At 36.3% G+C, this 64569-nt stretch overlaps 2 protein-coding genes across 3 annotated transcripts; one reads left to right on the forward strand and one right to left on the reverse strand.

The window, feature by feature from the left end:
• The first annotated feature begins 38861 nt into the window (after positions 1-38861).
• On the forward strand, positions 38862-45390 carry LOC145629050 (basic leucine zipper 2-like). 2 transcript variants are annotated; one of them, XM_081681528.1, is made up of 5 exons: positions 38862-39049; positions 39822-40414; positions 40595-40670; positions 42324-42450; positions 42876-43160. In XM_081681528.1, the coding sequence occupies exons 2-5, from the start codon at positions 39876-39878 to the stop codon at positions 42884-42886; spliced, it is 753 nt and encodes a 250-aa protein (XP_081537654.1). In that variant the 5' UTR covers positions 38862-39049; positions 39822-39875; the 3' UTR covers positions 42887-43160. The 2 variants fall into 2 exon arrangements, with proteins under 2 accessions (XP_081537654.1, XP_081537653.1); XM_081681527.1 differs by lacking the exon at positions 42876-43160 and adding an exon at positions 44953-45390 and having other exon boundaries at positions 38864-39049.
• A 1919-nt stretch (positions 45391-47309) lies between these two features.
• Positions 47310-53952, reverse strand: LOC145629051 (vacuolar protein sorting-associated protein 60.2-like). The gene is made up of 7 exons (XM_081681529.1): positions 53586-53952; positions 51617-51768; positions 49359-49452; positions 48470-48541; positions 48273-48384; positions 48035-48180; positions 47310-47693 (listed from the first exon to the last, which is right to left on the reverse strand). Exons 1-7 carry the CDS (start codon positions 53652-53654, stop codon positions 47640-47642), a joined length of 699 nt encoding a protein of 232 aa, XP_081537655.1. The 5' UTR covers positions 53655-53952; the 3' UTR covers positions 47310-47639.
• Positions 53953-64569: the final 10617 nt, after the last annotated feature.

A 64569-nucleotide genomic window follows, 5' to 3' on the forward strand; every position in this document is an offset into this window, starting at 1 on the left:
CCTCCATAATCTTAGCGAATGTCGTCGAAGACCTCCCATCTCGTGCCATCTTCTCAAATCTTGGTGACAACCTCCACAATCTTAGCGAATGCCGCCGAAGACCACCCATCTCGTGCCATCTTCTCAAATCTTGGTGACAACCTCCACAATCTTAGCGAATGCTTTCGAAGACCGCCCATCTCGTGCTATCTTCTTAAATCTTGGTGACAACCTCCCCAATCTTAGCGAATGCTGTCGAAGACCGCCCATCTCGTGCTATCTTCTCAAATCTTGGTGACAACCTCCACAATCTTAACGAACGTTGTCGAAAATAACTTTACTTGAAGTCATCCTCAGTTGTTGCGATAATATTCCAAACAAAACTACCGAAGACCAACGCTTGTCGATCTTTAAAGCTCGCTTGAACTTTGCTTTAGCCGGTGCGTCGGCGCTTCTGCTGTTTGTAACCCAGTATGTCGGTGCTTGAATTGTGTACATGTATGTCGGTGCTGTGAACCGTTACGTCGGTGCTTCTGAACCAGTATGTCGGTGCCTTTGTGATGAGCCAATGTTTAGGCGCTTTAAGCTAAGTGAGACGATCTTTCGTCAGGTCGATCACTTATTTGTGGTTGTAATCAAATCGACTACTCAATCATGTCAAATCGCTTGCAGGGGCTAACTGGCATACTAAGTCTAGGGAATATTTCAAGTGTTAATCCCCTATCTTGAACCCCACTATGATCATACACTTAAGTACGGTGGCGTCCAAAAGGGAAGAAGATAGAGCAAAAGAGTCGCCAACAAGTTTTAGGAACTTGTAAACCGTTCACAGGGTGAAGGTTACACCCGTTAACGATCCAAAAGATCGTCAACTCCATAAGGTCTAGAACCAAATAGGGTTCGGGGATGAAGGTACAAATCCAACCTAAAAGAGATTGAACCTGCCCTAATAATAGGCCTCTACTTTATTATGATCGTATTCATGTACGCTTTTCAATTAACATGCAATCAATAGGTTTAACCCTAAACCTGTTTATCTATGTTGGTTGAATATTAATGCACAAATAAATCTATTATTGGCGATCACTTGAATTATAATTATAATTAACCCTAAAAAGATTATTAATTATCTTATTAAGCGTGATTACAAGTACCAATTCTCTTTAAACATGCATAAAAAGTGTGATCAAGCAATAAAAATAAATATCAAGCAACATAATGAATAATCATAATCAATAATTATCATCATCATAATAATAATAATAATAATCATAATCATCATAAATTATAACAATTATAATCATAATCATGTTCATGTTAATATTAAAGCATAATAATAATAGCAAGATCCTAGGCATGATACTAACAAGATTAATAACAAACCTTAGCATGTCACTAAGCGATAAAAATCAAATCTTTAACCCTAACATGATGCTAACAATCATAAATATTAGGAAGAGAATAGGAAGCATCGCAGGAATCATAATAAGCATATTTAGTATTAAAATTACCCTAGACATGAAAAAATTACCCTAGACATGATACTAGGGATATCATAATAACAATTTAAACATGATTTCTACATCATAACATCAATAAAAACCATTAAAGCACTTACTTTGATGCCTCGTACCTCTTTCTAATAACAAAATACACACGTTAGTAACTTCAAGGGAAATAATAAATCAATTAAATTAAATAATTGAAATAGAGATTTGGGACCAAACCCTCACAAATTAAACCTTTCACGTCTAGGGCGAAGGCAACTTCGAATATGGCTAGGTGTATCTAGATCTTGCGAATGCGGAATTTTGTATATAAAAGACTAGTTTAGAAAAAGAGAAGAGAGAAAGGGAGATGAATGAATGATTAAAGAAGAGAATGAGAATTAGCAAATGATTAAAGAGAATGAAAGAGAATTGAAAACTGGTTGTAGGTGAATCTAGATGAATGTTGATGAGAATTCGTGAATGAAAACGGAGTTTTTACGATGTTATTTATAGAGAAAATCAGCCAAAAAGATGAAATATCAAAACAGAGCATCTGACGCACCTAAAACAGAGCTGGCGCCAACATTAGGCTATTGGCGCCAGGCGCCAATGCCTGGCGTTTGGCGCTAACACTGTTTTTGACACGCTTTTCCAAATTAGATAAATTTTGCCGTACAAGAGGATAAAATCGTATATTTTCCTCAAAAATGCTCTTTGATTTTAATTAAAACTCTGAAAAGTCAACAAAAGTCAATTTATCAATGCTAATTGAATTAGGAATGAAAAGAACCTTCTAGAAGAATCTAGAAGACTAAAACCATTCCTAATTGCATTAGGAAGGATAAATCATATTAGGCCATCCTCTAGATCATTGGGCCGCATATAACACTCAAACCGGGCCCAGTTTAGTAAATTGGCCATAACTTCCTCAATATTCATCGGAATTGGGCTTATAATATATCGTTGGAAAGCTCTTGTCAAGCCCCATCCAACTACACTACTATTGGACCCATATCATGGACCAACCAAACTGGATTGGCTGTTTTCTTAAAATAAGTTTTCAAAAACAGAGAGAAGAGAAAAGAAATTAAAACTATCCGCAACACTAAACTTTCCACACTTTCAATTCATTCGATTATGATTCGACGTGAAAGGTACTCATCACTGGGTTTGGTTTTGGGGAGACACAAATGGGTGTCTACACTAAGGAACCCAAAATTGTTGTATGAGGCTTTGATCTCTGTCGCCACGGAAATTCTACTGGCGCCAAGAATTGGCTCTGTCGCCAGAGGCTGGGATCTAGCGCCAGGCGCTGTAATCTGCTGCCAGACACTGTATGTCGTTGTCTGGCGCTAGAGGTGGGTCTTCCCTATTCGGCTCATGCTGCCGTTGTTGCTCGGTTTCGCTCCGAACTATGATCTTGGTCGTTTCCTTTCAACCAAATCCGCTCAAGTCTTTTGTAAATTAAAGCTCTTCATCTCTAATTTACCGATCAATAAAACTCCTCTTATCTTGGAGGAATCTCCTGTGGTCATATTCGCGGTTTTTTCGAAAAAAATACGGGAATGTCCTCGCTTGCTGGGATGCACCAGCATTTATATCTTTGACCATATGACTTTGCTTATCTTTCTTTAGGGTTGACATAAGACTTAGTGTTGACTCAACTCATTGACTTGACATGACTCAAGGTATAAACTTGACTCACTGTGATTGACTCGAGGTTGACTCGGCTCAAAGTGTTTGACACATGTGTTAGACTCAAATCAAGGTGATATGACACGACATGACTCAATGTGTACATGACTCGTGTGTGCATTGTAATGTGATCGTGCGACTCGAAAATGCAAAAAAGAAAAAAATTTCTGTCATTTTTGTGGAGGGTACCGACTTTCTCCCGAAAAAGAAAGATGCGAAAAAAGAATCGAAGTTTTCGAATGCATGTTGAATGAGCTTAGTCAAATGTTGTTTAATACTATATCTCAAGGTGCAAGGATTAATCCATCCTAGGCAATCTCAATGGTTGACTCAATGATGAAAGTATTTGGGTAACTTAGGCACAGAAGCTAAGCACTTCATACTTCGTGATGCAATGACAATTATGATTAATGAGTGATGTTGATATGACAAGGCATGCTTCAACGTTGTGTTAAGATTCCATGACAAAGGGTTCCTAATGGAAGGTATATTTGGTCATGTATCTGTGATGTGTGTGAAAGTGATTCTAAAGTTAGGCGGCAAGGGCTAATTGTGTGAAAAAAGATATTATTTCAAGAAGAGTCAAATGATGGTGACTCTTAGGCTAGGTAAGCTAATGATGTAGGGATCAAACCCCAAGTCTAGATCTAAGTAGATAGGGATGAGCATAGGGGATCCCTTGATATGATCATGGTGTGAGTGTGTGAATGTGAATATAAATGCATTTTTATTACGGCCGCACCTCGATGTGAGGTTGACTATGTATCCATTAGGAATCAGGCCGAATGTAGCTCTAGCCGAACCTCACACAAGTGTGTGTATACCTCAAAAAGGTCTTTTTAAGGGTTGTAACGTGGTTAGGCTAAAGGTTGAAGAAGAAGGGGATAAAAGGCTCAAGACCCTAGATAAGCCCCCAAGGTGTACAACCTTGCTTTTGAATCTTTATGTTATTATGTTTGAGGCTTTCTACTCCTTTTTAGCTCTTTTGTTTTTTTTTTTTTTTTTTTGCTCTGTTTTTTTTTTTTTTGGCTTTTGCAATTTTTTTTACTTTTATAAGTGTGGGCAATTCCGATCATGCGGTTTATCACTCACTTGGCATTCATGTTTCTCAGGCACGGTACCGAGCACTCGATAAGAGACGCAATCTGAGACGTGTTCTTATCAAAGACATTTTCATATCAAAGACATTGGAACACTTGCGCTTTTGTACACTTTTATTTATTTATTTTTCTATTTTTGATATTTTAATCTTTTGAAGTCACTCAAGCTTTTTATGAAATTGAAAATTGCATAAGTTGCACACCATCCCATCCCAAGATTAGGTAGATATGGGTTAAAAAATGAAAGGTCTATCGTTAGACAAGGCTCAAAGTGGTTTATCAAAAAAGGATTGCATCAAGGGTGAAAGGTAATATGATGTGGCTACAAGGGGTGCCTCAAATCATTGGTATACCTTGTGCTTAGTTTGACATGTTTATTTATTTATTTATTTATTTATATTTTTTTTAATGCAATGTAATGAAATGATCATATGCAAGGAAATAAATACTCATTTTAGTAAAAGGGAAAAAGAAAGATTCTACAAAATTCATCTAAGGGAAAAGAAAGGTGCCTATGCTAGACTTATTGGGGGAAAGGGTAAATAAAAAAAGAAATAGAAAAAAGGAGGTCATGAAATCTCGTCATTGAAGCTCGCCTCTGTCTTGTGTCGTTCGCTTCATCATCAACCAGTCTTCTCGTTAGCTAGAGGCAATGGGATCTTATTTGCTTCTATGAGATCTTGAATGAGATTTTGAAACCTGTAGCATTCATCAGTAGTATGACCGCGTCCTCAATGGTACTTGCAATAAGAGTTGGGATTCCTTCTCGAAGATCGATTTTCTGGCGTTGGATCCTCGGTAGGGCCAATAGTTTGATTAACCCTCGATCATAGAGACGATCGAAAGCAGCATCGTAGGTCATTCCAATGGGTGTGAACTCTCTCCTGGGTTTCCTTTTAGATCCTTGATTGTCCATGGCTAAGACACCATTATGGTCAAAGGTACTAACATTATTACTAGAGTGGGCGTTTTCGAAAGAAGAAGGATTGTTGTTCTTCTTTCCTTTTCAGCCACTGTGGTTACTATTGTTAGTAGCTTTTTTTTTTGCGAGGTCTTCTTCAATTTCAATTCCGATGTCATAAATGGCTTTGAAAGTATTCATGTTATGTTGATACTTTAAATGCTTCGAATACTTCTCCTCTTGGAGATTCTTGATAAACATCCTCCAGATTCTTTTTCAGTGGGCACCTCAATCATCTTAGCGGAGGTTTCCCTTCACTTATTGAAGAAAGAAGTAAAGCCTTCATTCTCTTTTTGTCTTAGCATTTCAAGTTGTCTATAATCGGTTTCGACTTGAATATTACACTAGTATCTATCAATGAAAGCGTTTACTATCGATTCCCAAGTAGAGATTTTCTCTTTGTCAAGGGAGAAGAACCATTGTTGACAAACAGTTTCAAGAGATAGAGAAAATATAGAGGGAAACACTTTCTTATTTATACCCTTAATACTTATTATTGTTTCAAAAGCTCTTAGATGAAAATAAGGGTTGTCAGTTGCCTTGAATTTCGAGATGTCGTTGGCATTGAACTTCTGCGGAAGAAGCTCCTTGTCCACCGAGACCCCTTGTGAACTAATGCCTTGAAATTTGTAGTCACTAGATAGCTTGCTCAAGCTCTCTTGCATGAGGTCCATCTGTTGTTGCTTCACAGGGTCATTGATTTTGAGGGTTAAAGCCTTCAATGCTTCATTCACGGTAGTCAATTGATTCCTAAGTTCATTGACTTCTTCTTGACTTGCCATTATCTTTTTAGCTTTCCTTTTTTGATGAATCGGTTTATCAAAAAGTAAGACTTGAACAAAGGTGTTGTCCTTGATTAATCGTCCTTCTCTCCTTGACCAAGTACTGTGGAAAGGGAAATTAGAGATATTCATTATTAATTATTTGACTTAAACTCTATTCAACATGTAAAGATGGAATAAGGTAGTAAGAATGAAGGTTGTGATGTGAAGAAAGCATGTAGAGAGTGGAAATATGATGTAGATGGAGATATATGAAGAATTAGGAATGGAATGTACCCCCAACTCAAATGACGGAAAAAACCGACCCATGCATGAACCTAAAACATGGTCATGGTGTATATACATATTAGTGGGTGCTTTATTGTGAGTTCAAGTGACATGTTAAGACTCTTTTCATGACCATGTGGCTAGACTATGTGACTAGACTCAAGCAAAGACTAAGTTAAGACTTCATGTATATGCGTTAAACTAGACAGGATGTGGTATTTTATTCATAACTGTTGATATGTGACTCTGATTGGGATTAAACCAACGCCAAATTAAAGATAAAACTCGGGGCTACAGATCCATATGTTGTAGGACTCGTAGTTCTTCCTAGAACTCCGTCTATGACCAAAACAAGTTGACGTTTGTGCAGTATACGGGAATAAAAATCCGGGTTGACTTAAAGGAACTATGACTCGATTTTAGGCATATTTATTAGCTCAAATTAATTAATTAATTAATTAAGAAAATTCCTTTAGTCATTAATTAGTTTATTTAGGCTTAATCACATTCAATCAAACGGTTAAGGAAAACACATAGAATATGCACAAGCAAAGAACGCACAAGTAGTCAGGTAGTCACAATATGATGCAATGAGTTTGCAACCTAACCATGGCTCTAGTTCTCTAAAGTTCAGGATATGGGTTAGTCAATAGAGGGTCCATGGTTAATTGTCCGGATGCACCGCGCGGAAGCCTAACCGTGAAGGGTTGGCGCGAGTGGATGGGACACCGCGAGTTTAGAAAAACTCAAAACTCGCTTCCATGGTTCGCTGAATTCAGTATTATCGAATGTACCCATTGTTGCTCAGAGCGTTCAATCAGGTAGATGAAGCATGAATTCCCAGAGGGTTATGTCCATATGTAGAACACATATGGGTTTCAGAAAAGTGAGAAAAACTCAATCAGGAAGTAGGATCGAGCAAACGGTGCTAAAAACAGGTCAAAATTAGAACGCATATTTCTGGCTCGGTATTGGAAGAACTTGGCGCCAGCAAACATAGGTCGGCGCCAGCTTTTGGCTTTAGCGCCTGGCGACAGAAGTTGTCTCCTAACGCTAACGTCAAAAGGTTGACGCTAGCCTTTGTTCGCTGACGCTAGTTCCTACATGCCTCAGCAGCTTTCCGTGCTCGATAAAATTTTCCAGTTTTGCGCAGCATTATTTCGGTCCTAGTTGTGAAAGATATTCCTTAAATTTCCTACGTGTAAAAGTCCTATGTTTTTAACTCATTACGGATGGTCTTTCCAATGAGATCTTTTTTATGCATATGACATTAATGTTAATCAAAATTACGCACATGAAATACTTATAACTTTTCGAGTCTCATCCACTCATTCTAAATCATTGCCGAAATAAATTTCAAGAATTAAAATAGAAATCCTCCCCAGTGGAGACGCCAAAAAACTGTAGGGAATATTTCAAGCGTTAATCCCTAGCTTGAACCCCGCTGTGATCATACACTAAAGTACGGTGACGTCCAAAGGGAAAGAAGATAGAGCAAAAGAGTCACCAACAAGTTTTAGGAACTTGTAAACCGTTCACGAAGTGAAGGTTACACCCCTTAACGATCCAAGAGATCGTCAACTCCAATAGGTCTGGAACCATGAGTGGTAGTTCGGGGATGAAGGTACAAATCCAACCTAAAAGAGATTGAACCTGCCCTAATAATAGGCCTTTACTTTATTCTGCTCGTATTCATGTGCGCTTTCTGACTAACATGCAATCAATAGGATTAACCCTAAACCTGTTTATCTATGTTGGTTGAATATTAATGCACAAATAAAACAATTATTGGCGATCACTTGAATTATAATGAACACTACTAGAAAACAGGCAAATAGCGACGGAATAGTTCCGACGGACCCAAAATTCCGTCGTAAAAGTCAAAATTTCCAACGGATTTTTATTCCGTCGGATATTTCCGACGAATTCAAACATTTCGTCGGAAATCCGTCGTAAATTTCCGACGGAATATAAATCCGTCGGAAATTTTTACTTTTCCGACGGATTTTTCCATCGTACAATACCATTTCCGACGGAATTTAAATCCGTCGGAAATTACCGACGGAAATTCCGTCGGAATGTATATTTTTTTTTAAAAAAAAAACCCCCTCTTTGAAGAAACCCTAAAACCTTTATTTCCTCCTCTCTCTCCTTCAGCCGTTTCCATTCTCTTTTCTCCTCTCCTTTTCTCCTCCTTCTCTCTCCTCCCTCTTCTCCTGTTGCATGCTCCTCTTCTCTTCTTCTCTTCTTCTCTCTCCTCTTCTATTCTTCTCTATCCTCTTCTTCTCTCTCCTTCCTCTTCTCCCTGCTGGCTGTTCGTTGCGCCTCATCTTCTTTCTTTCTTTCCTCTTCTCTTTCTCTCTTTAGTTCTTCGTGGTGGTGTTCAAGACAATGGGCAGTGTGTATAGTGGTGTTCAAGTTGATTTCTCGCCGATTTATAGAAATTAGTGGTTTTTCATGTCAAATTCGACCATGAAAACTCTAGATCTAGAGTTTTCATGGTCGAATTTGACCTTTAAAACCCAAATTCGAGCCTATTTTGGGGATTTGTTGGTAAAATTCAAGGTATGTTAATTTTTTCTTACGTATTTTTGGTTTTTGAGATTTGTTTTAAAAATTTTATGGAGATTTGGTTCGGGATAATTTTTGTGGTTCGGGATAATTTTTGTGGTTAATTATCGTTTTTTTTTTTAATTTTCTTTATGAAATTCTTGCTAAATTTGTAGATCTATTGGTTTTGATTTATTTGTGTGGTGTTTTTCGATTTTATTGTCTCAATTTTCGTATTTTTGGGTTGATTTTCGATTATGGGTTATTTTCGGTTTTTTTTTGCTAAATTTTGTGTTTTTTGGGGTTTATTTTTGGAGTGGTGGTGTTTGAAGGTGGGAAGGGGCTAGGGTGGGTGTCGGTGGCGGTGTTTGAAGGTGGATTGGTGGCTGGTTTGGGTGTCGGTGGTGGTGTTTGAAGGTGGGAAAACGGTTGCTATGGGTGTTGGTGGTGATGTTTGAAGGTGGGAAAAGGGTGTGCAGTAGGGTCTGGCCGTCTGGTGGTGCAGGGTGGTTGCTGGTGATGTGGGCTGATGGTGGGGTGGTGCGAGGCGTTTTTTTTTTGTTTTTTTAAAATAATTTTCCGACAGAATTTCCGTCACAACATACCGACAGAACTCAGTCCGTCGGAAACTTGCGACGGACTTTCTCGGGCCTGAAAATATTTTCCGGCGGACTGAATTCCGTCGGAATAGTGTTTCCGACGAAAATTCCGTCGGAAAAAGCCCATTTTCCTACGAATAGTTTTCCGACAACTAGTTACGACGGAATTCCGTCGGAAACGAGTTTTCCGACGGAAAACAGGGTGTTTCCGACGGAAAATTTCCGTCGTTATTTAGCTGTTTTCTAGTAGTGGAAATTAACCCTAACAAGATTATTAATTATCTTATTAAGCGTGATTACAAGTACCAATTCCCTTTAAACATGCATAAAAGGCGTGATCAAGCAATAACAATAATATAATCAAGCAACATAATAAATCATCATAATAATAATCATCATAATAATAATAATTATAATAATAATTATAATCACTAGGTGAAAAAAGGCATTTGGCAGCGGTTCAAACCCGGTCTAAGGCACCGGTTTGAACCGCTGCCTATGTGAGGGGTGCCAAAAAGGGGGCCAAAAAGGCACCGGTTCAAACCGGTGCCAAAAATCGAAATTGGCACCGGTTAACCGGTGCCAAAAAGGCCCACAAAAAAATATTTCAAAGTTTTTGGCACCGGTTAACCGGTGCCAAAAACCCCCCAATAATCAATTTTTTTTTTTTAAATTAAATAAACTAGAATTAAATGAGAATACCAAATATGAATCGAACATCACAATCAATATAATTCAATCTATTTAATATATATATATGATCAAAAAAATTACAGTATAGATCAATAAAAAAATTACAGTATATAAATCAATAAAAAAAAATTACAACATATAAATAAATAAATAAAATTACAATATAAATCACAAAAAAAAAATTACAACTTCACAATATACTTGTATCTTGATTCTTCAATTTAAGATCTAAATCCATATACCTGCACCAATTAAAACAACCAAAATGAATCGATTAACATGATTTAGCTGCGAAAAAAATAAAATATAAAAACCCCAGAAAATCGGAAAAAAAAAAAGAAAAGAAAATCAGTTTAAAACCTAGAAAAAAAACCCAGAACATCAAAATCAAAAAATAAAAATATATAAAAAAAACTCAGAAAAAAAAAACCGATTAAAATAAAAATTAAAATCGAAAATCAGAAGAAAAAAAACCCAGAGAATAAAAAAATTTCGAGAGAAAAAACCCAGAAATTAAAAAAAAAAAATCGAATTAAAATAAGTTTAAAAATCGATTAACCAAACCAGAAAATTGAAAATCACTTAAAAAAACAAATTAAAATCGATAAAAATAACAAATAAATCGATTAAAATAAAACAAAATTCGAAAATCAATTAAAAACCCAGAAAATAAAAAATAAATCGAATTAAAATCAAGAAATAATACCCTAACCTTGCTCATGCATGTGTTCGTGGTGGATTAAACCAAAATAAATTCGATGAAACCCATAAAAAATTTCGAAGACACTCATAAAATCAATTAAACCCAAAATTAACTTCGAACAAACCCAAATCAACTTGTATTAACCCAAAATAATCAATTTCGAACAAATCCATAAAAAAAAACACCCAAAAACGCATGCATTAACCCAAAATCGATTATTGTAGCCGAAAATTAACCCAGAAATCAAAAACAAAATCAAAAACGAAAAAAAAAACAATCAAAATCGAAAAAAAAAAACCCAGAAATAGAAAAAAAAAATCAAGATCGAAATCAAAAAAATTAACTCAGAATAACCCACAAATCGAAAACACCCAGAAATCAAAATAGTTGAAATCGAAAGAAAAATCAAAAGCCCAGAAAAAAATTGAAATCTTAAACAAAAAAAAAAAAAAAACCGAGAAATCGATAAAAAAAAATGCAATCAAATTTGATGGAAAGAAGGGTTTGAAAGAGAACGAGAAAGGGATTGAAAGAAGGGATTGAAAGAGAACGAGAAAGAGATTGAAAGAGGAGATGAGAGGAGATGAAAGAGAAAGGGATGAGAGAGAAAGGATGAGCGGCGAACATAGAGAGTGTTTTGTGAGTGAATTAGCTTTAGGGTTTGAGACTTACCTTATATATAAATGGAATAAAAAAAAAGCCGGTTTTTTTTAAAAAAAAAGGAATTGCACCGGTTCAAACCGGTACCTTTTTTATTTTTGGCACCGGTTCAGGCTGAACCGGTGCCTTTTCTCTTTTGGTAAAAACCCACCCAATTCTAGACCGGTTTTTGGCACCGGTTTAGGCTGAACCGGTGCCATATGGGGGGTGCCTAATGCTTTTTTTCTACTAGTAAATAATAATAATAAAATAATCATGATTAAAATAATCATGTTAAAGCATAATATTAATAGCAAGATCCTCGGCATGATACTAACAAGATTAATAACAAAATCTAGCATGTCACTAAACAATAAAGATCAAATATATATCCCTAACATAATACAATCATGAATATTAGGAAGAAAATAGGAAGCATCACAGAAATCATAATTATTATATTTGATATTAGAAATTATAGTTGTTACCCTAAACATGATACTAAGAAGATCAAAACGCCCTAACATGACACTAGGAATCATAATAACAACCTAAACATGATTTCTATATCATGATATCAATAAATAAATTAAAAGCACTTACTTGGATGCCTCGTATCTCTTTCTAATAACAAAATACACGCGTTAGTAACTTCAAGGAAAATAATAAAACCAAAATAATTAAATTAAATAATTGAAAGAGAGATTTGGGACCAAACCCTCAGAAATATCAAACCTTTCACGTATAGGGCGAAGGCAACTTCGAACAATGCAAGGTGTGTCTAGTGCTAATGTATGAGGAATTGTGTTTGTAAAAGGCTAGGCTAGAAAGAGAGAGAGAATCAAGAAATTCTTGATGAGAGTTGATGATTGTAGATGAATGGAGTTTTTAGGAGGCTATTTATAGAAAAAATCAGCCAAAAAGATAGAAAAACAAATCAGAGTTCTAACGTGAATAAAATTTGATTAGCGCCGACGCTGGCAATTAGCGCCAGGCGCTAATGCCTGGCGTTAGGCGCTAATCCCGTTTTTGACGCGTTTTCTAAAATCAGATAAAATTTAACAGTACAGGAGGATAAAATCATATTTTCCTCAAAAACATTCTTTTATTCTGATTAAAACTCTAACAAGTCAACAAAAGTCAATTTATCAATGCTAATTAAATTAGGAATGAAAAGAACCTTTTAAAAGAATCTAGAAGAATAAAACCATTCCTAATTGCATTAGGAATGATAAATCCATATTAGGCCCTCCTCTAGATCATTGGGCCGCATATAAAGCTCAAACCGGCCCAGTTTAGTAATTTGGCCATAACTTCCTCAATATTCATCAGAATTGGGCTTATAATATATCGTTGGAAAGCTCTTTTTAAGCCCCATCCAACTACACCATTATTAGACTCATATCATGGACCAACCAAACTGGATTAGCTGTTTTCTTAAAATAGGTTTTCAAAAACAGAGAGAAGAGAAAAGAAATTAAAACTATCCGCAACACTAGACTTTCTACACTTTCACTTCATTCGATTATGATTCGACGTGAAAGGTACTCATCACCGGGTTTGGTTTTGGGGAGACACAAATGGGTGTCTACAGGTATCTTTCTGTTTCTCTTTTCTTTTGTTTTTGGTGTGTTTTCTTAGATTAGATTTATTGTTTTCTAGGTTAGTTTTATTGCTTTTTTATATGAAAAATACAAAAAAAAAAAAAAAAAAAAAAAAAAAAAAATTGAAAAAAAAAAAACCAAAAATATGTTCCAATGAATTGTAAATCATGCTTCCCTGTGCCCCATGCTTGGAAAATATTGTTTTGATTCTTGGTATATGATGATAAGCATTGTGGATTTGTTTATCGTGATTTGAATTTTGATTGCTTAGATGTCCTAACATGCGTCAATTTTTTCCAACTGCTTGTGAATATAGTGCTTGACTAGTTGATTTGGTTAGGAATTGTGTGATAGTTCCTGGTATGTCAATGAATTTGAGTATTGGTTTGCAACTATAAGTAATGTTTATATGACTCATTATTATGCACATTGTGGAGGACGAAGGCATTTGTTCTTTTAGGTAGCCTTCAAATGATTTTAGAAACATCTGTTCCCTTATTGCACCCATGTTGTTGCCTTGGCTTTTTGTTGTTTATTAGCCACATTACAAGTCATATTTTCCCCATTGGTTACTATTCCCAAGCTTGGCTTGGGGGAGCTATTAATGAGTGAGACGAGGGAGTTTGTAGTTATAGGCGTCGCTCGAAGTGCGCCTACGTTAAAGCATGTGTGAATATGCTTGGCACTCATAGGAAGTGGGAATTGACATAATACGATTAGGGATAAGGAAAGTAAGGAGCCGCCAACAAGTTTTTAAGGAACTTGTAAACCGTTCACGGATCACAAAAGGCAACCACGATTAAGGGACAACGATAGGCAACAACGATTGACCCGTGAAGGTTACACCCCATTCATAATCCATGAGATTACTAACTCCATATGGTTCGAAACCACGAAAGGAGGATCGGGGATGATGGTACGAAGTGAGTCATGGAGTCACATTTGCCCGTATTGGCCTCTACTCGATTCTTATAGTGAAAAGCAGACCTGCGATCTCAAAGGCATACAAATAGAGATTCAATTTGCTCCAAACTATTATTAAGCTAAATTGGTTGAATATTATTGCAACACATAATTTTAAAACATCGTGACCACATGATTTAATAACAAGATTAAAAAGGAACCTAAACCGGTTGTCCAAATTATCTTATTAGGCGTGATTTACAATTACATATTCCCTTTAAACATGCAATATAGTGATCAATAATAACAATAGAATAAACATTAATATTGGAAGCAATTTAACAATAATAGTGTTAGTCAAATCAAATATAAAATTACCCTAATCATGATACTAGCAATAAGAAAATAAAATAAGAGTAATTAAATTAATTAATTACTCACATTCCGCGCGTTCCTTTAAATTGCTACATCATGAATAAATTGTTAGTAACTTCGATAAAAATTTAAATCAAATAAAAATTAAATTAAATAAATATAGATTTGATTTGGTCCAAACCCTCGGTTAATTATACCTTTCACGTCTTGGTTTAAGTATAAAACTTTGGGTATTGTATAGACTCCTTGGAGTGCTTAAGGGAAGAATAATGGAAGAATAGGGAGGCTAGTGTTTAGGCTAAAGAGGAAGAAAGAATGATTTGATGATAAATATTCTTGATGATTGGAAATGGGGAGATATGACCTCTATTTATAGGGAAAAAAGAGGGGCAAAGAATCAAGAAAGGATAAGAATTCGAATCGGATAAAACTCTTGCGATAGACAACAGTTTTTGCGGTTTTTGTTTTTATCGTATCTTTTGATCCAGAAATCGGAATAAGATGAATAAGATATTGTTAGAAAGATATTGAAGTCTACTTTCTAACCCAATTAGAATCAGATTAAAATATTTTGTATAACAAAAGATATAGCCGAAATAGTGAAACGGTGTCAGTTTTGGATAGAGTTTGACATTTTATTCATATCTTTTCCGTTATAGCTCGGAATTGATATTATAATATATCATTGGAATATAATTTCAAGGTCTATCCAACCATATAAAATTTGGATAAAAAGTATGAGTCACGAAAATATTATCTGTCTTTCTTTGAACGTCTTTCAATTCGGATAAAATAGGACTTTAAAAAAGAGGAGTTTAATTCAATTTCGAACTCTTTAATCTTATCTTTTCAAAAAGGATAATTAAGATAGTTAAGAAACTTATAGAAGCTTCCAATTAATCCTAATTGGTTTAGGAATGGGATTAAATAATTTGGACCCTCCTCATGATCATTGGGTCGTAGGTAAGGTGGGCTTAGGTTCGGTTTGGGCTCGGTTTAATATTTTGGCCATAACTTATTCGTTATAACTCGGATTTGGGCTTATAATATATCATTAGAAAGCTCTTTTAAAGCCCCATCCAAATACTTAATCAATGGACCCAGATTATGGACCAAAATAAACTGGAATAAACGTTTTTATATAAAGGACACGAAATGAATGATTTTAAAGGACACGAAATGAATTATTTTGGTTTTAAAGGCACGAAAAGAGGAAAATAAGTTATGGTTTGGGGAAATGGGCTAGAATTTGGGTTGGTTTATAAAATGGAAATATGGATTTAAGCACTCCAATATTAATTACTCAACCCGACCAATAATGGCAGTGAAAGGTTGTTCATCATCGGGTTTGGATTTGGGGAGACATTTTTAGGTGTCTATAGAAGCCCCCACTTTGACTGAGTTTGTAGAAACATCAGTTTTGAAAACGATATTCAAAGTAGTCGATAGGGACGGAGAATGATTTAAGACATTCTGCGATCCTAAATCACTATGTATACGCCGATACCTGCAGAAAAATGTTAGTTCTACAGATAAAAGAGTAAAGGGATAGAACGCTTATCTGACACCAGTGTATCGGTGACAAATGAGTTTGGTATTTTCCTATGCTTGAAGGAATCCACCAGATGACGTTTGTTTAAATGCTTTCCATGCTTGAGGAAAGCCGACAGATGAGTTTGGTAGCTTTCTAAGCCTGAAGAAACCTACCGGATGACACTTTCCATGCTTGAGGAAAGTCGACATATGATCATGGCGCTTTTCTATGCTTGAAAAATCCATTAATAATGCTTTACATGCTTGAGGAAAGCCGACAAAGGAATTTGGCGGTTTTCTATGCTTGAAGAAATCCACCGGATAATACTTTCCATGCTTGAAGAAAGTCGACAGATGATGAGATTGCAAGTCTCTGTGTATCGAGAACCTTGCGTCATGAAATGATGGTTGTTCGATTGTCCCCGAACGTGGGCTGTAGATGATCCGCTTGTCCTCGGACGTGGGCTGTAGTTGGTCCGCTTGTCCCCGAACGTGGGTTGTAAATGGTTCGCTTGTCCCCGGACGTGGGCTGTAGATGGTCCGCTTGTCCCCGGACGTGGGCTGTAGATGGTCCGCTTGTCCCCGGACGTGGGTTGTAGTTGGTTCGCTTGTCCCCGAATGAGGGCTGTTGATGGTCCGCTTGTCCCCGGACGTGGGCTGTAGATGGTCCGCTTGCCCCGGACGTGGGCTGTAGATGGTCCGCTTGTCCCCGGACGTGGGTTGTAGATGGTCCGCTTGTCCCCGGACGTGGGATGTAGATGGTCCGCTTGTCCCCGGACGTGGGCTGTAGATGGTCCGCTTGTCCCCGGACGTGGGCTGTAGATGGTCCGCTTGTCCCCGGACGTGGGCTGTAGATGGTCCGCTTGTCCCCAAACGTGGGCTGTAAATGGTCCGCTTGTCCTCGAACGTGGGCTGTAGATGAGGCCTGCAAAAATAAATTTGCCAATGGATTTGTATATATTGTGATTGACTTGACCACTGACTTGACCAAGTTTGACTTGATGTGACATGACATGTGTATGACTTGTGACTGTGTGTGTGTATATGTGTGTGTGCAGACACAAGCAAACGAAGATGCAAAAGCAAAAAATTTCCGTCAATTTTTGTTATGAGACGAGTGGAAGGTACTGACTTTCTCCCGAAAAAGAAAGACGTGAAAAATGAAGTTTTGTTTTCGAACTTCCCTCGATAAAAATTTTGAAAAAGTTTTTGAACTTTCCCAAAAGAAAATAATGAAAAAGGGAAGAAGTTTTGAACTTCCTCCTTAAGAAAGACGAAATGAATCGTATGGATTGAATTGCTTGTCTTGAAAATAATGTATGCATGATGAATGTTCTTAGGCCAGGAGGCTAATGACAATTACATCATGTGACACGATAGATGAATTAACTTAGGTCATGGAGCTAAGCATCATATATGGTGTAAAGAAACGATCTTGAACGTCACTTAGGTCTGGAAGCTAAGCACGTATTTAGATGAAGTGATTATTGAGTATTACATAATGAATGTTGCTTAGGTCAAGAAGCTAAGCACGATATGCTTTGTATGATTAAAAATCATTGATATATAAATGTTTCTCAGTACATTATGCGATGCATGAAACAATGAATATTGCTCGGGTTAGGAAGCTAAGCAAATATACAATGTTTCTTCTAATGAATGTTGTCTTTAAATATGATGAAACATGCACAGTGTTGAAACAAGATTTCATGAAAAAGGGTTCTTAAAGGGAAAGATGATTGATATGGATATGGATGTGTGAGTGAAGTGTGTGAATGTTATACTAAGGCTGGCTGCAAGGGTTATGGCGATGGAAAGAGATGTGAGAAGAGTCAAAGATGATGACTCTTTAGGCTAGGTAGGCTAAATTATGTGGGTTCAAACCCCCAAGTCTATCTCTAAATGGGTAGGGGTAAGCATAGGATATTCTTTGACTCGATCATGCATGGATATGAATATGAATGTGGCCGCACCTCGATGTGAGGTTGCCTACGTATCCGTTAAGAATCAGGCCGAACGTAGCTCTAACCGAACTTTGCACAAGTGTGTGTACACCTCAAAGAGGTCTTTCAAGGGTTGTAATGTGGATAAGCTGAAGGTTTAAAGAAGAAAGGGGTAAAAGGCTCAAGACCCGAGAGAAGCCCCCAAGATATGCAATTATGTATTAGACTTTGCAAGTTTTATTTTTCATATTTTTTTTTTTGTTTTGAATTTCTTTTTTTTTTTTCTTTTTTCCATTCTTGTAAATCAATTTAAGCAATCTCAGATTATGTGGTCCATCACTCACTTAGCATTCATGTTTCTCAGGCACGGTACTAAGCACTCGATGAGAGACGCAATTTGAGACATGTTCATATCGGAGACATTGGAACACTTGCCTTTAGACATTGTTTTTTTTATTTATTTACTTATTCTTTTCCCTTTTTTTTTTTAATTTGAACTTGCTTTCTGATTAGTACACAAATTGCACACCTTCCCATCCCAGGGTTAAGTGAATGTGGGTTGAATAAATAAGGCCAATCGTTAGACTAGGCTCAAAGTGGTTGACGAAGAAATAGATATGTGATTAAATGGTTAATAGGGAATGACAGGGTTCCAAAGGTGCCTCAAGTCATTGGTGTACCTTGTATTTAGTTCGACAATTTTTTTTATTTTTGCTAATTACATGATCGAATGTAAGAAAGAGATGCTCATTTAGGAAGAAGGTAAGAAATGTGACACATAGACACATGGATAAGGAGAACCTATGATAGACTTTTAAGGGGAAGGGTTTGAAACAAAAGAAGAAGAAAACATGAAATCTTGGTAAGAATCTTGCATTGTGCTTTATCTTCATGGATGTTTATGAGTAACTTCTTGCCGCCTGGTGAGGAAAAAAGTTTCTTGTTGTTGATGCTTTGATTGGAAGGAAAGAAGGAAGGAGTGACGTTCTCCTTATTCTTCCAACTATTGCCTTGTGATTTTAGACTCAATTATTGTGTAAAGAAGAACTCACTTAATGCATTCACTCAATACTCGGATTGAAAAGGAAGAGTGTATGAAACGATTTTGAAAACTGATGAGAAATACTCCACTCATTCCTATTACGACGGAAAACAATGCATGCATGGTCCTAGTATACGATCATAAACAATATAGTGCATTACTCGAAGACAAAGTGTGTGCAATGACTCAACATGTGTGATTAGGTGAGTATATTAAGACTCGTGGTATGATCGCATGGCTAGACATGAGGACGTTGTGAAAAACAAAGGACCCAATGACCAAATAGCATGGAAGACTAAAAGACAAACTAACTTGATTAATTTTGTCCAATTTCAATGTTTATGCTATTTACTAGGTGAAAACGGTCCATTGTCAATCGTTAGTCATAAGATCAACCACAATCAAAGACAAAGAACACATGTTAAGGTTATCACAAAATATCACAAGAAACTAGGAAGAGGACTAGAATTCTAGAAGAGTTATGACTCATTGGTATAAAAAAAAAATTAAAAAAAAAATCTAGATCTATAATCATATCTTATATGAGTTGACATAGATTAAAGAACTTGGCTAAGACTGGCTTGACAAGAATTTTTTTTTTAAATAAAATAAAATAAAAATAAAAAAGGTAACGCAGAAAAGACACCTAAACTGGATAGGCTTAGTATATCGGTTATTACTTTTGATCTGTGACTCTGATTAGAACGAAACCAGCTTCAAATGAAAGATAAAACTCGGAGCTACAGATCCATAGGTTGCACGACACGTAACTCTTTCTAGAACTCCGGCTATGACCAAAACAAGTTGACTCTTATGCAGTATACGGGAATAAAAAACCGAGTTAACTCAAATTTTAAAAAAAATCTATGACTCGACTCTAAAAAAAATAAAAAGGGTTTGATAAGAGAAAAAATAATTAAAAAAAGTCAATAAAAAAAATGCACATATAAGCATATTGTCATGCATGATGCAATGAAGTTCGCAACCTAAAGTCAAGTTCTATGTTCGACTATGGTCAAGCTTTTGGGTGTCAAAGGGTACCATGGTTAAGAGTTTGGACGCGTTAGCAAGCCAGCCTCCCTTGAGGGTGTATGCCAACGGGCGACTCCACGATTTCGTGATGAAATCAAACTCGACTCCATGGTTTGGGTGGATTTAAAAACTCGGATGAACCCTTATTGCCATGAGCGTTTTCGGGTTGATAGAGCATAAATCCCCCGGGCTAGCCACATACGTAGAACACGTACTATTGTGCCAAAATAGGTAAGCTAAAATGCATATGCATATGTGACAATGCCAATTAGATCACAGGAATATTTTTCAAGAATCTTTCAAGTCTCATCCACTCATCTCAATTAAATACCGATCACTCAAATCGATAAATAACCAAGAATCTTCCCCAGTGGAGTCGCCAAATTGTAGGCGTCGTTTGATGTGCGCCTACGTAAAAGCATGTGGCGAATACGCTTCGCACTCATAGGAAGTGGGAATTGACATAATACGATTAGGGACAAATAAAGTAGGGAGCCGCCAACAAGTTTTTAAGGAACTTGTAAACCATTCACGGATCATAAAAGGCAACCACGAATAAGGGACAACGATTGACCCGTGAAGGTTACACCCCATTCATAATCCATGAGATTACTAACTCCATATGGTTCGGAACCACAAAAGGAGGATCGGGGATGATGGTACGAAGTGAGTCATGGAGTCACATTCGCCCGTATTGGCCTCTACTTGATTCTTATAATGAAAAGTGATTCCTGCGATCTCAAAAGCATACAAACAAAGATTCAATTTGCTCCAAACTATTATTAAGCTAAATTGGTTGAATATTAATGCAACACATAATCTATAATATTGTGATCACTTGATTTAATAACAAGATTAAAAAGAAACCTAAACCGGTTGTCCAAATTATCATATTAGGCGTGATTTTCAATTACATATTCCCTTTAAACATGTAATATAGTGATCATTATAACAATAGAATAAACATTAGTATTGAAAGAAATTTAACAATAATAGCGTTAGTCAAATCAAATAATAATAATAACCTAATCATGATGCTAGCAATAAGAAAATAAAATAAGAGTAATTAAATTAATTAAATACTCATATTCCGCGCGTTCCTTTAAATTGCTACATCATGAATAAATTGTTAGTAACTTCAATAAAAATTTAAATCAAATGAAAATTAAATTAAATAAATATAGATTTGATTTGGTCCAAACCCTCGGTTAATTATACCTTTCACGTCTTGGTTTAAGTATAGAACTTGGGGTATTGTATAGACTCCTTGGAGTGCTTAAGGGAAGAATAATGGAAGAATAGGGAGGCTAGTGTTTAGGCTAAAGAGGAAGAAAGAATGATTTGATGATAAATATTCTTGATGATTGGAAATGGGGAGATATGACCTCTATTTATAGGGAAAAAAGAGGGGCAAAGAATCAAGAAAGGATAAGAATTCGAATCGGATAAAACTCTTGCGATAGACAACAGTTTTTGCGGTTTTTGTTTTTATCATATCTTTTGATCCAGAAATTGGAATAAGATGAATAAGATATCTTTGGAAAGATATTGAAGTCTACTTTCTAACCCAATTATAATTAGATTAAAATATTTTGTATAACAAAAGATATAGTCAAAATAGTGAAACGATGTCAGTTTTGGATAGAGTTTGACATTTTATTCATATCTTTTCCGTTATAGCTCAGAATTGATATTATAATATATAATTGGAAAGATAATTTCAAGGGATATCCAACCATATAAAATTTGGATAAAAACTATGAGGCGCGAAAATATTATCTGTCTGTCTTTGAACGTCTTTCAATTCGGATAAAATAGGACTTTAAAAAAGAGGAGTTTAATTCAATTTCGAACTCTTTAATCTTATCGTTTCAAAAAGGATAATTAAGATAGTTAAGAAACTTATAGAAGCTTCCAATTAATCCTAATTGGTTTAGGAATGGGATTAAATAATTTGGACCCTCCTCATGATCATTGGGTCGTAGGTAAGGTGGGCTTAGGTTCGGTTTGGGCTCGGTTTAATATTTTGGCCATAACTTATTCGTTATAACTCGGATTTGGGCTTATAATATATCTTTGGAAATCTCTTTTAAAGCCCCATCCAAATATTCAATCAATGGACCCAGATTATGGACCAAAATAAACTGGAATAAACGTTTTTATATAAAGGACACGGAATGAATGATTTTGGTTTTAAAGGCACGAAAAGAGGAAAATAAGTTATGGTTTGGGGAAATGGGCTAGAAGTTGGGTTGTTTTATGAAATGGAAATATGGATTTAAGCACTCCAAGATTAAATACTCAACCCGGCCAATAATGGCGGTGAAAGGTTGTTCATCTTCGGGTTTGGATTTGGGGAGACATTTTTAGGTGTCTACAGTAGTGTGCTTATTATTTGCACAATTTGGGTGGGTTTGGATAAATAATTTTGTTCTTGATCATAGTTTATTTTTGATGAGTTTGAAAGTTGAATTTTCTTGGAAAAAATAAAGTATGATGATGTGAAAAAAAAAAAAAAGAAGTTCAAGAAAAAAAGTGAAAAAATAAGTGAACTTCAATGAAAAAAGTTCAAGTGTTCAAAGTGAAGGTTGATCAAAAGAAAGAAGAAAAAAATTTGTGTTTCAATGAAAAAAAATTTCAAGTTTGAAGAGTTGAAGTTTGTTATTCGCTCAAGTGTTACATTATTATATCTTTATGAGTGAAATTTGTATGTGTTGGGATTGCTGTTTATGTTTGGAGCTGTATTTGGTGAACTTTTGTTGGAGTTGAGTATGTTGGAGATGATTGGTCATCATTTATTTTTTACCTTGGTTTTATTAGGATTTGCTCCCTTAAGCATTTCTTTTCTCTCACATTTTTCCAAATATTTCCTACCCTTTACCCTAGCCTTACATTACAAGCTTTAAAGACCTTCCGACCTTTGTGCATAGAGTTGTATGGATGTGAAAGTGTTGTTTATCAATGCAAGTTATGATTTGACATATTTTGATTCGACTAGTAGGTTGAGTGCTTGTCTCTTTAAACACATGAGTGTTGAGATTTTGGGAGGGCATTGTTCACATCAAAGGGGTTGGTTGGAGAGCGATCGAGTACATCTTTTACTCACCACATAAATGAGAGTTGAGTGTGTGAGCACTAGTCTTGAATTCTATATGCTCTTGTGGTTTGCTCTGTTTGACAATTGTTAGGGAGGAAGAGTAATTGGATGGATGAGATTGATTGATGTTGAAACAAGTTTATTAGATTTGCCTTGAATTGTTTGTGCTTGATTTTTACTTTTTGGGGTGAAGCGTATTTATTTATTCATTGATGAGATCTTTGCTTAGGGACAAGCAAAGGTTTGGCTTGGGGGAGTTTGATGTGTCTAATTTATATAGTATTTTACCCCTGTCCCTTGGTCATAATTAGTAGTGTTTTTGGATCTTTAGAGCCACTTTTATTATTAATTGGTGTTTTCTAGTGTTTTCGTAGATTTGGTTGACTTTTGTATGGATTTGCACTTTTGGAGCATTTTCCCGAGATATTATGGAGTTTCTACGCGCATTAGAGAAACACGACTAGTTTTTATAGCCCAGGGCCAGTTAGAGTCATCGAACCGGTGATTAAGGGCTTAGAATTCGAGATTCTGAGGCATTTGGACCGAGTATTAAAGACCCGAAGAGGAAATCCAGATTGGGCCGAAGAATCGGAGCCCAATCGAAGTCCAAGTGCCCGGGCCTAGCCAAGAGAGCTCCCGCCTGAAGGCGCGGCCGGCCGGGCGGGGAAGAGTTTATTCACGCCCGAACTTGCGCCTGGCCGGGCGCGAGAGAAGCTCCTACTAAAGAAAAGGCGGGCCCGATCGGGCAGCCCTTCGCCCGATCGGGCGCGAGATTTTTAGAGCTAATTCTCACGATTTATTTTAGTTTTAATTAGGAGTATATGTTTTAGATATAAATACGATTTTAATGCTTTCGATTAGTACTTCTTCTCTTAGACTTTCTCTCTCTACTTACCTTTTAGATTAGTTTCTCTCTCTATAACTTTGTTCTTAATTCAACTCCTTAATTCTGATTACTTTGGTAACGATTTCTTCTACTTTAATCTCATTTATTTTACTTTAATTCTTTCATCATGTCTTCTTTAATTGCTTTGTTTAGTTTAGATTTAATTATGTTTGAGTAGTTTTCTTTCTAGGGTTTGTGGGGATCCATAAATAATATGAAGGGGTAATTTATTGTTGTTGATTGTCAATGCTAGATTAATTTCCTATTGATTGATTTAATGCTATGTGACTAGATTAGGCCTGATCGTTTATGCATGAGTTTGAAAATATTGATTCGAGATGAGAATTAATGTTTAGGTCTAGTTTCAATAGGCAGGTTAATTTATAAATGGTTAAGTCAAAATTCAAGAGATGAAATTTAATACCGGTAGACTAATTCTGTGATTGTAATACGTAGCGAAAGCCCTTTATGATCTGATTAATTTATGCAATTATGATTGATTGTTATGTTTTACCCTGGAATATTTTTTTATTGGTGAACCTATGCCCTAGGTCTTTTAATCATTGATTTTCTTCCTATTTTTATTCTTTCCCACTTTTACTCTTAGTAGTTTAGTTATCCTTCGATTACAATATTTTGGTTACTTAATAATTTAGATTGTAATAACTAATTAGGAATCGAAAGACTTGTTTCCCTGTGGATTCGACCCTACTTCCTTATCTGCATTAGCTAGAGGATTTAGGAATTACTTTTGATTAGGTGATACGACTTTAGCCTGTCAATGGCCAGAGGAATTAATTCATGTCCTGTAGGCCATCCGGACAACTGCCAAAGGGGCAACTAGTGAAACCCCATTTCTCATGGTATACGGTGTTGAAGCCGTCTTGCCCATCGAATATTACAAGCCGACTTTCAGAGTCATGCTTTACGATGAAGAGGCCAATTGGGAGGCCATGTGGCTGGCATTGGACTCCCTCCCGGAACGCAGGGGAAATGATGTCCTGCGTCATGAAATATACCGTCTGAGAATGACGAGAGCTTACAGCAAGAAAGTGCACAAGCGCCCTTTGAAAATTGGCAACTTCGTGTTACGAAAAATGGAGGCAATCGATAGGGCCAATGAGCTTGGAAAGCTGACTCCAAATTGGGAAGGCCCCTACCAGATCTATGAGGAAGTTAGGGATGGCACCTTTCGTCTGGAAACCTTAGACAGAAGACGCCTTCCTAGAACTTGGAATGTAGATAACTTAAAAAAGTACTACTTTTGAGGGTTGTAAATTTTTGTAAACAAGAAGTCTATCAATGAAAAGTTGCTTTTTGTTTCAATTACATTATTATTTGTCTTTATGCCGTCTGGGCAATGCACAGACGGACTTTTAATTTTTACTTTGAAAAGTTGAGTTTGAAACTTGACTCCATAACAAACTAAGCACAAAAAGGCTAAGTGGCTACACAACCGGTCTTGATTCAGACAAGAGGCCTACGGCCGGATGGTTGCTCCTTTTACAAAATAGCCTATTCTTGTATGAAACTTGGTGTCCGGCGACACCCCTCCGAGTGCAATCGTTCGTTGAGAGCATTCTATAGCTTGCTCTACGTTTACACACAGACAACAAAGATTGAACGATCAAATTGGTCAACTCATAGCCGTCTAACCAGAATAATCTAAGGAACTGGATGTCCTCGTATACCCAACCGGCTATCAAATGGAGTTCTTACTTAGATTATTTATTCCAAAATTGCACAGTTTCCCCTAAAGGGATTAATGAGTTTTGTGTAATGGCTATGCAACCACCCCAAACGGTAGTTTACCGCTTGGGTAAGAGGCTGAAAGCACCCGTTTTAATGGCTGGTTGTGCACTTGGTTTGGGGCAATCACCATTGTGATTGATTGGCCTAAAAAAATCCCATACTTCTCAAAGTATCCAATGTTTTCAAGCTAATCAATCAATTTGAAACAAAACCAACCACACAGCCGTCCAGGGGCAACAGCAGCCGGATTATTATCTGCCGCATGCTTTTCATAAGTTAGGAAAAATATTAAAAATTAAAAATGCGTGAAGACTTGCAGTATATATGCAAAATTCAATTCAAAAATTAAAATTCAAACACAAATGCAAATATGTGCAAAAGCCGACCAAGTCGGAATACTTCATAAATAATCGTCACAAAGGCCAAATAATATTGTTAACCGGATATACATCCAGTGAATAAGAAAAGAAAAATTGTTAACCCAACTCCATAGTTGGTAAAGATACAACATACTCGGCCTACAAGCCGGAAAGAGAAAGTAAATGGCATACTGCCGCAGAAGTTGGAATGGCTGACTTAAGGTTGTGGGGGTAGCTGCTACTCCGGCTGGTCCTGACCGGCAGGGAGGGCTCCTGATTGATCTTTAGTCGCCTGAGGCTCGCTGTCTTGGTTTTCTTGGCCCTCCGCCGACTCCTCCTCATCATCTGAGACCTCATATCTCAGCTCTACAACCCAGTCTTTAAAGTGAGGCGAAGCTGCCTCTCCTAGAACTTGAGCATAATACACCGTAGTGGCGTAATCATACCGAAGTTTGTAGACTTCAAATTCTATGTCTGGATAGAGGAGCCCCCAGGCTATCTTCAAGCGGCCGCATTGCCCCGCTCATTCTCCTCCACTAACCGGCTTTACTCCTTAGCAATCTCATCCCGCTGCTGGTTCCTCAGGTTGACCAGCTCCACCCCCAACCGGGCAACGTCCGCCCGGAGCTTTGAGTTCTCCTTATCAGCGTCCTCCAATGCCTTTAGATCAAATTGAGCATTCTTTGGTTTTAGCTTAAGGTCATTGGCCCGGTTGTTGGCAGCATCGTTAGTAGTCGTCAGATTCTGGATCAGCTTCTCCAATTTCAACTCTACTGCTTTAATCTTTAATTCAGACATATAATTAGCATATTCAGCAGAGTTGAGGTTTTGAGTGGCCCTCCGTTTGGCGTCATTTACCTCATCTTGTTTCCGCCTGAAGGGGCCCCGGAGCTCATCAACTCTCAGCATAACCTAGAAAAGGACAGCCGGAATATGAAATACTTAATAAAAGCAAAAGAAAAAATATCAGTGGTGAGTTGAGTTCAATTTACCTTCGCTAGCTGGCCCATTATCCGGTCAAAATCCACCACCTGCAGATCAGGTACGGAGTTTTTCTCAGACCGGGTGAGGGTCCTCACCATCCGTTTTTCAAATCCTGGAAGATTCGGCTTGTCGGATGTAGCATCTGCACCAAAAGAAGTACTTGGTGAGAGAGATGCAGCATAGTTGGCATTCATCCGTTGCCGGTTGCTTACTGAACCTCCGGAAGGGTCGACCTTAGTCTTGACTCGCATAAAATCAAGTGGCCAAGGAAGTTCAATCCTATTCTTACCTTGGGTTTGAGGTTGGGGTTTTGAGGCATCCTCCTCCTCAGTCGTTGCCGCACCGGCTGCAACATTGGGTGGCTGGCCACCCTTCGTTGCCGCAGAGGCATCTGGCGCTTTCTTCCCCGAACGCTCTAAGCTTTCACTCAGCGCCTTCATGACAGAGGGGGACTTGCCGCCGGTCGTAGGACTATTCGGATTGGCAGAGGAAGTTGACTGAGAAGGGTTCTTCTTCGCGGCCTTGGCAGCCGGAGTTTTATTAGCTCATCTCCCAGTCTTTTAATATGTTTGGAGATGGAGCGAGGAATGCTTTTGCTGGTGCCCTGCAAAGGAAAAATCAAAAAGTTACCAGCCGGCAAAAACCCTTAGAAGAAATTGAAAGAAAATAAGACAGGTCAGGCGGCCATACCCCGCCTTTCTTGGTCTCTTTGCCTCAACGGCTGCTCTTTTGGCAAGCACCCTCTCCTTCCGTAGTTGCACATCAGATTTGGCCGGGGTTTTCTCCGAGTCTACCATTCTCCGAGTTGACAGGGTAAAGTCGTATCCCCTAATCAAAAGTAATTCCTAAATCCTCTAACTAATGTAGATAGGGAAGTAGGGTCGAATCCACAGAGAAACGAGTCTTTCTATTACTAATTAATTAAAGTAATCTAAATTATAAAGTAACCAATATGTTGATTTGGATATAAAACTAAACTACGGAGATTAAGAATAAGGAGAAAACAATGAATAAAAGGTCTAGGGCATAGGTTCACCAATAAATAATATTCCAGGGTAAAACATAATAATCAATCATCAATGCATAAATTAATCAGATCATAAAGGGCTTTCGCTAAGTATTACAATCACACAATTAATTTACCGGTATTAAATCTCATCTCTCGAATCTCGACTTAACCATTTATAAATTAACCTGCCTATTGAAACTAGACCTAAACATTAATTCTCATCTGTCGAATCTCGAATCAATATTGTCAAACTCATGCATAAAGGATCTGCGCAAATCTAGTCACAGAGCATTAAATCAATCAATAGGAAATTAATCTAGCATTGATAATCAACAACAATAAATTACCCCTTCATATTATTTATGGATCCCCACAAACCCTAGAAATAGAACTACTCACACATAATAAAAACTAAACTAATCAAGATAAATAAGCAAGACATGATCAAAGGAATAAAATAAATAACTAAGATTAAGAGAAGAGAAATTGTTACCAAAGAAATCTGGAATTAAGAATAAAGTTAAGAACAAAATTATCTGAGAGAGAAACTAATCTAAAAGCTAAGTAGAGAGAGAAAATCTAAGAAAAGAATTAAGAAAGAGTAAAAGAAGAGATGCTAAACTCGCTTAACGGAAAAATATTTATTAAGCGAGAATCCTAAACTAAAACAAACTTAAACGACGCTAATTATCTCCTAACAATAACACGCGCCCGATCGGGCAGTGCGGCACCGCCCGATCGGGCGCGCCTTTTTCCTCTCAAGTATGAATCTCGCACCCGGCCGGGCGCGAGTTCGGGCGCCAGCCTTGCTTCCCTCGCCCGGCCGGGCGCGCCTCCGGGCGCTAGCCTCTTTGGCCGGACGGCACTCTTGGGCCACTATTTGGACTACGATTGGGCTCCAATTCTTCGGGCCAATCTTGGTTTCCTCTTCGGGTCTTGAATACTCGATCCAAATGCCCCGGTATCACATATACCGAGCCCTTAATCACCGGTTCGATGACTCTAACCGGCCCTGGGCTATAGAATCTGGTCGTGCTTCTCCAATGCTCGTAATTGCTCCATAATATCTCGGAAAAATGCTCCAAAAGTGCAAATCCCTGCAAAAGTCAACCAAATCTACGAAAACACTAGAAAACACCAATTAGTAATAAAAGTGGCTCAAAAGAGCCAAAAACACTACCAATTATGACCAAGGGACGGGGGTAAAATACTATATAAAATAGACACATCAGTAGTCAAAACAATAAAAAGTTGAAGTACAAAAAAAGACTGCAAAATTGCCGGATGCAAAGTGGATCTACCCTTGGGAAACATGGTGCTTAACCCGCAGGCGGATAGGAATCTTTCATCCTTGAAAACGTCCGGATGGGGGATTGTAGACACCCATTTGTGTCTCCCCAAAACCAAACCCAGTGATGAGTACCTTTCACGTCGAATCATAATCGAATGAAACGAAAGTGTGGAAAGGTCTAGCGTTGCGGAAAGTTTTATTTCTTTTCTTTTCTTTTCTCTTCTTCCTGTTTTTGAAAACTTTATTTTAAGAAAACAGCCAATCCACTTTGTTTGGTCCATGATATGGGTCCAATAGTGGTGTAGTTGGATGGGGCTTGTAAAGACCTTTCCAACGATATATTATAAGCCCAATTCCGATGAATATTGAGGAATTTATGGCCAATTTACTAAACTGGGTCCGGTTTGAGTTTTAAGTACGGCCCAATGATCTAGGGGAGGGCCTAATATGATTTATCATTCCTAATGTAATTAGGAATGGTTTTGGTCTTCTAGAACGTTCTAGAAGGTCTTATCATTCTTAATTCAATTAGGATTCTTTAGAGTTTTAATTAGATCAAATAGCATTTTTGATTGAAATTATATTATTTTATCTTCCAGTACGGGAATTTTATCAGATTTTCGAAAACGTGTTAAAAGCCGATTTGGTGTCCAACCCCAGGCCTTGGCGCCTGGAACCAGGATTGGCGCCAGACGCCAGCCATTGGCGCCTGGCGCTAGCCACTGGTCCTGGCGCCAATGAGCCAGGGCTGGCGCCAAGTTGTTTCTGTGATCTTCAGACTCTGTTTTGATAAATTATCTTTTTTGGCTGATTTTCTCTATAAATATCGTATTAATAAACTCTGTTTTGGAGGACGGATTAACATCTATCATTCACCACTTCTTTTATTCTTAAGTTTTTATAAATTCCGTTTTCATTCATCTACAATCTTCAATCGTCAACAAATTAGTTTATGAATCATTAATCTTTCATTCATTCTTTCAAAACTTTATTCTTTAAATACAAAATTCCGCATTCACAAGATCTAGAAACACTTAGCCATATTCGAAGTTGCCTTCGCCTTAGACGTGAAAGGTTTTAATTTCTGAGGGTTTGGTCCCAAATCTCTATTTCAATTATTTAATTTAATTATTTTGATTATTATTTTTCCTTGAAGTTACTAACGTGTGTATTTTGTTATTAGAAAGAGGTACGAGGCATCCAAGTAAGTACTTTAATTGATTAATTGATATTATGATGTAGATATCATGTTTATATTGTTATTATGATATTCCTAGTATCATGTCTAGGGTATTTTTAATATCAAATATGATTGTTATGATGCCTTTTATTTTCTTCCTAATATTAATTCATGTTAGTATCATGTTAGGGTTAAAGATTTGATTTTTAATGCTTAGTGACATGCTAGGGTTTGTTATTAATCTTGTTAGTATCATGCCTAGGATCTTGCTATGCTTTAATATGATTATGATTATGATTGATATTATTATTATTAATGATGTTATTTATTTATTATGTTGCTTGATATGCATATTATTATTATATTGTTATTGCTTGATCACCTTTTATTGCAGGTTAAAGGGAATTGGTATTTGCAATCACGCTTAATAAGATAATTAATAATCTTGTTTAGGGTTAATATGATTATAATTCAAGTGATCGCCAATAATAGTTTATTTGTGCATTAAATTCAACCAACATAGATTAAACAGGTTTAGGGTTAATCCTATTGATTGTATGTTAGTCAGAAAGCGCACATGAATACGAGCAGAATAAAGTAGAGGCATATTATTAGGGCAGGTTCAATCTCTTTTAGGTTGGATTTGTACCATCATCCCCGAACCCTTATTTGGTTCATGACCTTATGGAGTTGACGATCTCTTGGATCGTTAAGGGGTGTAACCTTCACTTCGTGAACGGTTTACAAGTTCCTTAAAAACTTGTTGGCGACTCTTTTGCTCTATCTTCCTCCCTTTTGGACGCCACCGTACTTTAGTGTATGATCACAGTGGGGTTCAAGCTAGTGGGATTTTTAAGGCTTGAAATTATTCCCCACAGGGATCCAGCTCTTTGGCACGATAATCTGAGTCCCATCCCCCAAGGGCTCAGTTGTGGTTTCAAAAAAACCCGAGTCCATTATTTGCTCCCGGGCTCTAGAAGAGAGTGCAGGAAGAGCACATTTTCTGCCCAGGAGTAGGGGTGAAAAATCGGTTTTCGATTTGGATTATGTCCCAAACCAAAACCGAACCGAAATAATTCGGTTTTAGTTTTTTCAATCCAAATCCACACCGAATTGAATTTCGGTCCAATCCAAACCGAACCGATTTTCAAATGTATAAACCAAATCCAATCCATACACCGAAAATTTTACTTGTTTTTTTTAGATCTGCGACATTGTTAAGAAAAATTTATAATTGTAATGACAAAAAAAATAAGATCTAATTCAGCCTTTAGATCCATCTTAAAATTATCCAAAATAATATATAGAATTAAATAAATTTACATTTATTAAAAGCATATGAATATACCGTGAAAGAAAAAAAATGAAACCAAGAAATTACATAAACTATTTGTGATATTCCTTGTTGTCATTCACCTCTAGCTTGAATTTACATCATCTATGGTGTGAAAACCAAATTCATAGATCAAATTACATTGTAGAAAAGCAGATGAGAACAAGCGATTAAAGGTCAAAATATTTAATATTTGAGCAATGAGAGAGGATGAGATGAGATAAGAAATAACACATATGAGAAAAGATTATTGTAAGAAGGCGGATGAAAGATAAAGGGCATTTAGATACTTAGGCTTTCTAAGGGAGTAGTGGAGTACTAAGGAATTGAAGGTGGTGGTGGGATACGGAGATGGTTGCCAGAGTGAGGTAAGGAGTGAGGTGATGACTGATGAGGGAGAATAAGGGTTCTGGTGAGGAACTAAGGAAAGAAGGTGGAGATGTTGGGCGCAAGTCAGATTAGATGAAGGAGGAATATTAAGTGTTTGCTATATATAAGTAGCGGAATTGGGCTGGAAATCTATGGGCTTAAACATTTCGGTTTGGATTTCGATTTTCGTTTTTTTTTTTACCTAAAACCGAATCCAAACCGAAATAATTCGATTTCAGTGTTTTGGAACCGAATCCAAACCGAAAATCGAAAAAACCGAACCGAATTTCTGTTCGGTTTGGATCGGTTTTTGTCCAAACTACTTTCACCCCTACCCAGGAGAGCCGGTTCTTTATTATACCGGTGCAGAGTCCGGTTGTGTTTCAGTGTGGGGGAGGAGATCATATAAAATTTCTCCTTCCACCTGGACCATTTGGACACCTTGTCCAAAGTCATTTGGTATTGGGGCAAGGTGGTGAGAGTATACCACGCCCCATGACCGCCTGGGGCCTTTCTTAGATAATGCATATAAGCGAAGGCAGAAAAGCTAGGGTCTATATTCTGGAGCTCGCAGGTGGCAATATAACTCAATATATTCACCCACGAGTTTGGAGTGAGCTACCAGACGCCCAGATCGTATCCCTTGAGGATTTTCCTTATTCCTGTATGGAGGGGGAACTGGAGTCCGGCTTCTATTACCGCCTCGAAGCAAACAAAGTAGTTGTCTGCATTTTCAATGTTATTCTCCCGGCCATGACAGCATCCCCAGGCGGAACAATAATGTCCCACCCCTTTCCAAAGGGGTGTTTTTCCTTGAAGGCCTTGAAGCCGCTCTTCAACAAGGCTATATCACCCGGAAGCATCCTTATCTTCTTCGGGTTAGGGTTAGCAGAGGTCTTAGCTGGCTGCTGGTAGTTAGCCGCAAAATCGTCTTGATCGAAGCCAGATGCTTCAGCCCCCGATCTTTCGGTGGCATCTTCGACGCCTGCCTCTACCCTTGATCCATGAGAGGAGGCGACCTTTTCACCGCCTACCTCCCTCACGCCTTAACTATCTGAGGATGAGGGAGCCTCATCATCGGAACCACTCCTCTCCTCCGATTCCTCTTGTTCCCCATCCGGAACAACCTCATCCGCGGGCACTTCCTTAGCGCGCCGCCTTCTTGGCTTAATACCTGTTTGTTTAACTCTAGCCATTGTGTCCTGCACAGACACAGAGAGGGAGGAATTCGGGGATGAGCACAGCAGTTCCAACAGTCCAGAAAAGGCACCCCCTGTTCTAGATTCAGCCATACCAGGAGACCGGCTGAATGTCCTAGGCAGTGTCGGTTGTGTGGATTGAGAGTTCATTTTTATTTTAAAGACTATGTATACAAATGAAAAAGAAGGAAAATTTTGAAAGAGGGTACAGGCGGTTACCTTATTTTGATTCTGAATTTTCTAAAAACTGCAACAGACGGTAACTGGGTGTTGTAAGTGAGCACTCGGAAATCTTGAAAAATCTGACGGAGACGGAATCAGAGTATCTCTCTCTAATAATCTCTCTTTCTCTCTCTAGAAAGTCAAAATGATGAAAATAGTGAGAGAAAAGAGGGGGGTAAAGCCCTATTTATAGAGGGGTGAAACGGGGGTATCCCCGTCATACCCCAGATTTACTAGCCATTTTCACTGTTCATCTCTCACAGGTGGACACGTGTCACAGGCGCCACGTGGCTCGCCACGTGACCCCTGTGAGGGGCAAATGTTTAGGGTAAAAATACCTTAGACATGTGGACCAATGAGAGAGCTCCACGTGTCAAGTCCTGGTAGGTCATCAAAAGGCCACTCACCAGCTGACACGTGGATACCTCAGATAACAATCAGAATTTCGGCCTTCAAGGGCCCAATTTTCAAGAAATCCGCACTTTGCGGCGCAACCCACCAAGCCTAGGTCAGAGTGACCCAGGGAGGGGAACTTTTCCCAACGACCCTATAAATAGGGAGATATTTCCCCATTTTGGGGACACATTTTTTCAATCATTTATTATACTTACTTTCTCTCTCATCAGAGAAAACCTGATCTCGGAATCCGAGAAGATCCCATTTAATTTTCCGTCCTTTTATCTCTTTTCAAGTTACTAACTTGATCTTTGGAGGCGGAGCTCCAACCACCCGGAGTCTCCGTTTCTTTTGCAGGTACATCTCAGCCAGACCAATCTTTGTGACGTAACTCTCCCGAGGGACAAAACACCCAAAACATAGTGTATGACAAGATTGACATACTGAAAAGAATAACACATTCCAACACAATTTTATTTTTTTATTATTTTTATATTTTCATTAGGACATAGGAGAGAGGATCTCCTTACCTTACTCTTCATTTTTAGGAAAGCAAAAGTAGATGGTAAGACTCGTATTATTAACTTCAAAGGCATAAGGTGAATTCTTCACCATTTGTATGAAGCATGTTTAGTAAATCGTTTTGGCAGGCTTTTTCATTGGCTTTTGACTTTTTATTTTGGTCAAACAACTAAAAAATGTATTTTGTAAACAACTTTTTAGCTAGTTGAAAAGTCAACTTTTCTGCCTAAAACAAAAACTAGTCTTACATTTTGGGTTTTATTAATAATTAATCATTAATAATACTGACTTAAGAAAATGCAAAGAAAGATATTATACTGCCTACGTTTTAGACTAAATGTAACCATTTGACTTTTACACTTTTCATATACTTACTTAATTGGATTATGATTTAAGTTTAACCAATAAATTAAGAACAAATATTATAATTTCATTATATTGACTTTGTATATATCTTAGTAATACTTCATCCGTTCCACAAATATTACAACAATTATCGTTTTATGATGTTTAACAAATGTAGTATTATAATATTTTCCTATTGTGTTACTCTAACTTCATCCCATGGATCCATATATATATATATATATATATATATATATATATATATATATATATATATATATATATATATATATATATATATATATATAAATAAAAACAAATATTATAATTTCATTATATTGACTTTGTATATATCTTAGTAATACTTCATCCGTTCCACAAATATTACAACAATTATCGTTTTATGATGTTTAACAAATGTAGTATTATAATATTTTCCTATTGTATTACTCTAGCTTCATCCCATGGATCCATATATATATATATATATATATATATATATATATATATAATCTTTTATTTTGAAAAACCCCTACCATTGGGGATTAACTTAAATCATTAGAGGCAAAAGCAATTACATCATTTGGCAAGTGATCAACCCACATTCTTCGACCCAAGTCCCAAGGTTGGAAATGTGCTAAGTAGTGGGCAACTCGATTACCATTACGCTTAACAAAAGACCATTTAACATCATCAAAGCTAGAAGAAACATCCCTAATATCCTCAAGTAACAAATGAAAATTGTTGCGCCCTTCAGTAGCTCCTCGCAAGGCTTGAACAACCAGCAGACTATCGCTCTCAATATCGACCCTTCTGAAACCCCTGTCCCTTACCAACTGAAGGTCGCACCATACAACCTTAGCCTCTGCCTCCTTCACTCCCCATTTCTCCTTGAACTGATGCACAACACAACAAAGCACCACCCCATTATATTCCCTAGCAACAACACCAAGCCCCGTCCCTACCTCCCCCAAGACCTCTGCATCCACATTGATTTTAATCCACCCCTCAATAGGCTTGCACCATCTCCTCGCGTGCTGAATAGAAGCTTGTTCTGCCCCTTTATTATCATTAGCACTCGCATCCCTCACTTCACCACACACCTTCAAAGCATAAGCAACAATACTCGCTGGATCAGGTTGAGTTCCTTCAATTACAAAGGAGTTTCGAGCTCCCCAAATTGCCCAACAGATTGTAAACATAATCTCCATATCAACCTCATCAACTTCTTTAAGCAAATATTCCCACCAATCAACTATATTAATTTCGGAATTTTAAAGGTAAGACAAACCTGCAGTTGCTACAATTTGATACATCACGAGCAAGCGCACACTCTTTAAGGGCATGAAGGACATCTTCTATCTCTTCATGGCACACATAACATGTGTCATCATAACCAGAAATTCGAGTACCAATGCCTTTTCAGGTAGGAAGGGCATTTTGACTTGCTCTCCACATGAACACTTTCACTCTTAGCAGCACATTAGTGTTCCAGATTTTCTTCCAGATCACTCTAGGAGACGAAGTAGCCTCTTCTTCCTTCTTCCGCTCATCATCAAATAGGGTCTTGTAAGCAGAGCGAACCATATAGTTCCCATCCTTTTCCAAATCCCAGCAGAGGGTGTCTTCTGACAGCCTATTACTCAAGGGAATGTTCAAAATTCTCTCTTGATCAATCGACAGAAATGTTGTTGAAATTGTTGTTGCATCCCAACACTTCCTAATCGGATCAATTAAATCACTAACAACCAGATTCGAGTTGTTAGTTCCCCTCGTAGACAACACCCACAAAGACTGTGTATGGGGTATCCATGGATCATCCCATACACGGATTGAATCCCCATTGCCCACTCTCCACCTAAGCCCTCTTTTCTCAACCCACCTTGCCTCCCAAATTCCTCTCCAAGTATAACTTGGACAACTACCCAACTCGGCTTCCATAAAAGATGACGATGGATAATATTTACCTCTAAGCACTTGTTCAAGAAGGCTACCCGACTTCATAATCAACCTCCATGCTTGCTTACCATGGAGAGCCCAATTGAAAAGTTTAAAATCACGAAATCCCAACCTGCCTTCCCCCTTTGGCCTACATAACTTCTTCCATGCCAACCAATGAATCTTCCTTTCCCCTTGCTTTTGACCCCACCAAAATTGAGCTACTAATGACCGAATCACATCACAAAAAGAGGATGGAAACGTGAACACACTAATCGCATAAGTAGGGAGAGATTGGGTCACCGCCTGTATCATGACCTCCCTACCCGCCTTAGATAGAACCATCCCCTTCCAACCCTGCAACTTCTTCCATAGCTACTCCTTTACCCCTTTAGTAATCACTTTCTTTGACCTACCAACCACAGTTGGAAGACCTAAGTACCGATCATGAATATCCACAAGCTTGACCCAAAGATTACCCGCCAAATCCACCCGCCTCTCTTGCGACACCCCCTTGCTAAACGAAACGGTTGTCTTATCAAAATTAACTTTTTGATCCATATATTTATTCATCTCTATCTTTCTTTTCTTCTTAAATATCATGTCCCCCACTTATGTTGCAATATTGGGGAACAAAAGAAATATATAATTGCAAATATTAATAATCATGAGACGAATGAAAGTTTTGCAATTAATTTACTAAAATGAATTGAATATTTGTAACTGTTGACATTGGGCGTCACTGAAAGTTGTGCCCCTTTTTTCTTTTTCTCTCTTCTCTCTCCTCTCTCTTCTAGGGTTTTAGTTTTCTTGGCCGTTTAATTCAATCTAGTTTTTTGTTTTGATTTATGTTGTGCCCCTTTTTCCTTTTTCTTTAATTCAATCTAGTTTTTTGTTTTGATTTACGTTTTGTTTTGTTTTGTTCTCTTCATCTATGAGAGTCTGTCCCAATTTTCTGGGTTTTTCCCAATTTTTTGGGATTTTGATTCTCATCTATGGATGGGAATTTTATTTTGGGTTCTTATAATAATTAGGAAGGTGATTTGGATTCCTATGGATAGGGGATTTGTCATCAACTGGTCGATCAAAACATCAGTGCGGATTGCGGAAGTCTCAACTTGGAAAGATGCAAAGACATCGAAAATCATTGCTCGCGTCAAGCTTGAAGCGGTGGAGTATGAACTATGCCAAATATGCAAATTAGTTATGATTTTGATTATAAAAGTTATGATATTTTCTCTAAATCTGTGGTTTACAGATCTTTATTATTGTTGATGCCGTATGGCTATTATTTAATGATATTATTATTACTTCCCGTTCAAAAAAAAAAAAAAATCGTTGACATTGGGCACATAATAAGTGTGTGTCTGTCATTTGTGTAGGCACACTAAACCTTGAAATTGATCCTCCTCTTTGTAAAGCGTAGCCATGTAGGTGCACCAAGCAGCGCCTTCAATTCACAAGTGCAAAGGCACTCTATTTTAATTTTATTAGTCATCCCTTAACTATCTTGCAACCTCTCTTTTCTCTTAGCCTTCTAAAAAAATACCACTTTATTCTAAACGGTAAAAAATAACTCGATGCTAATGATAGTTATTCCCAAAGTTGACCCCTCAAGAATAGAGGTATTAAAAACTATTTCGATCAACTCAATCCGAAAAAAAAACCCAAATTCATATTTTAATTTGTACATATACAATAATCTAGTACTTATGCTTCAAATTTGAAATGACCATGACCTAATATGACCCAACCTAACCAACCATGATCCAATAATCCATATTGACACCTCTATCAAGAAATTAAACATATAAGAAGTATATATATATTTAATTTTTTTTTTTTTTACAAAAAAAAAAAAAAAAACAGCTATCGGGTCAGCAGGTACCTGCCTAACGAAAAGGCCGGCTCAATTTTGGGAAAAAAAAAAATACCCGTTTAAAATTATCGGGTCAGAGGGTGATCGGGTCCGATATTTTTGAACACCCTTACCGAGAACCCCTTGGAAACCCATTTGTCGTAACACGTGGAGTCTCTTAGACCTCAACATGAACCAATGATGGGGCGAAAAGAGGACACAGCCCATACCAAAGAGTTGGCCTTTTGGCTTCCTCATAACAAAAAAGAGCTAATTGCAGCTCTCTTCTTCCCATCTTCCACTGCTAACACCTTCATCCTATTTTTTCTCTCTTTCCTGCTACCTTGCCAAGTTGCCATACATATTATGCTATGTAAATATTATGATTACTGATAATTTTGGGAGCACAACATTTAAAGGTCAGAATTTGTCTAATATTAATATATAAGATATTCACTTGAAATTCCTTCTTACTTTGATAATTCTCTATTATCTGCATCTTTTTTAAATACTTTGTTTTGTTGTCATTTTGTTTTTCTAAATTCTGCTTGCACAATATTTCAGTGGTACTTGATTATATTTTTTAACTGTAATAAGTTGTTAGAAGTGTGATTTCGAATATTTGAATAATTTGTTTTTTTTTTTAAAATTTTATTTTATTTTTATTTTTCATTCCTGAACTGGGTTTAGGATTTTTATATATAATTTTTCATTTTTTTTTCCTGAAATTGAATTTGTAAGTTTAAAGATTAGATTATATATACATGTATACCTTTTCTGGGTTTAGGTTTACTATTCTATTGTTTGATCTTTGATAAATGTATCTTTTACCTGCTTTGGTGATTGTGGTTGTTGATAAAATGGCTGTAGTTTTGGGGAATCCTGTGAATGGGTTAAATTATTCTTTTGAATTTGAAAATTCTATATATATTCTATCCGATATTTCTGGGATTTTGTCATTGTTTTTTTTTTCTTTCTGCTTTGGGTTTTCCTGTATTTACTCTATCTACAAATCTTTGTTATTTCCTGATTAATGTGCTTATTTACGAAGTTGGGCATATTTTTGTAGATAAATAGTTGGAGTATTGAATTAAAACCAAAAGTAGGTGCAGTATAGTCTGGTTATTTGGCAATGTTATTTTTGTGGTGAGTATTCTTGTGATATAATTGACTAATTTTGTTAATGTACAGATAATCCTTGTGTGACTAAACCATGGGTAATTAGTTGAACAATTTAGTTTCAAGATGTCACGACCGTCCCAACTTCCACCTCGGTGCCCATTGCAAAAGAAAGCTGTTGCATGCCAAACCCACGACCCTAGCTCGATTTATTCCCAAGGAGTTAATAAGTCCAGTGCTAGACATCATAGATCATTATCTCAAAGTTCGGTGTTGGAGGATCAACCTGCGTGGCTAGATGACTTGTTAAACTCAGACTCAGTTCCTAAAGGGATTCGCCACTGTAGGTCAGCTAGTGATTCGTTTGCTGTTTTGGATGGTATTGTCCCAAACTTACTTCTATCTGCAAGTCATGAAGAAGAACAAGTAGAGGATGGTAACATATTGGGATCTGGTTGTATATATGGCCCTAATTCTCCTCGTCGAAGATCCACCGTAGAGTTTTTGGATAACACAGTGCTTTTGGCAATGTCTGATTACGTTGATCAAAGTCCAATGCAATTTGTCAAAGAGAATCCTCAGAGTTATGGGACTCGTTTGGACTTAAAGAATGAATTTTGTGATGCACCCAATTACTACAATATTGATGCAAAAACTGAAAAGAGGTAAATTATTTATCTTTGGCTGAGTTATAATATGTAAATCACTGCCTCTTTACCTAGTCATATATATGTTGTTAACTGTTTGATTAAGCTATACATGTCTATCTTCCTTGTTTTCATTTGAATTTGAAAATGCATATGATTGACACGTGTCTAAATATTGTGGTGATTCATCACTTACAGGCATCCTGGACAGCGCTCTAGAGCTCGCAAGCTTCAGTACATTGCTGAACTAGAAAGAACTGTGAATGTGTTCCAGGTATAATATGTAATTACAATTTATATACTGTTTTCTGCTGTGAGATATAATGTTCTGTCTTACAATGTGCTGGTACTCTTGTTGCACTACTAATGAAAGGACACATAATAAACTAGATCTCTGTTTGCAGATGTTTCCTCTTATTATGCTCTTCCCTGCACAAATTATCAATCATCTTTTTCATGTAACAACTCTTATCTTCTGCAGTGAATCTTATTTATCTCTCTAGCCAATTAGCCATTATGTCAAGATCATATGTGAACTAACCTGTGACGTGTATCTTCATATTTTCAAGTTGTTTGCCTAACTTTTTGTTTTCCCTCGATGATTGAAATTCAAGCAATTCATTTCTGGTTAGGATAAATTTAATATTCTCAAGTCAGACTTGGTCATAAACTCATAATAGATTCAGTCATGGTATAAGTGTTTGTGCTATGGGATTTTGTCAGATAAGTGGAAGCCAAGTTAAAGCTTATGAGTTTAGAACAGATTTGGAATGTAAGTTCATGTATCCATTAGATTTCCATGTGGAGGCTTAGAAAAAGTAAAAATAAAATATATTATTTATTTTTATCAGAAACTTCAACTCCTTGTTACAGCTTCTTTGATTAAAGTCATGATTTAAGGAACTTTATGGACAATAGGCAACCTATCTATTACAAATAGTAGCCAACTATCATTTAAAAACAAACAAATGGCCAATAGAATTTTTATAGCTTAGTGCACAAGGAGTTTTAAATTACCCTTGGTAGCCATTACCAATGAATGAGAACCGACTAGAAGCATTAACAATGAAAGCCCTTATTTATTGCTAGTTGTTGCATAAAGCTCCTTATTCTTTCTGTGAATCCATTGTAAACTATATAGTTGCCAACTTGCAACATTGGTTGGTGATATTCATTGTCAGTGCTTTATATGAATGTCTAGAGTTGACAAAGCAATTTAATTTCCGTGTTCATGCTTGGTTTCATGTCAATTTTGGGTTCACCAAATATTATAAAAATTATGTAATAAGTAGAATGATTGCGTATCTCTCTAGTAGAGTAGTAGGTTATTCAAAATTGTCTTCCAGACTCTTAATGAATGCACTCTATTGTATTTTACCAAAAGAATAGTCCTCAATCCCACCAAAATGTGTTTTGTATTATTCAGTTGCATGCAGAATTCATACCCTCTAAAGTGCCATATCGCCTTCCAAGATGTTTTGCATGCCCCTCCCCCCCGGCCCCCGTCTCCCAGGATCTAGAATGACTATTGGTACTTTTAACTGGTTATGTTAATGCTTGCTTATCATAAGCAAAGATTGAAGTCATCTAGAGGACATTTATATTTTCTAGACACCTCTAAGCACCATTTTTTTTGGAATATGAATAAACAATGAGGCAGGCAAATTTTTAAGAACCATACTACTTTGTGCAAAACTTAGTTATTTGAAACTTGACTCTCACTAAAATCTATCTAGTGATATTTTGGTCTTTTGTTCTAGAGGTTCACAATGAACAATTTTTTATTTTATTTTATTTTATTTTTTTGTGAAAACATCACAATGAACAATTTAGTAGTACTTGTCTGGGGATTTTCTTGTTTCATACTCACCCCCCCCCCCCCCCCTCTTTCCGGTCAGCTGTTCTGAATAGTTGTTCTGTGTTGCAGACGTTGCAATCAGAGCTATCAATAAGGGTTTCTACCTTGCTTCAGCAAAAAGTTGGTTTGTCTCTGGAGAATAACAAGTTAAAGCAGCAGGTGGCAAAGCTACAGCAACAAAAGCTGCTGATGGATGGTAAGCCTATACTTCCTCATTTTAATTTTTTTTGTAACAATCAGTGTATTTTTTTTTAAGCCTGAATCTCTTTGTTACTATTTAATGTCTTCCTGTGCTTATCTTTTACGTTGAATGCAAGTGACAACACATCCTGTTTTCAACAGCTGCTTCACATTATATTTTGTGCTCTTCAGATGTAATAGCCCAATTTTCTGATATAGTAAAACTTCAACTCTGTTAGCTTCTCTGAGTACCTGTCGTTAATAACCTTATATGAAACTTGAGTCATCCAGAATGCAAAAACAGAGTCACTAGTGCACAGTGATCATAATTGGGAAGATTTAGAGGATTCCTTGCTAAATACAAAGTAACAGATTACATCTTTAATGTTAAAGTCTTGCTTAATGTGACACCATTATCCTAGTTTTTTTTTTTTTTCTCAGGCCAAATATAATAAACTCAAGAACCTAAAGGTTCCAAATCATTGGACCTTTTCTGGCTGACTCCCACTCAACAACTTGCTGTATACCCACAAAGTTTGGTTGGTTTGCAACCACTCAACATAAAATATTTCTTATAAAGTCAAGTTGGCAACTATGTACTATAGTCATCTTTTGCTAATAAGGTTGGAGCCAACTGAATAGTTTGATGTTTTAGTGCTAGTTTGGATACGCTCTTTTATGTCAATTAATTCTTGGGTAAGACCGTCTCATTAAGATTCATCATGATTTGTGAGTGTGACACTATTACGCTAAAAAGTATGAGATCGCCCTCTGTAAGTGCTTTCTTCCTAATTGGTTAACATGTTTCTTTCATCACGTTTGTCAATGCATAAATTCAATTGCTAATATTTTTATCATATAAATAAGTAGAATAAGTAAAGTTAGATATTTAATGAGAGAAATTAGAGTTTGTGAATATCTGAAGTAAAAATATGTCAACTAATTTGAAACTGAGTATGTTGTTACCCTGGCCGTAGGATAGCACTCGGGTCCGAATCCTCTATCCCACTCATATGTCCCATTCCATGTCCCATTCGTTTTGATTGGTCCACGTCACTTTAAATATCAATATTAATATTAAAAAAATTTAATGGCAAATTAAATTAAATAAATTTTACATAATTTATATTTTAGTCCTTATCTTTTTTTTGTTTCTCCTTTACACAATTACGTTTAATTCAATCGCATCATTTTTTTTCCTGTATACTACCTCTATAACTCTAGAAGAATCCTTGATAGACATGATAAAACAATCCGAGCATATCAATCATTATTATAAAAATTCATAATTGAGTAAAGATACAACTTCATTGTAAATTCAAAACCTTTAGGAAATTGAAAATGCAGAAAACACACACAAAAATAAAACTGATTTACTTAACCGGATTCCGAATCCAATAGCTCTAGAATATCTGTTGTAGAAATCATAAGCTATATTCTCTGATGCAAACTCCATCCCTATCATTGGAATGGCTTCATTGGGCAGCTTTGAGTGAATTTCATTCATATTTGGCAGAAAATTATCTTCTTCAACTTTATTATCTTCAAAGTTATTTTTAGAGTTATTGACCACATCATCATTATCATTCAATTGCTCATGCTCCTCAAAAGATAATCTACGACTAGTTTGTAATGACCCAATTTCTTTATCAAAATGACAATTCTGTACCACCAAAAATCGCATATAAAAATCAATAAAAATACAATCATCCATAACCTAAACAACTATAAACGCAGTATAATTTTGACAATGCTATGGCTTATACTAATAGTAATTATCAATATGCGCTCTAATAGCTACCCTAATGACCAAAAACAAACAAAACATATGCATATAGTATTTTAGATACGTAATTCAATAAGAATCATACCTCGTATGGTAAATTGTCGAAATCGCTTGTCAATACTTCTCGTGGAGTATCCATTAAAGTGAATTGTAGTGCTTTAGTATTTATGGATGCAATTAGAGAAAGAATAAATTGAGGTAACTTTTTAAAAAAAATTAGGGTTCTTGTAGAGTTATAGAGGTAGTATACAGGAAAAAAATGATGCAATTGAATTAAACGTAATTGTGTAAAGGAGAAACAAAAAAAAAAGATAAGGACTAAAATATAAATTATGTAAAATTTATTTAATTTAATTTGCTATTAAATTTTTTTAATATTAATATTGATATTTAAAGTGACGTGGACCAATCAAAACGAATGAGACATGGAATGGGACATATGAGTGGGATAGAGGATTCGGACCCATAGCACTCTAGTCTCCCAATAGATTTTTGCGACACTGTTACGTACCAGACTTTGCCTTTCATGTTTAGCAGCAATCATTAAAGGCAAAGGGCTGCATAATACTTCCTCCTTTACGAATTACTCGCAACAAAGGGGTATTATTTGTGAGACATAAAATATTCCTTTGTTGGGAGTAATATGTAACGGAGGGAGTACATATTTTTGACAATAACATTCCTTCTTTACTAAAAATTGTCTAAGTTCGTTACTTTAATTCCATTTGACAGGAGAATATCAGACCCTGAGCAAAGAAGCTCAGAGGCTAAAGCTCAGCCTGGCAAATTCTCGAAGCAGCACAATCGACACATATGTTGGTTCAAATGAGACTGATTCTGGAGAAGTATCATGGCAGATTTTGAATTGGACAAAACTTCATTTGTGAATCTGAACTTTGAAGGCTAGGTTGTTCCCATCCAAATGATTTGCCAGTTTTTTTGGTCGAATATTTGTGATCAAAAGAAAAACGGAAATACTTTCCACTGCAGCTGCACGAATGAGAACTTAAGTGAATTACTTCAATATCTTTTCGCTGTTGGGCATCGTTATGAGTAGTATATTTCTTCTAAGAACATTTTTTGCTTGGTAGCCTGGTCGGTTCATCTTAAACTTGATAGCTGTATTGAGGTTCCATTTATTTACAAGATGTACATTATAATGCCCTGTCATATCCACAACATGTACTAGCAAGTCAATCTATCTATCAATTGGATGTCCTAAAAGGCTAAATTTCATTTATACCAGATACAAAAGATTCACCTAGGCATAAACTCGTTTTAATCGGAGTGGATTAATTTTTATTTTTTTGACAAGAAGAATAGTATCATTAATGAATAGTCATTTGACATCTACACTAATATAAGTAATAAAGATTTTTAAACAACAAATTTAATCATTTTACTAAATTGAATTGGCGGTATGGACGTATGGTGATGCTCCTTATGAACTAAAAAAACATAGGCTGACTCAATAAGATGAATTAACATACTATCTCAGATTCATATTGTTCTTAACATAGTAATTCTTACGTTCTCTTTTCATTGCAACCGGAGAGGGGGGCAGCCGAGCAGGGAGGCAGGGTGTATTACTATTGTCATATTGTGGGAGAGGATAGAGACATAGATAAAAATTTTCATTGCAACCGGAGAGGGGGGCAGCCGAGCAGGGAGGCAGGGTGTATTACTATTGTCATATTGTGGGAGAGGATAGAGACATAGATAAAAAGAAAAACCTGTCTAATGTGGAGAGAGATGGTGAGCATTATTGGATAAATAAAGTAATTTTATAATTAATTTTGCAATTTCACAAAATAAATATTTTGTGATTAAAAGAAAACGAAGGGATTACTATTTTGCACAAATAATACTAAAAAGGAAAGACAATTAGATGAAAGCAAGATTGCCTTACTATTATTAGGTCACTTATTGATTCACAAAAGTGGTCTTATGATGGTATAATGGTCTTACACAAATGTTTCTCAAGTTATTGTGTAGAAAAAAGTCATTGTAAGAAAAGCAGATAAAGTAAGCATATAGTGAGTAGAAATATGTAAATACTAAGATTTATAAGGTAAATGTTTCTCAAGACATCACTAATTGAATAGTATTTTGATAGATTTTGTATAATAAACTTGGTAGATTAAATTGTTTTCACATTTTTTAATTGTTTAAACCTTCAACTTCATTCTTGTAACACTATTTAATTTCTAGATATTTTAAAAAATGGCTTAATTTCCCCAAACCTTGAATGCTAGAAAAAATAGTTTGACCATACCCAAGCAAATTTTTTCTTTTTTTTTTTTTCTGCTATTTGCGGGTTAGACACTTTGAGAGTAAAGAAGTAAGGGTAAGGGAAGTAGGGAACCCCACCCTCGAAGTATCTCTAACGGGCCCCAGCCTTAGGTTAAAAGATGCAATATTTTTCAGTACTGTGTGGATTCAACTATACTTACCAACTACATTTGTTAGGAATTTATCTACAACAATTGTATTACAACTATTACCTCCCATCAAAAACCAATGGAACCTCTAAGACAACCACCCAATCACCGAAATACACCACATGCCCCATTGAAAAGTGAAAACTACCCATAAACCTCTACAACAATTAGCCATTGAAACAACTCAAGCTTCATATAGAACTCAATTGGGAATGGATCATCAGTAGATATCATATAGGAGTACTCATATATACTAATATACTAGTATATGGGAGCGTTCAAATGACTTGTATGCCCTTGAGCATGACAATCATATACGTAGACCAATCACTAACTTCAGAGAAAACCATTTGTATTGTAATCAAGAACAACCTAGAGTACTTGAACAAATAACAAGACAAGTTCTTGATGCATGAAAAAGAAGAGCTAAATATTAATGCCACAACCATAGTCTAAGCAAAGAGGGAAGAGGTTGATGCAAGCCAAACACATATATGCATGAGCCATGGCCCATGGGGCAAAATCCGTTAAGTGACTGAGGTCACAGGATCAAGTCTGCTAAGGACGCTTAATTGGCAGACTTAATTAGGAAGGGATTACTCTAAACAGAAAACCCCTGTCCGTACTCGGTTTAAATAAAAATGAATATTAGTCTAAACTGTAAATCTGATTCAGGCTTCTCAAGTTGCAGATGAAAACAGCTAAAAAAATGCGTATTTTGGCAAGAAAGTCTAATTACAATATCAAACATCAATTTCTTTCTCTATATACTCCTTGTTCAAGTGGCAAATTGTACATTTGGTTCAATTATTACCAACAAAACCGTAAAAAAATATTTTCACACATTAAACACCAACCCCCTTCCAATAATAACCCACCACCACCCAAAAAATTGGAACAATAGAGTTCACTACAATAATATTCTGCACAATGAGTTGTAAATCGAAGTATCAAACCAGCTCCTTTAATTCATTCCTGTTAAGTACGAAGGGATGCTCGGGGTACAGAGGGCAAGCCCAGTTCATCCTCAGACTGGAATAGAAAGAGACAGTAATTAGGGAACAAAAAACACTTCAATTCATTTTTTCCTTTCAATAAAGTTTGATATGGGAAATTCCCTATTTCTTATGGTTAGAAACGAAATTTGTTTCTCATGGGGGCATTTTCGTGAATAAATCAACAACTTTTTCATTATTGTGGGCTCCACAGTTGAATAAAGTTGAATAAGTTGTTGGTTTATTTACGAAAATGCCATGTGAGAAACAAAATTTGTTTCTCACTATGAGAAACTGGGGCATCCTCGTTTGATATTTAAAGCTCTTAGATAAATTTGAAACCCAAATAATACCAGAAATAGACTATTGTGTATTTACCTGAACATTGGCTCTCCCAGGCACTGCTGCAGAACCAGTAGGAGCTGCTGGCAAGTTGAGCTCTTCCTCGACATCAGGTTCAGACTGAAGGTAAGAAGGAACCCCCTGACTCTCAGATTCCATATCTAATTCCAGTGCATCGAGCTCTGCACACAATTATTAACATATAAGATGATCGGCATAGCAAATTCTTACAACAACATTTGTTGATAGACATCATTATAAAATAAAAGCCTACCACCCATCAGGTCATCCTCATCAATGTCGTCAGGCACATTGTAGCTTCTTCCAAGGGTTTCTTGAATCTCATTACTCATATCCATCAAGTCCATCATATCATCTTGCAGGTTCTACATAACATAAAATCAGTTAGCTTCCGAGCAGACTTAAACTTCCAATAGAACTCAAATATAAAGCAAAAATATTATTGCTTACATCTATTTCTTGAATTTTTACTGTCTTCATCATTCCTTTTAAGTCCTTGTTTGCAGCTTTTAATGCTGACATCTGATGAGAAACAAAGAGAAAAAGGCATCAGCAGTAATTAAGACAGAAAATTCTTCAATCATATCTAACAAAACCTATATATTACCATGTACCATAAAACAAACATCAGAAGCATACAGCATACAACCACATTCTGACACAGACTAAGTATATTTGGCTTCATTAGCAATAGTGATCTACCTCCATGAGGTAGGCAGAATATTCCAAACACGTTACACATAAAGCTGCCCTTCAACTGACTTGAACCATGCCCTGTAGAATACTACCAAGACAAACAGATATTTCCATGATAAATCTTGTAGCCCAGCTTTGCCAATACCAAAAACAGCAGTCCACACAATGTGGGTATGAGATGCATTCCTTAGTTGGAATCATACATTATAGATACTTATGACAGATCCTGAAAATATCAGGCTTGATTACCCAAAGGCCCCCAATAACAAAAGAATTTATTCCCAAGTCCACTCAGAATACACTGATCATTTACATCATCATTGTAAACTCGTAATATTGATAAGACAAAATACCATCAACATTGAGACTTAAATTTCATGTCTAATGTCACCTGTAACCTTAATAAGGCAAACCAAGTCCAATTAAGAGGAAGTTTCTTAAGATGCAACTGTAACTTTCACAGGAAAGTATAATTCCACAAGCTTTTTACATTTAAGTAACTTGTATTCAGGCAGTACCAGTTGAACCACTTCACTAATGAAACATGAACTTAATAAATGAATGAGACCTTGGTAGCAAGCAAACATAGATAAGATGCAAAAAGCAGTCACTGCAATAAGCAATGTCAGTTCATAATACTCACAGTTTGCTGAGCATCCTTTATACCCTCTGCGGCAAAGGAAACTTGGTCAAGATTGAATGTTTGATTGTAGAGCATATCACGCTGCCCTTCATACCTATTTACAATCCAGGATCAAGATCTATACATTAGAATGACTTCGCAAAATATGCCACAAAAATCACATAACAAACCAGTAAATAGCAAGTCACTTGCATGCACATATATATGCAATATTGAGCCCTCAAAGCCTCTAACTTAGCACCATCAGACTAATGGAAGTAAGTCATATTTCCTCCGTTTATTTTTTATTGCACCATGAGTGATTTCACGCTTGCCAATGCATTTCTTTGGCTATTTATATCTTTAATTATACTTTAGTAAAATTATGAAAAGTAGATTTCACGACTAATCTAACTAGATCCCACATGGCTATGTTTTTCCTTACGGATAAATCACAAAAAGATAGTCAAAGAAGATATGTGAATGGTGTAAAAGTCCTCACGGTGCAATAAAAGAAAAACAAAATAAATGTTAAGTATATTTAGAAGAAAAACAACAAAGAGATCAGTCATAACAACAAAGATGAGCTAACAAAAAGCTAGTCCGACTTAATCATTCATGCTATCACAAAAACATGATGCATATTATTTGAGCAAGTTTAGCCCCAAGTCTTAAGACTTGAATGTGACATCATTTTTGGTGGTCCCCATTGAAAATGATGTCATCAAATTCATGTTAAGACTCACTAAGACTTACACAAATTTATCACTTTAACCCTAAGACTTAAATATTTGACATATTATATGTAGAAAAGTGAAAAAAAAAAGGATAATAAAAATAAAAGTGAAGTGGGTCCCACTCTCAAGTCTTAAGTTGAGTCTTGGAATTTCAAGCCTCAACTTGAGACTTGCTTGAGATTTTTGAAGAAAAATGGGAAAAGTCTTAAGCATAAGTCTTAAGACTCAAAATGATGATGTCACCCCAAGTCTTAAGACTTGGGGCTAAACTTAATTCGATAAGGGACTTGGGGTGACATCATCATTTTGAGATTTTCAATTATAAGTGATTGAATGATTTACTACGTAAAATGAATTATATCAGCAGGGAATGATTTCCTATACTAAGCAGCTGATCACAAAAATCACAAACAAAATCTCAATCCAAAGCAATAAAGATTAGTGCAACTCAATTCATGGGAAGACTGCCAATAATCAAATAAAACAATGCTAAACTACAGTCCTACACAAGACATGTAGACTTCCAGCAGTTCCAGATCTTATAAGATCAAGTATATCAATAGATGCAGTGGTGTTTATAAGCTAAAGGTAATTTATGCCAATCAAAAAGGGACTCAGAGAATAATAAACCAGATAAAAACCCTGATTTGGATCTCTAGAATATCTGTTATGAGGAACTGAATCAAGAACTAGGCCACCCTAAACAACAATTATAATAAGTCTTTAGCCATCTCTGTAAAAAACAACAATATCCCAAGTTTTACCTATCACGTGATGAACCTAATGGGTACTGAGTTTGTCAGCTCTGAAATCTCACACATAAGGTGGGGAAAAAAAAAATCATTCTCAACTTACTATTTTTTTTTTTTTTGAATAGACTAACTTAAAGATTGTAAAATATTTACGTCTATAGCCCTATACAATTATTACGTTATGTCATAGGGTATTTTATTTTATATGGTAGCATTCCTTTCTTCAAAATTCTATTTTTCAAGAATTATCACAACTGATACAGTTTCTCCTAACTAGCTAGCAGTGACAAAACTTTGAAGCAGATGGGAGCCTACTAGCCCAACTTTCTGAACTTCTAATTGTCAACATAATATCTACTTTGAAGAGGCATAAAAAGATGGATGGCACAATGTTAAAACTAATTTAATATACTCAACAGTATAAAGATTTCGACCATTCCTACAGAGAAGTTCGACTGAGTGAACCCTGACTTTCCTAGATTTCACCAAAATTAAGATTCATGCTAGGTGTTCTGCTACTGTAAATGCTGCTGAATTCAATGGAGACAAAGAAATTATTCCAGACTGGCAGATTCCAAACAGAAGTTGGAAACATCATGAATAACAAAACATTACACATTTCAGGTCATTCATAAAATAGATCATTGCACTATAATCGTGATAGAATGATATTCTTAAAGTCGGCTTTTAACATAGCATTAACTTGATACAGGTAAAAGTGACTGCTCAAAACAGTAGGAAACAGCTGCACCAAAATGCAACAAAAAAACAGTAAGGAGAAAGGACATACATCCGTTTTTGTTTAAGGACCCTCATCGCTCGAGCCTTTACAGCTTCCTGTGCAGGACCAGGCCGTGTCTTTTTGATTTGTTCTTTGTATCTAGCTAATTCAGCATCAAGCTTTTTAATCTTGTCATCAACATTTTCCCCTCTTTTGTTGATCTAGCACCATGCAAAATAAATACATCAAGGTGACGATACAAATAATCATAATAGGCATGTCTATTCAGACAAGTAAACCAAACAATAAGCACAAGAACCCACGTGATGCTCATGACACATTATAAAGCAATAAACTAGATACATATAAATGATCTTCAGTAACTTTTAAGCTTAAAAAAGTCTAATTAACAGAAGCTTGCTTCGTGTAGTCCTAAAACCAGTATGAACTAACAACTGCTAAAGCTTAATTTATTTTCAGAATTACCCTTTTTAATGAACTAAGATTATGGCTTGTTAATAAGAGTGATAAGTGTAACACGTTTTAACAGGAAAACTAGCCTCCTTAATATCATAGGCAATAAAGATGATCCACAGTCATGGAACTTCATGCACAATATATAGTAAACTCCAGGAAGTAAATATATCATGTTCAAAGCAGGTTTCATGATCCCATAGTTTTTTCTTTAACCTTTTTGGGTTGGGGCATTCATCGAAATCCTCGGTAGACAGATTTATACAGCTTAAAACAGCTCAATTCATTCTTCCAATATTAGGGGCCGTTTGGTTGGGGTTAATAATCAAAGGGAATCGGAATGAACTGATATCATTCCCTTTGTTGTTGTTTGTTTGTCACTTTTTTGATTCCCTTTAACAATTTTTATTTTTGAGTCACCCATTTTTAGTCTACATTGATTCCCCACCTCCCCTAGACTTTCCCATTCCCTTTCCCTAGCCACCATACCCACCACCGTTCTACTTGCCGGAACTTGCCCAACCACCTCGCCGGAACTCGCCGCACTCCCCCCATCTCGCCGGAGCCCGCGCACCGCCCCCACCTCTCCCCTCGAAAATACCTCCGATCCTCTCCCCGGAAAATGGGCAAATCCGCCATTGACGCAACAGGGGAGCTCCTGATCAAAATCCCAGCAACCATAGTCCACCTAATCGACAACCAACAAAGCATCGAGCTAGCATACGGCGATCTCGAAATCATCCTCCTCTGTCAAAACGACGCTGATGTTGCCGTTTTAGCAAGAATCGGAGATCAACTCCAATGGCCTTTAACAAAAGACGAAGCCACCCTCAAACTAGACGACTCTCACTACTTCTTCACACTCTCCTCCAACGACGACGTTTTGAATCGGAGATCAAAAGGACTGGAAACTCTGCTGAAAAAACTCTGATGGTGTTTTCTAGGGTTTTTGCGTGGGTGGTGGAATTTTTTCTGGGAAGGGTAGGGGCTGTGAGGGGTGGGGGAGGTGCGCCGAGGGCCGAAGATTCTCGTCAACGTTGTGGCTGGGCGGTGGGGTGGCTCGTGGTGGCTGGAATAGTAAAGAAAGGGGATGTGTGGTGGTGGTGGTGATTCCTTTTGTATTTTGAAAACCAAACAACATACTACTTGGAAAGGGTTTCATTCCATTCTCCTACATTCCCTTTGTTCATTCCATTCTGATTCCCCTGCGCGAAACAAACGGCCCCTTAATTTCTTTCTCCAACCCTCTTGAGTTAGCACGCATTGTTTCCACAAAATTAACACTATAATTTGACCACACGATAAAATTAAGATCAGATTTCGACATAATTTTCTCAAACTAAACCAATCAATCCTTACATTGAGCTAAAAAAAATAGAGATAACCAAATTAAAGCTAAACTCCATTACAATCAATTCATAAAAACATTTAAACAAAATTCCAAACCCTAAATCCCAAAAATCAAAACCCTAATTCAATTTCAATGTACATAGATAAAATTCAATAAATTAGCGAAGATTCACTTGAAAAATTCACCAAATCAATGTCAAATTAAAAAGAATACCCGATCAGAAGCATCTGAAACTGAAGGAGGAGGATCTTTTTGTTTCTTAGCACCGAAGATTCGTTGCATCGTAAATTCTCTGAATCTCTTTCTGCTGATGTTTGCTAATTGTGGCTGAATTTACAATGTTTTTCTTTGAAATTTGAATTGAAATAGCCTTAATTGACAATTTAAATAGTAGACTTTTTCAATTAAAAATTCAATCGCCAAAATAATAAAGATAACGGAGAAGTATATGTGAATTTTCGATGAAATGTTGGATAAATTGGGTGAGCTGCGTTAGGGTGGAAGATGACGAAAGTGATAGAAAGTTCTAAGAAATTTCAATATACGACTCTATCAATCTCAATCTAGTAGTTGGGTTTTTATTTAGTTGGTACGGAGAAAGCCCTACCAGGCCGGAACCTCACGGGTCTTCCCGGCCTTAGTTAGATAACTAGTTTAAGTCCCGTGCAATGTACGGTTTTTACTTAGCATATTTATAAATTATAATGTTATTTTAACAATGATTAAAAATAAAAATCAATATTTTTAATTGAAACAAATACTTGAATTTCTTTTCCATTGAATTTTATATTATATTGATATCAAAAGTTATTTAAAAAAAAAACAATATTTAATGATTATAGGATTTTATATAAGATTAAAATGTTATGTTAATTATAACCCGTGAAATGTACTTATGTACCCCATATATCCCTATTTTGTTGGCATGTTTTGACTGGCACAATGTTTTATATATAGCATACTTTGACGGTAAAAGGTTCTATACAAATTTAATTGATTTTTTTTTTTTTTTTTTGTGACAATTAATAATCAAGGTTTTTAATTTTTATTTTATAGTTATTGAATTGTAGTGTTATTTTTATAAATAAATCAACAATTCTCAAAAAAAAATTTAAATAATAAATCAACAAATATATAATAAAAGGAAATGTAACAATCTCGGTTGGAGCAAAAAATCTTTCAAAGGAAAAAAATATATGATGTAGAATGATATGAACTATGGAGTACTGGAGTTTTACATTATTCCAATATTCCTACCAATTGGGTGTTGGTGTAGTGGTGATTGGGACTACACTTGGTAGGGAGGATCTGTGTTCGATCCCCCGCAACAACAATTGGGAGGGGACTGGAACCTAACCACCCAGAACTGATCCCCGAATCCGGATTAGCCCAAAATGGTGAACCGGGTAGAACACCAAATATATATATATATATATATATATATATATATATATATATATATATATATATATATATATATATATATATATATATATATATATATATATATATATATATATATATATATATATATATATATATCCAATATTCCTTATACTACCTTATATATAGCATATGTTTGTTTGATATAGAAAAATACCTATTATAAAATATTATATGTCAAAATATATTTATTGAATGCATATAGAATATACTTTATATATAATTGTCAAATTAAAAGTTAAATATTATAGGATATTATAAAATAATGTTCATAAATGTTGTTAAAAAAAAAAAAGTAAAAGTGGCGGGAATTTTTTTAATCAAAACTTGACAAGTGTCATATCATATTCGCCTTTAGTATTATGTTATTGATGTAGAAGAGTGGAGGAAAGATAAAATAATCACACTTTTCCAAATTATCATTAGTGAGGATTGAACCCCCGACCTCATAATTGGGAGGTGATCTCCTTTCCACAAGACCAAGCTTGACTTGGCATCTCAATCTAGTGTTAAAATACTCTCTTTGATATGTACTCGACATGGTATTTACTCCGTATTTTTGTAATGTTTATGTCTCAAATAGCATATACGAATTATTTTGAATGTAAAATTAACTTATATTATCTCTAACAACTTTAATTATAAATCTCACCTTTTGGATTATCTTCTCAAATTAATTGTAACTTTTGATTGACTCAATATAATCTTACTTTTCATTCTTATATTCTCAAATTAGACCCGTTAACGACAAACTAAGGCCCTATTCTTTTGAGCTTCTGGACAGCACAGAGCAGAGCAAATTGCAGCAGAGCCGAGCCGAGCCGAGCAGAGCAGATTACATTATTATTATTATTATTATTATTATTATTATTATTATTATTATTATTATTATTATTATTATTATTATTATTATTATTATTATTATTATTATTATTATTATTATTATCATTATTATTATTATTATTATTATCATTATTATTATTATTATTATTAAAACCTACAAATCCAAACAATTTACAAAAAAAATTGTTATTATTATTATTATTATTATTATTATTATTATTATTATTATTGTTATTATTTTCTCAAAAACAAAGTCATACAACCTACAATAAATTAGTGGGAAGGCGAGATACAATCTAGGCCCCCACTCCTCTAGCTATACCAAAGCCAACCCTAGTGAATGTATGAGCTGCAGCATGAGCACCAATGTCTTGCGTCTTATTATTATTATTATTATTATTATTATTATTATTATTATTATTATTATTATTATTATTATTATTATTATTATTATTATTATTATTATTATTATTATTATTATTATTATTATTATTATTATTATTATTATTATTATAGTAGTAGTAGTAGTAGTTATTATTATTATTCTTATTATCATTATAATTATTACTATTATTATTAACTAGATTAACTCCCGTGCGATGCACGGATGTAATAAAAGAATTTATAATTGTGTAAATTTTAAAGACATAACTGTTATAATATGTAAAATCTTTGTATTACATACAATATTATTAACATAAATCAAACTACAAAAATTAAAATAAACAAAAGAAAATTCACGTCTATAATTAAATTTAGCGAACTTTGTAGTTAGATGGAATAATCACATATATAAAAAGGTTGATATTTGTTTTCCTTAAGATTTTTAAAAGGTTCTTAAAAGAAAAGGTAATGAAAAATTGAAAAATAAAAAGTTTATTTTACTACATTAAACTACTTTGCAATCAAAATTTAGATTATTTTTTTAAAAAATAAAAAAAAATGAAAGGAAAAAAAAAGTTTAAGCGGGAAAAAAATGAAGGAGAAGTTGACACGTTTACTATTTAAAAAAAGTGATGATGTCAGCGGTTGTTACTTTAGTAATAATTAAGATATACTACTACTACTACTACTACTACTACTACTACTACTACTACTACTACTACTACTACTACTATTATTATATTTCAAAAACAAAAGTCATACAACCTACAATAAATTAGTGGGAAGCCGAAATACAATCTAGGCCACCACTCCTTTAGCTATAGCAAAGCCTACCCTAGTAAATATATGAGCTGCAACACGTGCTCCAATGTCTTGCGTTGTTGAGAACCTCTGAACTCGCTTCAGCAACGCAACGACCTCTTTCTCTAATTCCCCATGCGAAGAAAAGGACAAGGGAATGAAACCATATTCGGCCAATTGCCTGCCAACGAGCTTCATACTCAACCCGCTTCCGATGAGCTGCATCAGCCACAACCCGTCCTGAATTAAAGTCAGATAGCCCTGATTGTGTCAAAGGAGAAGATCCTGTCAAATCTACACAGACATCGCGACCACGATCCCGGGAATAAAGTAACACATATTATTATTATTATTATTATTATTATTATTATTATTATTATTATTATTATTATTATTATTATTATTATTATTATTATTATTATTATTATTATTATTATTATTATTATCATCATCATCATTATCATTAACAAATACCTACAAAGTCAATAAATTTACAAGAAATTAGTGGGGACCCGAGATATAATATAGGCCCCCATTCCTCTATCTATAGCGAACCCGATCCTGTTGATGATGTGAGCAGCTGCACGAGCACCTATATCCTGAGTCCTTGCGAACGACTGAACCCGCTTCAGCAACGAAATAACATCCTATTCTAATTCCCCTAAAGTAGACAAGGAGAAAGGAAGAAAACTGTAACCAATAGCCCTGCAACGCGCCCCTACTTTTCCCATTTCCACTATGCAGCAACCGACACAACACGACCAGGAACAAAGTCAGACAACCTTGATTGTGTTAAAGGAAAATATCCCGTCAAGTCAACACACACATCAAGACCCCTATATATCCCAAGAATAAAGCAACATATTTGCAGGTCGTAAATCCCCATCATTCCCTCCAGTCAACCTAACGTTAACCTCCTTTCTCCCAGAAATCCTACACCGAAAACAACTATCAACAAGGGTGCCGCGAACAACATTATGCCAATTTTTAATACCTACCATCCCAACACAAGACACTACATGATATCCAAATATATCCCCATCAAAAACCCTAGAGCAAGTGAAACACAGCGCGAAACCGAGAACAATGGAACCCCCAATCTATAGGAAAGAACAGAACGGTAAGCCTTACCATTCATAGTCTGACCCAAGCCCGATATTGGGACATCCTGCAGCCAGGAAGAAGAGTGATCCCCCTACTGGGATTTCCATAAGGCAACCTGACGTGGAAATAAGGAGAAAGTGGATGTTGCAGAAGCAGTATCTTTCGTGAAATATATATCTGCCAATTTCTTCATGAGTTTGGGGGCAGCGATCTCACTAGGGTTACGCATAAGGTCAATCTTCACAGTCCTATGAAAAAGACTAAGAGCATCATCGAAGGTCGGTCCCGGACCAACAATAGCGAAGACCAATTGACTGCAAACGTGACACAAGGAAAGCATAGTGTTGAATATCACTGACGAGGGGCGGAACTAGGTCGTTGAAACTAATCCTCCCTCGGTCAAACTAAATTTATAAAAACACTTAAAAAACCTATATACTAGTATAGAGGCAAGTCAAGGGTCGAACCCAAAGGAACGGTAATGTTCAAACGCTCTCAACTATGCGCCTAAGCTAGGTCGAAGACAAAGATAAAGAGAGAACACTAACAACTAACAAACAAATAAAGCACTAGGAACGGGATCAATAAGTAATCATGACAATTGTAGCAACTCGGGAACAATATGCAAATCAATGGTTGTGAAGACTAATGGAAAGCTCAATTAAAAGAATCAACAAGCTATCTCCTAGAGGTCAAACTAGCGCCAACTACGAGAGACTCTAACTAGGAGCATCACTAATCAAGCTCAATCGACAATTGCAATTCCTAAATCAATGGTCCGTATCATTAGAAACTACAATGCAATGCAATCTAGCATAATTCTCAAGGCTTAATCGAATTACACACATGCAAACTTCGATTAATCACTTTAATCTCAACAATTAATCAACACAATCCCCAAATTAAGCACAATTAATCAATCATACAAGTTTCACCCAATCCCTAGCAAACAACTACTCTAACATCGTCATCTAATCAACAAACAACTAAAGAAATCAAGAATCAACAATATATGAAAAACAACTACACTAATCAACAATCAAACATCAAAATCAAACCAAACAAATATGAAATCAAACAAAGCAATAAATGAGATAGGGTTTAGAAATGCTCATTGATAATAGAGAAGATCTCCAACACAATTGTCACCATTGAATCTTCAATCTCTCAATCACCATTGAAATTCCTCACTTTCTCTCTCTAAAATCTACTCCTAAACTAACCCTAAAACTAGAGAGAGAAGCTCTCAACTAAGCTAAAATTATGATCAAAATCTAAATGAAACTTATTATAAACTTGCCCCAAAAATTGGGCTTACAAAGGTATTTATAGAGGCGCGAAAACAAAAACCGAGCAAACAAATACCCAGGAAGGCGCGCCCGCATTGCAGGGGAGGCGCGCCCGTGCTGCAGGGGTGGCGCGCCCACGCTGTAGGGGAGGCGCGCCCGTGCTGCAGGGGTGGCGCACCCGCACTTGCTAGTGGCGCGCCCGCGCATCTCTAGGTTTCTTCGATCTTTTCGCGGCTTCGTGCATTCGCTAAGGTTGCACGATTATGATGATGATGATGAAAACTAAGAGAGGCAGTCCCAAAAGCACTTGATTGTGGGTTCAACACTGATAGAGGAATAAACGAGTCGTTTATTGTCTATCCCAAAATCAAACACAATTTATAATATCCTAAACCAACCTAATACAAGTATAAGGCAAGTATAGGGTCTAACCCAAAGGAGTAAGTCGGTATTAATTATAGCCTAAGTCAAGCCATTTCGAAGATTGTAGTGAGAAAATGGTTGGTATTATGGTAACAAAAATTAGACTAATCAAGTAATTCAAGAAACTAAATACTAGGGATATAGGTTCCACATGCAAGTTCAATAATCATGCTAATTGATAGTTCATTCGCTTGATTCAAGCATTGCAAAGGACAAAAATAGTAGCAACCAAGAGAGTTCAAGAGCTATCTCCTAGAGGCCAAGCTAGGGGTCACTATGAATGGCTAATCAAGGAAATTCACAATCAAACTCAATCAATTAAAACAATTCTCAAATTGATGGTTCATGTCATTAAGAATTGCAATGCAATCTAGATTAATCTTATAGGTTGATCATTCCTAATCTAATTAATCACATGCAAAACTATGTCAACCAATTAAATTGCAACAATTCAATCAATCAAAGATCATGAACTAGCACAAATTATCAATCAAGCATGCTTCCCCTTCTCCCTAGCAACTAATCTACTCACTAATCATGGTGTAACTCAAGAACAAATCACTAGAAATAGCATTGATCATCATTCTAAATCAAAATCAAGAGAAAACAATATCAACTACAATATCCAATTGAAATCTAAGCAAATCAAACAATCAAACATGAAACTAAAACAAACAAGTAAAAAGATGAACTAGAAGAAGATATTCTCACTAACATTAATGATTGAAAATGAAGAAATCCAAGCACAATTGATCCAATGTTGAAATACAAATCCAATACCAAGAACTTCTCTCTAACTTCTCTCTCTAAAACTAAGCTAATGAAAATTATCTAAAAGTTGTTTTCAAAAAGGAATTACAAGTGTATTTATAGGCAAAGAAGGAAAACGGAATCCCCGCGCCCTCGGGGAAATGGGTACGGAACCTATAACAAACTCCACGGGCTATCTGGGCAACACCCGCGCCCGCGGAAAGGGCGCGGCGAATCCCCTGCTCCCAAAGGGTGATCAGAGGGCCGCAATCTCTCTGGTCTGGAGAGGTCTCTCTAGTCTGCCCGCGGCCAGACCGCGGAGAGTTCCTGGTCGAAATTGGCTAATTTGGTGCATACGAGCCCGCGCCCGCGGCCTTCAAGACCCGCGCCCGCGGCAAACTGGCAGGGCTTGATGCCCTCTCCAAGGCCTCTCCAAGCCGATTACTTCCTCCTTGCTTAGTCAATATAGCCCATCTTGATCCCCTTGCAAAGACAAATCCTAGGTACCTACAAGAACAAACAACGGAAAGGAATAAAAGGGAAAAAGGACCAAATAAAAGGAAAACACGAAGAAAACACGAAAAACACAAGGAAAGAAAGAAAGAAAGAAAGGAATTAAAGGAAAAAGGACCAAAAATAAGATAAGAAAGCATGAAAAGGAGATGAAAACATCCTAAAAGACTACCCTATGAGTTCCATAAATGACACTCATCAAACACCCCATCTTCATGAGAGCACGGCGTGAGAGTGCATGAGCTAGAACTTGGAGAATCCACTTCCTTGCATCTTGAGCTTTCCTATTGCCATGAGCTTGCTCCAAAGGCTTCCTCCACCTTAGTAAATCACCAATATCAAGACCCGAACCTCGTACAATACCTACAACCACGAAAATAGAGCAAATAAAGGAGAAAAGACTAGAAAAACCATAGAAATGCACAAAAGCTACAAAATAAGAGAGGAAGGTAAAACCAAGACCAAATGCATAAAACTAAGCATTTATTAAGCATTAAAGCCATGAAAAGAAGGTAAAAACAACCTAAATTCTCATCAAATGGGTGCCATTTATGACACCCATCAAATACCCCCAAGCATACCTTTTGCTCGTCCTCGAGCAAAACAAAACCAAGGGAGAAATGATGAGCTTATTCAACCTAACAAAAAGAAGAGAAGAGACAAGAATATACACTAACTCACTTTCGTAGGAATCACGGTCAATTTTAGTAACTAATGACAAGCCATTTAAACCCCTAGATTGCCCTAGAGGACGAGTGATGCTCTCATAAAGGTTTCCTAAGAGATTAACTTATAACTCTCGTAATAATACAAACAAGGCAAAGCACGAAAAAGAAACCAAAATACAAGAAAAGCAAACAAATGTTCATGAAAGGACTTTTCCAAATGTACAAGCACAAATAAATGCAAATCTTTCTAAACAAGTAAGGGAGTGCACGTTTCAAGATACCCCGAGGTTGATTGAAACATAAATATGCTAAGCATAGGAACTAGAGAAACACAATCCACTTTCATCCCAAACGGTCTTACGCGTTCTCCCTACTTGTAGACACCTAAGAATGTCTCCCCAAAACCAAACCCGATGATAAATAACCTTTCACCGCCACTATTGGTCGGGTTTAGTATTTAATCCCGAGAGTGCTTAAAAAATCATATTAAATTCATACTTTTGAACGGTCCATGGATTAGTCTTGATGTTTGGTAAAAAGCATAGTTTTAATTTCAGCCCAAACTTATTAATTAATTTTAAGCCCAAACCTTTTTATTTTATTTTATTGTTTTATTATTTATTTTTGACCCAAACATTTTATTTATTTTATTTAATTATTTTCTTATTTTAGCCCGAATAATAAAAGTCAGAAAAAAGCCCGAAATTATCAATCGGCACTTAAAAAGCCGAAAAAAATTAGGGTTAAAAATGAATTTAGACGGAAAAATGGATTGGAAGTTCCCGCGTCACGGCAGACTGCCACCGTGTCACGGGAACCCTTCCCGTCTGACGGTGGGACTTCCCGTGACACGGGAGGTCTGCCGTGACACGGGACGTTCCGTGTCCTTTCCGCGTAAACCCTTAACGCGTTTTTTATTTCGTTTTCTGAAAATTTCCCGCGTCACTCCAAAACTGTACCGTGTCACGGGGAAGTGTACAGTCTGACCGTGTCACGGTACAGTCTGACTGTGTCACGGGATACTTTTTTAGGGTTTTTATCATTTTAGGGTTCCGTGTGCTCCCTCAGCACATTTTCCCTATAAATACCCCCTCATTTCTGATGTACGGGGCAACCATAATTTTATTATTTTTATTTTCTCTCTTCTATGCTATTAACCTAAACACTAGCCTACCCTTTTCACTTCAAAATTCCTTCTTCAAGCACTCAAAGGAGTCCAAATTTTACTCGAGGTTCTGTCCTTAAGCCAAGGCGTGAAAGGTAGAATCGTTTGAGGTTTTGGCCCCAAAATCAATTTTACTTTATTTAATTTAATTTAATTTAATCATCGTCTTATTATTTCTTTGAAGTTACTAACTCGTTTATTATTTTGTAGTTGCAAACGAACAGATTCAAAGTAAGGATCATGCTCTTTTCATTATTATTATTTTTCTAACGATTTTTATGTTGTTGGAATTGTGATTAAATTGGTTTTAATATTAATGTTTATTTTTTTTTATCACCATATTTCATGTTAAAGGGAATATGTAATTGAAAATCACGACTAATAAGATAATTTGGACAACCGCTTTAGGATCCTTTTTAATCTTATTATTAATTGAAGTGATCACCAAATTTTTAGAATTATGTGTGCATTAATATTGAACCAATTTAGTTAAATAATAGTTTGGAGCGAATTGAATTATTGTTTGTATGCCTTTGAGATCATAGGAATGCTTTTCAATATAAGAATCGAGTAGAGGCCAATACGGGCGAATGTGACTCCATGACTCACTTCGTACCATCATCCCCGATCCTCCTTTCGTGGTTCCGAACCATATGGAGTTAGTAATCTCATGGATTATGAATGGGGTGTAACCTTCACGGGTCAATCGTTGTTGCCTTCGTTGTCCCTTTATCGTGGTTGCCTTTATGATCCGTGAACGGTTTACAAGTTCCTTAAAAACTTGTTGGCGGCTCCCTACTTTATTTGTCCCTAATCGTTGTCCCTAATCGTAATGTCAATTCCCACTTCCTATGAGTGCCAAGCATATTCACAACATGCTTTTAACGTAGGCGCACTTCGAGCGACGCCTACACTACTAGTCTCATATCTTCCCCTAGTGAGCATCTCAAAAGTTCCACGAAGGAATCGGAAAAAGAGATAATTTTGGGCTACTCGACGTCTTGACATTGCATCCCCTTTCTTTAGGCTTTAACTCATAATGCCCTCCCTCGGTATATGACTCAAACTCTAGGTCAAAAGGTCTTTCCCAATGGTTGTAACGTAAGGGAAAAAAGGGTGAGGGTAGGCTTAAAATTTTAAAATTTGGCGGTATTCCTAATTAGTGAAGCAAAGGGTGATCAAACCTTCTCCTCATAACCAAGCAATCGCAAACAAAAACAAACTAACTCCCCCAATCTTATTCAAAGCTATAACCACAAGCATTTATACAAAAAGCGTAAACGCTTCTCCCCCAAGCTTAAAGGAAGCATTGTCCTCAATGCTTGAAAAGGGGAAAAGAATCACATAAAAAAAAAGTTTAATTTTCTCATTTTCACCTTTTTTTTCACCTTTTTTTTCATATATTCAAAGCAAATGTCCTCGCCTCTTATAACTTTTGACGACTTTTTCAATTTTGCTTTTATTATGTCCTTACCTCTTTTGACTTTGGACGACTTTTTCCATCATTCATTTGCCATTATTCACAATATATACAAAAGACAAGCTTGCTTAGAAATAGAACCAATATCCAACCTTATATACCACAAACTCCAAAAACATGACCATTTGCTTCACAAAAACCAAAAATGGAACAAAAAGAAACAAAAGGCTCAAAGTTCTAAAGATGTGGCTTTAAAAGGAGGGGAAAGACTCAAATGGTTAGCAAGAAGGCAAATGTAAACCCAAATGAACTAAAAATAAAGAAGATTAACCTAGAAAAGAAAAATTACCACCCCGAAAAGATGCCTTTGTCCTCCCTAGATGGTTCGGTCTCG

Source organism: Chenopodium album, chromosome 4, assembly GCF_948465745.1.
Source record: "Chenopodium album chromosome 4, dcCheAlbu1.1, whole genome shotgun sequence".
NCBI lineage: Eukaryota > Viridiplantae > Streptophyta > Magnoliopsida > Caryophyllales > Amaranthaceae > Chenopodium > Chenopodium album.

Bases quoted from the DNA above. Each gene is read 5' to 3' on its own strand.
- LOC145629050 (XM_081681527.1), top strand. From the start codon at position 39,876: ATGTCACGACCGTCCCAACTTCCACCTCGGTGCCCATTGCAAAAGAAA. The intron at 40,415-40,594 runs GTAAATTATTTA...CATCACTTACAG, and splicing joins GATGCAAAAACTGAAAAGAG to GCATCCTGGACAGCGCTCTA. The intron at 40,671-42,323 runs GTATAATATGTA...TCTGTGTTGCAG, and splicing joins GAACTGTGAATGTGTTCCAG to ACGTTGCAATCAGAGCTATC.
- LOC145629051 (XM_081681529.1), bottom strand. From the start codon at position 53,654: ATGCAACGAATCTTCGGTGCTAAGAAACAAAAAGATCCTCCTCCTTCA. The intron at 51,769-53,585 runs GTATTCTTTTTA...GCATGGTGCTAG, and splicing joins TTTCAGATGCTTCTGATCGG to ATCAACAAAAGAGGGGAAAA. The intron at 48,542-49,358 runs GTGAGTATTATG...GTTTCTCATCAG, and splicing joins TAAAGGATGCTCAGCAAACT to ATGTCAGCATTAAAAGCTGC.